The following is a 72089-nucleotide window of genomic DNA, read 5'->3' as shown; positions in this document are numbered from 1 at the left end:
GAAATAGATCCACACTGTACAGTCAATTGATTTTTGATACTGATGCCAAGGCAATTAAAATGGGGGAAATGATCACCTTTTCAACAAGTAGTATTGCAAGAATTGATTAGCCATAATAAGGAAGAAATTTGACCTTTTCTTCATATCATGTACAGATACTTAATTGAAATGCACACCTAAATGAAGGAGCTAAGACTATAAAAGCACTAATAGAGAACAGGAGAAATACTTTGTGTCTTGGGGTAAACAATATTTCTAACATATGACAAAAGCACAATCCATAAGATAAACAGTTTGAAAGCTAGGCACCAGCAAAATTAAAATCTTCAGCTTTTCAAAAGGCACTTTAAGAAAATGAAAATATAAGCTGTAGACTTGGAAGAATATCTGCAAAACGCCCATTTGATAAAGGACTTGTGTTCAGAATACATAATGAACCTGAAAAACTCAATTATACATAAGCAAACAAACATTAAAAAATGGGCAAAGAATTTTCATAGACAATTTGCCAAAAAAGGTACGCAGGATCATTAGTCATTAGGAAATGCAAAATTAAGCTGAGGTTAGATACACCAACACACCCACTAGGATGGTTGAAATTAAGATTTACCACACCAACGGATTGTGAAGCTGTGGCATGACTTGAATTCATATATGGATTTGGGGAGTAAAAGATACAGTAACCACTTTAGAAAACAGTTGGGAACCTAAAAAGTTAAATGTATTCCCACCATATAATATAGCCACTCCATTTGTAGATATTTACTCAACAGAGATGGTAAAGCATATGTCCATATATTACTAGCACAGAAATGTTTATAACAGATTTATTTGTAATAAGCAAAGAGAAAATCTGAATGACCATCAACAGGTAAATATATAAACAAATTGTGATATATTCAAAAACAGTATACTACTCAGTAGTAAAAAGAAAGGTGAAAATGAATAAATCTCAAATAGTTATGCTGAGTGAAAGAAACCAGACAAAAATGAGTACTTACTCTCTGGGTCTATTTATATAAAATTCTAGAAAATGCAGTCTTTAAAGACATAAAACAAGTTAGGTGGTTCACTAGAGATGGCTGATAGAGGAGAGAGAATGAAAGCTGGAATATACTGGGGCACAAAAAAGTTGGGGTGGTGGTGGGAATGTATATGTACCCTGCATGGTAATGTTTTCTTGGGTATATACGTGTCAGACCTCATAAAATTTTACATCAATACATGGACTTTGTACATCAATCATACCTCAATAAAGCTCTACAATGAAGAGTAATATATCTGTACTAAAGTGGTGCAGACTGTAGATACCTTGATTTTCATATAATCAGTCATAGCTGCTTTTACATATATCAGAAGTGATTTACAAGTGTATGTGTGTGTCTCTGTGTTTTAATGAAATGCTTAAGGGCTTTAGCCGTCAGACCTTTTAATGTATCTCCTACTGAGGTGTAAAACTTAAAGCTATACATAAGAAATTTTGATTTGATATGATGCTTAAACGCCTTACTGACTATTCATATGAATGAAATAATCAATTTGGCTTTTTTGATAATCAATTTTTAGATGAAAGGCAGCCGAAATGCACAAATTAATGATGTCTATGGGTTAGCCCTCTTTGACCCGTTGTGGTCTTAATAACATTATTAGAAGAAAAATGTCATTATCCAATGTGATCTCATAAGCTACCACAATTTACAGCCACCCCTGCTTATTTGCTACTCTAAAGAACAACTTTGTGGCTTTGCTTAAAGAAAGTGAAGTCTTTTGTTTCTCCCTGAGGTTGTCATACCAACAACAATTATTTAGCTCTAATTGGTCTGTAGGAGGTCAGGATCAGCAGCCTAAAAATGCACTTTAAGGATTTCACATTTCAGCTCAGTGGTTAAATTGTAGCATTCTCTGTCTTTACAGTAATATTCTGAAAATGCCTATTTTAGACCTCTTGTTTGCCCCCCTCCTTTCTCTTTTTCTAGAGGAAGTTTCAGTCCATTAATAAGGAATAGACCCAGGGTGCTTGTGGCTTTTAAAATGTGATTGTTTTGCCTCTTAAATTTATCCCACTCCACTTCTTTGGAACTGGTTGTGAAACAATGCTTCTCTATTTTCAAAAGTATGCCATTCACTTTGCAATGTATATTTTTTTGTCTCTAAAAAATGAAAATACTGAAAAAGTTGAAGCCAACCTAAATCTGATGATTTTTTTTTTATTTAAAAAAAATTTTTTTTTCAACGTTTATTTATTTTTGGGACAGAGAGAGACAGAGCATGAACGGGGGAGGGGCAGAGAGAGAGGGAGACACAGAATCGGAAACAGGCTCCAGGGCTCATCAGCCCAGAGCCTGACGCGGGGCTCGAACCCACGGACCGCGAGATCGTGACCTGGCTGAAGTCGGACGCTTAACCGACTGCGCCACCCAGGCGCCCCAACCTAAATGTGATGATTTTATAGCCACCTTAAAATCATCTTTATCTCTGCTTGCTCCCCTTTTTAAATGAGTTTTATTTAATCTACTCTGTAGCTTCCCATTTTGCTCATGTGTAATATGTCTGTCACAGCTGAGGGCCATGGCAGTGTGTTTAGTAAAGATAATAAATTAGAAATAAGACAAAATATGATTTGATAATACTCAGCTTATCAATACTAATTGTTGATTTGAACTTAAGATTGCTTTGTAGTCTTTAATGTTAGTCTGATTTTCAAAACTATAATACAATTTACCAAATCTGGCATTTTTATAAAAAGACTGTCAACCTTTTTCTATGTTGATAGCTTTCATTATGGCAGAGAGTCTTCAAAAGGCTGTTTGATATTTTCCTTTATAAAAGAAATATACACAGGTTTTTAATTTATAATTTTACTAAGTGGTTCTTCATACCAAAGGACTAGAGTATCTGTCTTAAAATTACATGTATTTATATGTACATATATATAGCTGTGTCCTCAAGCTTTGTTTTGATTTACTTTAATCTCACTCTGTTCCGTGGCCATTGCAGTGTAACTTTTTGTCCCTGATTATAATTTAATAACATCATGTCTGTCTTCTAGAGTATTAAACTCTTATAACCAGAAGTCTAGATATCCTTATTCCCTTAAACATAGCTCCTAATTGTCCCAAAATACTGGTAGAAAATATGGAATGATAACAAATAAAATGAGAAGCTTCTACACAGGTTTTGAAACACTTGAATCGACTGTTTTTATTCTACGAAAAGAAACGATTGATTTTACTCGGAGGTTTGGGGGAAAGTAGCTTTACACAGGCAAGCCAGAAAACCTTGAAAAATTATTTCAGTAAAAAAAAAAAAAAAGAAAACCTCTTTGATGGGATTTCATGTGATACAGCTTACCATTACTAATAACTGTATAATGTAGTTAAGACTGTAATTTAACACATAATATTATGTTGCAACCCTAATGTCAAGTTAACTAACATTTTCTTTTTTTTTAAATTTTTTTAATGTTTATTTATTTTTGAGAGAGAGAGAGACAGAGCATGAGCAGGTGAGGGACAGAGACACAGAATAGGAAGCAGGCTCCAGGCTCTGAGCTGTCAGCACAGAGCCCGATGCAGGGCTCGAACACACAAACTGTGAGATTATGACCTGAGCAAAGTCAGGCGCTTAACTGACTGAGCCACCCAGGTGCTCCTAACTAATATTTTTAAGCCTAAGATTCTTTACTTGTGTAATGGCAATGATAATTTCTACTTCAGACTGTGGATATGAATGGTTAAATGAGATTATGTGCATTAGATACTAAATACTAAGTGAGCATTTATTATGTGAATAATAGAATTAAGGGACAATAAAACAATTGGACTGATTTGAAGAGAAAAGAATTGAATAATATAATAAAAAGAATGATTAGACAAAAATAAAAGATGAAAAAATAAGTTTGAGGCTATACCAACTTTTTTTTTAAACAGACTTTATTTTTTAGAGCAGTTTTAGGTTCCTAGCAAAATTAAGGGAAAGGTATAGGGATTTAACATCTGCCTCCTACCCTCTTACACATGCATAGCCTCCTCTATTAAACATCTTCCACCCAGAGTGGTAAATTAGTTATAATTGATGAACCTTCACTGACCTATCACAGTCACCCAAAGACTGTAGTTTACACTAGGATTTATTCTGGGGGCTTTACGTGTTTTTTGTTTTTGTTTTGTTGTTGTTGTTTGTTTTTGTTTTTTTTTGATATCAAAAATCAAGTTTTTTAATCATAAAAATAAATTGTTATATTTCTATTGTAAGGGATTTATTAGCTTAACTCATAAAACTTGTCTATACCACTTTTTCATTTCTTAATCATCTAATACTGCCTTACAACTTTAGGGGCTTTATGTTTTTTGGGTTTGCAAATATATATATTGACTTCTATCCATCATTATACATATAAAGTCATTTTACCACTTTAAAAATCCATCTAGAACTGGCTGGAACTGGCTATTTCCCTTCCCTCAGGTCGGTTGGTCAGTGATAGAACCTCAGCAGGTTAGATTGTGGTTAAACAGTTTCTCCAGAGGGCAGAACTTGTTAAGAACAGAACATCGTGGTGTATCTCAAAATGGTTCCTTTTTCCCTCCCCCTGCTGGAAGCATGAGGGAACTTTTCTCAAATACTCATTATGAGAACCAGGTTGAACTCCAGAGGTAAAATTCACAGAAGTGTGGGACCACCCCTATGATTGAGTCCCCTTGGAGTTTTAAACTCTGAGTTGTAATTAGCCAATTATAGTTAGTATTTCTCTTCCTTTCATTCAGCCACCACCCCCCCCCCCCCCCCCCCCCCCCCCCCCCCCCCCGCCCAGCCCCCTGCTTTCCTCTAAATGTTTCTGCTGATGAGTTGTGAGTATGTGTTTTGCTATTGGTCTCTCCAGTTTTCTGGGCAGTGGTTTTCCCTGAGACCTCACATCTTTTACGGTTATGAGAAGACTTGTCAATTTTTCAATTCAGCTTTTTACTTGTTTGGACAGAGTGCTAACTTCCCATCTTACATGCCACTTTGGAAAGTAGAAGTCCCATATCAACTTTTGCTAATTACTTGAGATATTTTTTTTTACAGATATTTAAAGATAATTTTAAAAAATAACTCTCACATTTAGGCCTTAATACATTTTATTTTTGAAACCAATATGCCATTTAAACAAATCACTGTGTCAATGATTTTAGCTTTCATTATTAAATAAAGAGTATTGGAAGTGTTGATGACAAAACAAATTATATTTTTAAAATACATGTTTAAATTCTATAATATGCCTTGTATTTTCCTATGCAAAAATATTTTAAGGATAAATATTCCAATGTGAGGCCAGATATTATATTTATGTGTGTGTTCTGCTAGTCTCCTCTATTTTGCTCTTATTTATTTGTCTTGAAATTGGTCCCATTTCATAAAAGCATTTAACCTGATTAAACACTGGATAATGTAGGAAAATACAATCAGAATCTTGGTAAAAAAAAAAAAGACATAATAATGCTTTTACCGTACGTAGCTCAAGGGTAGAACATAGTTTTGCCTGAGGAATCTCATAAACACCTAATATGGTCCGTGTTGCCATATCACTGAAGTGTATGAAGAAAATATTAATGTGAATTATATAACCCTAAAATCATTTAAGATTTGAAATGTATAAAGAGTATTGGTGGTTGGAGCTTAAACACTGGAAAATGGAAGTAAGCCAAAACACTGGCACTAACACTCTGCTCTTGTTAAGAAAATGCCAAGGGATCTTTTCACAAGAGTAACTCGCAGATTGCAACACAGTTACCTTAGCTGGCTCCTGACGTGCAGTATCACACCACATTTAAATTTCCATCTGTGGCGTCTGGAACTATTGTTCTGACTGTGAACTTTTTTTTCCCCCAAAGTAAATCTGCAGGATCCGAAAGACCACAGGACACGCTGCCTTTAGTGGGACAACCAACTGGACTGACTTAAGGAAGTTTTAAATGAAGTTTGAAGTTCTAGCAACTATAGAGTCATTTCATATTTCCAAACAAATTGGCATTAACATTATACCTAGAAAATGCTAAATTTTGATATATCTGGGTTCCTTTTTTTTTTTTTTTTTTTGGAATGTCTTCAGTGCTCTGTTGCTACAGTGTGTCTCTGTGAGGAGGAAAATGAGGATGCTGTGTTCCTTGTCCTTTCTCTCTGAAACTTAGTCATCAACACCCTTAGATCCAAGTACTTGGTGGTTATAAAATGTAATTGAGTTGGCAAAGGTCATTATTTAGCAAATAGATGTTAAAACAGTTTTACATGTTGATGTGACATTACCTTGTGTCTAGGTGAGATTGCGCATGCAGGCTCCACTCACACACACGATATCTGCTTGTAGGTGTAGTAAATACAAAGGAATATTAAAATAAAGCTCATGAGATAATCATAGGACTAATCTTTCTGCTTTAAGACGAGGCAATGACTTTATGATAAGCTTTTTTTTTTTTTTTACTTTTTTTATACAAGGGAAAACATATTTGTACTGTATTCAACTCTCAACTTGGAAGAGAAAGTGAAATTGAGTGTTTTAAGATATTTGAAAGGAAAGCTTATGTAAATAAAACATTCATATATCTATTTTTAAACAGAGGTATACACTTGATGTCTTTGCCTTATGGATTAACCTGATAACCATTTTCTGTTTTTTAATAGATATATATTTTCTTATGTATTGTCCGTCTCTTCTTGAATATATATACATATATTCAGTATATTTACAATATATAATTTCCTCTCTTCTTCATTTTCCACATTAGAAGTTAACATGTACAGGGGCGCCTGGGTGGCGCAGTCGGTGAAGCGTCCGACTTCAGCCAGGTCACGATCTCGCGGTCCGTGGGTTCGAGCCCCGCGTCAGGCTCTGGGCTGATGGCTCAGAGCCTGGAGCCTGTTTCCGATTCTGTGTCTCCCTCTCTCTCTCTGCCCCTCCCCCGTTCATGCTCTGTCTCTCTCTGTCCCAAAAATAAATAAACGTTGAAAAAAAAATTTTTTTAAAAAAGAAGTTAACATGTACAAAGCACTTATAACAGTACCTAACAGTCATATGTCAGTAAATATTAATTAATGACTATTATAATGTTGCTATTGAATGGCTTTGTATTCAGTATTTGATTATCAACATTATCGTTTATCTAAGTTAGTACTATGGAGAGTTACTGATTTTAAAGTTTGCATGATCTGCAAGGACCTTTAAATGATCAGCCCAAGAAGCAGCATTAAAGCAAATTCTACTCCTTTGCTCAGCAATCCTGTTGCTAAGCAACTAAATTTGTTTATCTTCTCTTGTTTGGGTCAGGACTGGAGGTAATGAGCTGATGTTACATGTCAGGGAAAGGAGTTAGTGGCTGACAAAGAACTTTAAACCTCTTGGCTTTGCATTGTTTTCACACTTAGGAACCTTCTGGGTAGTTTTGATCACATGACCCTCCTCCTTTAGGGTTGTTTCTTTTAGATCATTAAATTAATAATTCTATATAAGGGTCTTTAGCAAATTACCTACACCCTGAAAAAAAGATAGTCCAAATAATACCACCAACCAAATGAACTTCAAGGCAAATGTTTTAAAACTTAAAAAAAGAGCATAGAAATGTCTTGTCAAAGTGAAATATTATTGTAATTATTATTTATTGACTTGTTTTCTAGTTCCTTGAAGATATGAATGGCAGAAATGATTGACAAGGCACTATGTACATTTCCAAAGCCAATTCTTATGACATAGTATAATGCTACAAATAAAAATGTCTATAAAGATGCATAAGTTATTTCTGTAGGAATAGAAGGGATGAGTTACATGCCATTCCATTTTGATGAACTTGAATCCAGTTTCTAATCAACAAGATTGCCCTATACAATAAACTACTGATTGTGACTGCTGGCGTTAACAGTAATAGGACAAGAAGATGTGTGGCACAATTTTCCCCATTCAGCTATTCATTTTCCTACTGCTTTGGAGGAGTCTTTATATCCTTATGATCCTTCTCAAAGTTAGTCTGATCAATTGTGCTAAATGTGCCCAGTAGAGCCATTGAATATGTGGACAACTCTTGTTGATTGCTAAGTAGTGTCAGCTTGGCCTCAGTTCCTCGTTTTTGTCAGAGTTCTCAAAATATGAATTTAGTTTCAGGGTGTTTTTGCACCCTTTGATAATGCTGTCTACTCAAAGCCCACTTAATTTTATGAATACTGCGAAATATAAGATATAGATGTTCAGAAGCTGATATGTTCAGGCCATATTTTATTAGTCTTTCTGAATTCTGTAAATTCATTTTTTTTTCTCAGCCAGTGCCAACTAGAGACAGTGTGATGTGCTGTATTTAGCTGGAACAAAAACCTTTATAAGAAAAAGCAATAGAAGAGAAAACATCAGCAGAACTTCTCCTTTTATCAGTCTTCATAGTCTGCAGCTCTGACGTTCAGACTTGAAGTTAGGAGAGAATTTGTGAAACTGCTGTCAGAATTATTAACTCCAAGAGGCTTTCATTTGGAAGAATCCAAGTTCCCATTTTCCTAGCAAATTTATAACTTAACATAAATTTCAAGGTTTCAAAAACATCAAGACACAGCATAGATGTTTATTTGAAAAACAAATCACTTGATAAATTTCAGAATGTACGGTTTTGTTTATTTTTAAAGAACCTGTCAAGCTATATTGTTGAATTAACTAAATAATACAGTTTTCCTCTGGTAGATTGCTATGTTCAACACAGTTAAAATGTGTCTTTCTTGCCACCTTGCATTGGGTATGTGCAGCAATAGATACTTGTGTGGCTACTGTTTGTTCAGAATTATTCTTATAGATGTGTTGTTCAGAATACAGTGATGCATTTATAACAAATGTCATCATACCTAATTTATTATCCATTATCCATTCTTGAAGGCTTACCTATGTCTCCCTGAAACTTGCCCATGAGTCAAAAATGCTCTCTTTTCATAGTACCAACTGGAGTGTTGGCCAGATGTGACCTGTATTTCTAACCTGAGAGATATAATTAAAAATTATTAACCATTTGATGTAGATTTAAAAATCAGTTTTCCCTTAAATATTCTGTTAAAAAATGAAAATTGTTTGCTGTCTTCTTTGTTAGAGTAGTAGTAATAATACAAAAATTGTTGGTTTCTTGATCTGTGTGAACTCTGTGAAAAAAGCTTTATATGTCAAATATTTTTGATACTCAAAACAACCTTGCATAGTAAAGGAGATGCTATTTTATGCCTCTGTTACTGGTAAGAAATCTAAGGCACAGAGAGGTTGAGGAATTCGGGTCATGTAGCCGGTGATAGTAGAGCTGGGATTCTAATCTGGACAGCATCATTCTAGATATTGTCCTGATAAGGTACCCAGCATCAGCCCAACAGAAGGAGGCATCACCACTAGATGTAATTGTTTGTATGTTTTCTTTTAGATGTTTTACTTATTTGGTATTGATCATAGCCAATATTAATTAAAAATTTTCAAAAATAATGTAACCTTAGATTTTGAGTAGTAATTAGGGAGACAAATTATTAAGCCTTATAATTCATGGATTGTTAGGATTTGGAGGGGCTTTTGCTGTCATTCACTTCTACCCACACACTATATGAATTGGGAGTCTGAGGTTTGTGAAGTAAAGTTACTTTTTTCAACTCACACACCTATTTAGAATCAGAGCTAAGGTGAGGATTTGTGTCTGCTTATTCCCAGTGTGCTTATTAATTGTATTTCTCTCTAGTTAGAAAAGAAGATAATAATCTAGAGCAAGTTCACTTTATTTTGGTGAGCCAGGGTGGGGGGGATTTTTTCTACCTGAGCACACTGAGTTCAGCTGATGTTCACTAAACAGACACAGGAGAACTTGGGCAGAATGTGCACATAAATAAGTATATGGGTTTTTAGTTAAATTCCAACTACTTCCAAAAATGCTTTGAGGCACTTAGATCCAGTTGTGCATATGTGAGAAAAGATTTGTGGGTAGCAAAAACCTAAATATTTGCTGATAGCTAAAAGATGATATTGATGAGCAATGATGTTTTTGTTAGATGGAGATACTAGGTGTTCCCTGATTCCATCAGAAAATACCGATGAGAAAATTTCAACAAGGCCTTTTGAAGATGTTATTTGGAAAAATGTGTGTGAATTTGATAAATTTGATTTCCTGTGGGAGAATTTTTAACACTCAAATGCTCCACATTTTTTTTTTTTTTTAATTTTTTTTTTCAACGTTTATTTATTTTGGGGACAGAGAGAGACAGAGCATGAACGGGGAAGGGGCAGAGAGAGAGGGAGACACAGAATCGGAAACAGGCTCCAGGCTCTGAGCCATCAGCCCAGAGCCCGACGCGGGGCTCGAACTCACAGACCGCAAGATCGTGACCTGGCTGAAGTCGGACGCTTAACCGACTGCGCCACCCAGGCGCCCCTCAAATGCTCCACATTTTTATGCACCAGACCAAATCTGCTTTCAATAGTTCAGGTCAGATATGATTAAGAAAAAAGTTTCCTGAGATATTCGCCAGTATAGAAAGAAGCCATAGATATTTTCAACAAAAGAGTTCAATTTCTTTGAGCTCTGAGTAGGAGAGAAGAGAGCAATGTCAGATGTCCTTACAGGATTTTCCAACAATCTTCTATGCCAGAGAATTGTAATATATTTTTAATTGATCTATCACAGGGAATCACAGCATATAATATCAAAAAGGCTTCTCATCTAGACTTATATAAGTTAAATTTTTTCCTTATGAACTAGGAGAATTCACATTTTGTCAATTATTTTGAAGATTTCCGTGAAACATTTTTATGTTAATATGTTATGTTTTCTTTAGGTAACTGAATGCTACCCTGATCCCATAAATATGTGTTCTTTTCCCAAAGAACAGGCATCATAGTGATTTCGTGGAGAATTTTTACCTCTTGGAATACTTTTCTTTCGTTTTGTAGTTGAAGTGGTTATCATTTTTATTGTGCTGTGGAACAACATCTGCCCCATGTGGAATACTCTGTAAATACTTGGGAGATTGATGCCTTTTGTTGGATTCTTCTCATCGAGTTAACTGTTGGCTACATTTTGAGTGAAAAGCAAGTTATTTTGACCACATTAACTACTTCTATATCACTCATTGTCCTTGCATGTATTGCCCTATGGATATGAATAGGAAAAGACCTTCATTTTAATATTATTTTAATATTCTTGATTATCATTATCATAGGAGGAGTCACAAAAGCATTATTTAGAGATGTACACTAGAGGGTGGTGTTTTACCTGGACACTACACCTATCAATGCACCGGCTTTGAGGAAGAGTAAAATATATTTCCAGGAAATGTTCCCCATGTTTAATGTTACATAATTCTCAGCACATATGCCCCATTAACAAAGTTGATAAACCCCAGGGAATGGAAGCAGAGACGGAGTCACTTGGCGGCCTTGCTATCCGGTTTCTTCAACACATTCCTGTAGGTGTTTGGTTTTTCTGAGCTCCACATGCAGAGTGTCACTTGAAAACCAACACTGATCACTGGGTGAGAATATATTTGACTCTTTATAACTACAGGGAATTGGAAAGCAAGTGAGGCAAATAGTGAACATGGGTAAAGCTATTAAACTCACCATTTCAGTCTTTGCACATAAATCCTCTGCATTGTTTATATGTATTTTCATGATTGATCTGAGAATAGAAACCATTAATAGTGGTGGGAAAGGTGATTTCTGGAAGACCTCATGTTTCTGTGCCCTACTTCTCTGGATTTTACTTGGTTGGGGTAAAAAAAAAAGATTGGTAATCTAGTGAAGCCCATCTTTCATAATATCTTGCATGGGATGATTAAATGTTGGTATACATTTCTCCCCTTGGTAAACATATTAATGTTAATGATAGGTTGAGGCATTGGTTTTGATTCTAGCTGTTGCTTTCATCTTTGTTTTTTCTCAGTTCATTCTGTTGGTATTGGTACAGTCTGTTCAAATCACGAATTCTTTTGTGGTTTCTCATGACAAATGTCCAAATTTTCATTGACTTTTACCTGGCCATGTGAATAAATACATAAAAGGTGAAAAATTTTTTCAAATTTATCACTCTGAAATTTCCCTTCAAGGGAAAATTATTCTCCCTGCTCTGGCCAGTAGAATTTTCTTATAATGCAAGCAAGTCTTCATCTGATGTTGGATGTTTTCAGACCTATATGCTTTATTATTCTTTATTACTATCTGATTCAGAAAGACTGTTGGAACCAAGATCTCTTGGAAACAATTTAAAAGGCACAATTTTACATGATTGAATTAAAGTTGAATTGACTGGTTCCTATTAAAGTTAAGCCCTGACCAATACTGCCAAACCCAATTGAAGCTAGGTACACCCTTTCCTTCAAATGTTCCTTAGCATTTGGCTCTGGCTGTTTCCATGCCCCCTTTCCTTCAGTGATACGATAACATTGCAATAATACTTAAAACGCTGACACAACAGAAAACCTTGCCAGTTTGGCTCTCAACCTTGGCAAGCTTTTTGTTATAGTTGCAACCCAACTTACTCCTTGAGTTGCACAAAACTTCCAGGGCTCCTCCACAGCATGTTTTATAAAGGGGACTAAAAGGGAAAGTAAGAGAGATGCTAATTTTGGACAGAGAATAGTAAATAGGACAATAAATAAAAGCTCTGTTTTGGCACATTGGAACTTTCTTTTTTTCCCTTTTAAATGTGTGATTCCTTTTCCCAAATGTTGCACTAGATTTATTTTTAAAGGTGTCATCTATTTCCATTCCAGTGCTATGTCATCTATAATTTAAATTTATGAGATGAATCTTGAGGTTCACCAGTGGAGCAGCTGGAGAATTGTAGCCACTTTGCCATTGAAAATGCAGATTTGCTGAAGGTTTTTGTGTCTGACAAGCCCCATTGAAAGCATCTCACTCCCTTTCCTGACAAGCATCCATCAACATGTAATATTTATTCTTCTGTTTTAGTTTCACTACAAATAATTGGCGGTCCCTCAGCAAGAAGATGGTTTCCTGCTGAGGCAGCACCACCTGTATAGCTTCACCAGGCTGAGAACAAATGCTCTGAGAAGGAAGCTTTCCTAGAACTGATGGATAAAATGAATGAGGGATGTTTTATAAAAGGAGGGAAAGCTAAATTTGTTCCTCTAGTTGCATCATAATTGTTAGTTCTCCAATTTTCCTTCTGTCACCGTCAGAATAGCAATGGAATGTTTATGCAAACATTTTATGGCTGATAAGAAAATATTCTTGTTGACTTGTCTTCCACTCCACTTCTCTTTAGATAGATAGATAGTTATAAATATGTGAAGCCTTTAGCTTCACAATTATTATCTTCCCTGGATTCTATCTATGGGCTTGGATTGATTTCTGTATTTAATATGCAACAAACATGAACATTTTACACCCAACTGTAGCTGTTGTAACTGCAAATAGTAGAGGGCCACGACCTTCATATTCTTGTGATAACTTCCGCTTTTCCTGTAACCCCTAGACCTACATTCCCCTTGTTAAGAAAGGATGTGTTCTTAAAGAATTGTGTTCCTGTAAAATTTGCGTGGGTTGCACTCTTAGAAAGAAAGGAGAGGTAAATGAAAAAATGAACAAGTTGACATATTAATTATTTTTTAATTATTTTTAAATAAAGGACAAGCTAGAGTGACAATGTCGATTTACCTTAATTTCTAATGGAGGAGTTTATAAACTTTGAGTTTCAAAATTGTTGTACTCTAGGCTGCACATTGTACTTTATTACCCGAATCAGGCAAAGTGGTTTTCTTCCAATTTCCAGGAAAATAACCAAATTGTTATCTTGTATTCTCCCCATTTTCAGGGGGGATTAATCTCAGGATTATATTTTAATATTTGGTGTCTAGCATTACTCATATTGTAGTGAGCAAGATGAATGAACAGGTAAAGGAGGAATGTACATACAAACACTCCAGTGCCTACTTAAATCCCAGCTCTTGATGAATGGACCCAAGAGCTCTTGGTTGTTATCCTGCGTTCTATGAATTTAATTTAAACTTAAAACTAATAAGCAAAGTAAAATGTCAAACAGCATACACCAACATTTATGCTGAATTACTGTGAGTGAGATGGAACTGATTGTTATTTTGTGGGCTTTGACATAGGATACCATGATTTCTGAGGATTATGTTATCAGAGGAAGTCTGAGAACTATCAAATGTGCTTACTTATAATAACTTATTTTTAATAGCTTTTGAACTTACAGAAAATAGCTTGACTAAATGGAGTAGTTTTCATGAAACCCAAAAGACTAAGCATTTTGCCATCTTATTGGCAATCACTTTTTAAGATTATACAAATAGCATTTTTGTAATGTTTGCTGATTGTCTCACTGGTCACATGAGAAATGGGTGGTAATACTGAGCTTAGAGTTCTAACCAACATGAGCTGTTAAAATATTCATTTAGTATTCAAAGAGTAGCAAGTGGTATAACAAAGGGTGAGGGACAACTTAAAAATACCTGGTGTAAGACCTTTCCTCAAGGAAATTATAATCTAATTTTAAAAATATTTATTTTTGAGACAGAGACAGAGCATGAGTGGGGGAGGGGCAGAAAGAGAGGGAGACAAAGACTCTGAAGCAGGCTCCAACTCTGAGCTGTCAGCACAAAGCCAGAGGGGGGCTCAAACTCATGAGCCATGAGATCATGATCTGAGCCGAAGTCCGATGCTCAACTGATTGAGCCACCCAGGTGCCCCAAGGAAATTATCATCTAAACAGAAGGCGTGTAAACTGCAAAAAATGTGCAGACCATGCAAAAGATAAAAGGGCAGCCTAGGGATATTAGAGCTGCTGAATCAGCACATTCTCCATCATTGATGAATTCTTCCCCGGGACTGGTCTTGGAATCAACAGCCCTGAGGCTCCTGTTGATTTATATTCTAGCTGAATTATCCTGTTTAATTTGCTGATCTTTCCTGAATCTTAATTTCTTCCTCCATCAGAGACAGCTAATACTACCTACCGCTAAGTGATATATTTGTTTGTTTTGAGAATTAGATGATTGACCAACTGCTTGGTAAACTGTAAATTGTTAGAACATGTAAGATATCTTTATGATCTTTTCTTGGTGCAAGGCCATGTAGGGAAAGATCTAGTAGGGAAAAAGCAAGATAACATAATGATAAAATAGTTATATTAATATTTATGGAGAATAATTTTTATATGCCGGTCATCACTCTCAGTTCAGTGTGTTTTAGCTCATTTAATTCTTATGATACTCTTAACCCATAGGTATACATCGCCTAAAAAGATAATGGTACAAATATGTATAGTAGTAAAAAATGCCATATGCCATTAGTACTGAAGGAGATGTTTGAAAGATGAGATCTTCTGAATTCTGAGTACAAAGAGATCATTAGGAATTGTGGAGGTCAGGTATGGCTTTATGGGAGGACTTGGATATCATAGGTAGTCAAGCTGCCTACTTAACGTAAGACAAATAGGCAGAGACTCTGTAATTCCACACCACCTACTGACCAGCCATGGCCTCTCAGGCTTTAGAAAATGACTCAACTTCTCTCAGACCTATTTTAGATCCCTGCAGCAGAAACCTTCTGAATGAAATACATCTTGCAATTGATAGCCTGCTTCGAATCTACTTGAGGCCTCAGACAGCAGGGTGTCTAGAAATACTAGTCTTTGCTACTAGAGCAGAAATCTTAAAGAGCCATGCAAATTGGATCCACCCGGTCTTTAACTTGGGCCAATTCTTCCACAGTACATGCAGACACATTGTTAGGTGACTTTGCTGCATAATAGAGATCATTACAAGCACTTACTTAATCTCACAGGGGTCTACTGAAGATTAATTAGTTAATGTTGGCAGACGAAAGGTGCAATATATGTGCTAAGTATTATTATTATTACTGTGCCACTTATCTTTAAAGAATGTTGTTCGTGAAGTCATAGTGCCTATGTGCCATCTGCTCACAGCAGCCTTTACCATCTCTCTACTCAGAGACTGAATCCGGTGTCTGAATAAATAGATGTGCTCAAAAAAAAAAATCTATCACACCTCCATCTGTGCTTATGGTATATGAATTCAGACATAGGCAGAAATGCAAATCAATCACAAGTGGAGAGGCTTCTCCAGTGCCCAGAGTCACATTTTGAGATGTTGCTCTAATATTCTTGCTTTTCATTTTAGAATCCGCTAACTCACGATGTGATGCTTCTGTGAAATTTTATCTCTTCTGCATCTGAAATAGGGTGTCACGTTAGAGCCCTGAACTGCCTTCTCTTTTGTTCCCAGAAAGTTGAAAGAGAAAACTTCCCCAGAACACGTTCACTGCTGATCTTTTGCAGAAATTAGATCCATGATTTTAATGCTTTAGATATTAGTATAATTATCAGAAGCTAATGAGTTTTTAAAGGTTCCTATATGAAATCATGATTTTGAAACTTCCCTCCTGCCAGAATTCTAACTAGGTTACAGACAACATGACATGATCTATGACCCATTTTTGCTAATGACTAAAGAATGAAGATACAGCTTCTTATGAATAAGCACTCCTTCCCGAACATGATAGGGCACTGCAAGTGTGAAAGCTCTGAAAATCAGAAAGATTAAAACCTTGAGCTAAAATTATCTAAATGTTTCATGGATGCCACTATAGTGATATAAATATGATTCTTTGCCTTTGAAATAGTTATTGGTATCACAATTAGCATAGATATTTAATATTCTTCCACAGTAGGTGGCTCAATCGAATTATTTCTTCCCCCATCATCCTACTAGCTCTTTTTCGAGTCAGCTGCAGAAAGTAAATTTATCTTCTATCTGAAACTCACCTCACTTGATCCATATACCCATGATAATTCCAGTAATATTTTTGCCTAATTTTATATTCTTGTGTCCAGTTTGTTTGCACATTTCTTGCCTTGTCCAAGGTTATGCTAAGATGTCTTTTAGGGTGGCCATAGAATTAATCAATTAGGAAATAATCTCTGGTTCATTAAAGCTTCTGTGACCTATTTTATATATAATCTGATCTCATGGAGGATGCAAGTCATATTTGAGTTCAATTCATCTAATTTAAATTATGCATCCACCTTATGAATTGATTAGGTTTTAGGAATATAAAGAGGAATAAAATACCATACCTAGCCTCAACTCAAGAAGATAAATCTATAACTAACTATATTAAAATGATAAGCTCCAAACTAGGCAATTTGAGCAAGTCTTAAGAGAGCTCAGAGGAAGGAATGATTCATTCTGTTGAGACTCAGGAAAGAGTTTCAGGAGCCTTCAGATGGATGATACTTGAATTAGGCCGTCAAGGCTGAAAATGGCATCGGTAGGTGGAAAAAGGAGAGAAGATACACTCAGCTGTCCTGACTCGACTTTCCAGCAGACTAATGCCTCCTCGAAATGTACTGTCCTATCTTGTTAAAAATGAACCTCAGACAAATTTTTGTGGACACATTCTTCACATTTTGAAAATTTTCCTCTTGGACTCTTGGATTTCACTCCCCTCTCAAATTCCAGCTCCCTTGATGTTGTTTTCTGTTGCTTGATCCTACACTTGAAAATAGATGTCTTTCCCAATTTAGAACGTCAACTTGGGCATAGCTTTCACCCTCCTTACTAAAGCACAGTGCCCCCGATATCACCCACCTGATGTTCCTGCAGACTTCATATTGGCCACCTAGAGGAAACTTACATATTTTCAGGCAGAGGAAACTACAGGAAAAAGACTTAGACAGCAATGATCAGGGCATATGTGACAAAAAGTAAGCTGTCTTGTAGGGCCAAAGCTCTTTGTTCCCTTATGCATCAGGACATTTGACAGAATGATGTAAGCAGCCCCACAATAGCAGTGATACTGTGAAATAGCAAAGGTAACTCTATCCCTGCAATGCTTTAGCCTATCCCTCAGAAAATTCTAATTATAGACAGTGTACACACAAATAGGTTTAACTCCCTAAACGACCATGACCTTGTTGCTTCTTAGATAAGACAGTGTAATTGTCCATTCCTTGAATCTAGATTCTGCACATTTAGGGGGTCCATGTTTCTTAGGGGAGAGCTCTTAAAAACATCTGGGCAAATTAAATATTTTATAAACTTCCTGATTACTGATTTGTAATCATAGAGTGAATGCAGAGATCTTTGGTGTCTTGAATCTTGGATATTTTAGACCTTGGTTGCCTCTGCCAGCTTATTGTGTTAGTGATAAGATAATGTCCCATAAGATGGGGAGTTGAGGTTGCAGCTAGATGTGCTGACCTTTAATGGTACTTGCATTATTGGATAGACTAAGAGTCTGAAACCCTTGTGTCCCATCAGGAATAAGGATATGATGGAGTGGGGCTAGCTCAGAAGGCTTGCAGCATGACAACTTATGCAATGCCTTCTCTCTAGACTAAAAAAGGGAGTCTGGACTCAGGGCTGTAAATTTGGCACTGTTCAGGAGTTCTAAATTGACTTTAAAATGAATGAGGTAATGGAATACTCAGACAGAAGGCTCATCCATTATAGAAATACACCTCAAATTGGTCCTTCTTTTGGTAAAGGCTAAGAAGTACTTCTAGTTAAAACTTGGCAAGTTATTTGCTTACCAGGTCTTGCTGGGATTTGAATTAACTGTCATAGTGATAAAATTTTCCTAGAAACTAAATGAAAAAGCCAACATAAACAAATGTTACGGAAAGCCTTCAAATTTTTCAGAATTAACTGTTTGATCTAGTTAGCACCTCTAGATCTGTTGGTATAGTCCATTTGAAACAGATTTCTGTAAGAGGATAAAGAGTGAAATTGAAGCAAATTACACATATGGCATGGGTCTATCTATTTATGTAATGGAATCCGAGGCAGAAAACAGAGAGAGAAGAAAATTGGAAGAAAAGAGATAGTGTTAAGGAACAAATAAAATGCTCCTTTAGTAGACCCTAAAAATTCTCATTCAGGTCATTAAAAACAACAACAAATTAAAGGGTATTTAAAACACCACCAGCTGAATATAACCCACATGGCTCTGTGAGATTTTCACATTGGTCAGGAGTTGCTTAGTGAATTGAGACTCTATTAAGTTACATGTGGTTTCCATTCTCTTGTTTTTATAGCTTCTTGGAATTTACTTTGGATCTGTTGAGACCTCTAACCATTTTCTGGCCTGAAGATGCTGTTGTAGACAATACCACAAAGATAATCTCTCTTGTACAGCCATCCAATCACACTGAAAGTCCTGGAATTTTTATTCAACGTTAATATGTCATAATTTAGTCCTCACAACTATGCTGTAAAGTTGTTACCTTTAGCTCTATTTTGTCATTCAGTTGAGGCTTTTAAAGATTGAGTAACTTGCCCAAGTAAGTGGTACAGCCAACTTGAAACCCAGATGATCTGGATTCAGTTCCTGTACTCTTTCCTCTAAGTCATATACATGCTATTAAGTTCTTAAAGCTTCACTTGTATGTACGAATCTTTTTGTAGCTATGTTACTAATATTTAAAGAGATTATATTGATCATGGAACATCACTTTGCCTTCCCTGACTCCCAGGATTATTTTTGCCAGGAGGGGACAACTATTAAGGTGAGAAATTATGACGTCAAATTTTATTATGAAATCTTTAATAGTTTTATGAAATTTATTGGCCATTGTCAAATTATGCAAATAGGAAGTTTATGGAGAGTCTAAGGAATGCTTACTTTAGCCCCCAGATTTCTCATTTTATTTTTCCTTATTTTTTTAATTTAAAAAGTGATACATTAACATGCAAAAAATTCCAAACACTAAAGAAGTCATAACATGAAAAGCAACTCTTTGTCCCATCTTTGCTCTCCAGTCCCAATTTTCAGGTAAAAGTCTTAGGTATATTTCCACAAGATTTTTATACATGCAGGCATAAAATACTTCTTACTTTTTTAAACATAATATTTGGTGGTATTTTCATTATCAGCTCTAGAGTGTCCCTTGCTTTATCACAGCTGCAGAGTATTTCATTATGGGTGGACTGAAATTGACTTAACCCATTTATTACTGCTTGACATCTAGAGACTTGGCAGACTTTGGTTTTAAGTATGCTGTGATGAACATCCTTGTTGTTTGTTTAAAGATGCATGTATAAATGCCCAAAAGTTGCATTACTGAGTCACAGGCTAAGTTCAGTTTATAATTAGATATGTGTGACAAAATTTTCTTCTATGTGTGTCTGTTTTCCAGTTACGATTTGTAAAAAGAATTACATATGTGTATTACAAGTAAAGAAAATTATCCTATTTAATAAGTTTTACAAATTATTTAAAAATTCTTTATGTTGTGTGGTTTGGGGCATGGAGTATTTAAATTTTTATGTAGTCAAATTAATCCTTTTTAGTGCTTCTTCTGGATGGTTCCTATTGTTTAGAAAGAGTATTTCCGTATTAAAACTGTTTTTGTACATGTAAAATTTTTAGTACTTTAAAAATTTTATTTTTACATTTATCTTTAATACCTCTGGAATTTATTGAGATCTACTCTTAACTCAGTAACCAGATTTTTTAAAAATTTATTTTAATGTTTATTTTCTTTTGAGAGAGAGGGAAAGAGGAAGAGCGTGAGCAGGAGGGGCAGAGAAAGAGGGAGCCACAGAATCCAAAAGAGGCTCCAGGCTTTGAGCTGTCAGCACAGAGTCTGACACGGGACTCAAACCCACAACCGTGAGACCATGACCTGAGCTGAAGTTAGATGCTTAACCGACTGAGCCACCCAGGTGCCCCAGTAACCAGCTTTTTAAATTTATGGCTGGCTGTCTCAACATCATTTACCAAGAAAGCTATTTTTTCACTTATTTAAAATGCCATCCCTTTATATATTAAACTCTCACATGTATTTCTGTTTATTTCTTGACTTTGTTTGGACCCATTTGATCAGTCTGCCTATTCAGACACAAGCATCAAATAATTACAGTAGTATTAAAATATACCTCACTATCTTACCAAGGTATTCTCTTTTACTACTTTTTATTTTCTCAGAAACTTCCTGCCAATTTTCCATGTTTATTTTTATATAAGAAATTTAGAATCACTTAGCTCAAGTTCCAAAAATAAGGCTGTTGGTATTTTATTTGGATCATGTGAAATCTGTAGATTAACTTAGTTTGAACTTACATTTTTACAATAGTGAGTCTTTCTGTGCAAGAAATAGTTTTGCCTTTTTTACTTTTGAAGCCTTTTAAGAATATAGATCCTTTAGTAGAGTTAAAAAAAAATTTAAAGACATCTTTCACATTTGTGATTAACTTCACACCTAGATATTTATTCTCTTTATTTTAAAGATGAGGTTCTTAATTTCTATTTTATAGCTGCATATGTTTCCAAAAAAGCAATTAATGTTCATATATTTATTTATTTGTATTTGGCTCTCCCGGTAAATATTTCTGTTGTTTTTAATTCTAATTAAATTTTCCAGTTGTATATCATCTTAAATGACTGTTTTATCCTTTACAGTATTTATATCTGTATTTAAAAAATTACTTCAGGTTTTTAAGAAATTTTTTAAAGTACATCATCTGGTACTTCTAGAACAAGAATACATATTTAGATAATAGTAGTCATAAACATACTGTTTTATTGTTACTAGATTTAATGATGATGTTTTAATATTCCATTATTATCATAGATTTTGCTCTTAGACATATATATCAGATTATAAAGTTTTACAGCATATCAATTATCATTTATTAATAATTATAAAAATCAAGGTTAGATATCAGTCTTTACCAAATAATTTGTGCTTTCTACAAAATAATCACATGCTTTTATTTTCTTATATTTTTAAATACATTGATAGATTATATATAAGATGCATATTTACATTACTTAAATATAAACCTCCTTAATTGTATTGTATTCTTTTAATATTCTAAGAATTTCCTCTTTTTGCTTTGGTTTGTATAAAAAAGCAGTATGGGTCTATAGTTTTCCTCCCTTTTTAATTCTGGTAAGATCATTTTCCATATTTAAAGCATTAGTTTTAAGTTGGCTTTATAAAAGATGAATTTCGAAGTTATATGTGTGTATGCTTTCTAGAATATTTCAAATAGCTCTGCAATTAACTATTTCTTAAGTGCTGGTTATAATTCATCGCTAGAACTCCTTTGTTTAAGAAGTGTTTGGTTTACTCAGGAACAGGGATAAAGAAATACTTAATTTTTTTCCCCAGAAAAATTTGAAAATTTGCCTTCATTTGACTTCTGTTGTCCTTTCAAACAAATTTGTAACTTCTGTTATCACAATAAAGCATACGTTTTATTCAGATTTTCAAATGTATCTTCAGTGCATGAGTTAAGTATTTTCTCATAATTAGTTTCATTTTTCCTGCATTAGAATCTACTAACAAATTCACTTTTTGCCTAGTGTATATATCGTATGTAATGCTATATTCTTCAGCTTATTTTTCTAAGATTAGTTTATATAAACAGACATATCTATGCAAACATAGGTACAAACGCATAGATAGGCACACATATGTATGTGGTTATATATGTGTTTATAATATATAGTATGTATATATAATATATACAGTTACTAAAAATTTCATTTTTACTTTTTTTTACTATATGTGCTTTCTAAAGGTATTTTTGCATATTAGTCATAAACATATATATGTTTGTATATTAGTGTGTGCATAATATATATTCAGTTATATATGATACATATTTATATGACCATACATCATTGAATTTGCTGTTTAATTCTTTTTCTATTTTCTAATTTATCAGTTTTGCTTTTGCCACTAGTAATTCCTTCCTTTTGATTTTCTTAGTTTCGTGTTATTGTTACTTTTCTAATTGTCTTAGTAGAATGGTTAATTAACTTATTTCATTCTTGGTTGTTTAGCAAGGTAATTATTAAAGCCTATAATTTTTTTCTTTTGATAATTTTAGTCAATTTTCATCAGTTCTGATATATAATTACTTGTTACTGTTATATTCTAGATATTCTCCACTTTGCTTTTTTTTTTTATTTTTTGTTTTTATTTTTTTTAACTCATGAGCTGCTGAACACAGAACTTCCAAATCTTTACATAGCTGGTATATTATGTTTTTCTTTTGTGGTACTGTCATTGTAGTATATTGTAGGCAGGGGGTTTCTCTAAATAAACCTCTTGTCAAAAAATTGTTTTATGTTTTCTGTATAACTTAACCTGTATGCTATTTTACATAAGGGGATTGATATATTTTACTAGTTATACCTGTATACATTTATTTGGCCTATTTGACCAAATGAGTTCAGATGTAATTTAAAAATACTCTAGTGTTATATATGTTCTACTTAATTAAAGTGCTTATTTTAATTCCTTTAATATTTTTTCTCCTCCTTGATTTTAACTCTGATATTAATATCACACATTTTGCTTTCTTTTTTTGTTAGCATTTTCCCAATATGTCTTGGCCTATCCATTTCTTGTATTTCTTTATAGCTACTTTATTTTAAAAGTTCATTTTATTTCCCAATGGGATTGGACTCTCTTATGGATCAAATTAGATAATTTTTTATTCTTAATAGGTTATTTTATTTTATTTACCTTCACTGTTGTGAGAAATATGATTGATGTTAGTGCTAAAACCTTATTTATATTTTATGTTTCGTTGTTTTCAGTCTCATGGAACAGTCTGTATTTTATTGTGACTTCTTTTTATGTACTTCTTTTTTTTCTTATAATTACTTAGAATGGTTATTGACATTTGAGCTGCTATTGTAAGTTTAACTATATTAAAAACTGTGGCTTAATTGATTAACTTCAGAAAATCCATTGAATCTCTGCATCAAAATATAAAGAAATCAGCTCACTAACACTTGTGTTACTCTCCCTCTGAATATATGTTAGTTTTGGTTGATTTTGTTAATATTTTTATCTTGTGTCTGAAAAATTTATTTCGCAGAATCAGCCAATATCTGTTGAACTCTTACCTGGAAATGGCTGTACATTCCCTACATCACCCTTCTCTTTTTTCACTCCCTCTCCTGGTTTGGTTGGTTGTAACATTATATAACTGACCCATAATAATAATAATAATAATAATAATAATAGCCACATTTTTTATCCTTAATTCTTTTATATAAATTATATCAGTGCTCACCATTGTATTTTATCTCAAGCTTCCATTCCTGGTCTTTACTTTGATTCACCTCTGTCAGGTTGGATGTTGTGATTAAGTAGTTGTTAAGTGTGCTCATGGGGATTGGATTAGCTTAGGCTCCATGGAGATTTATCTGTTGCCTTAATTATTAAAAAACAAAACAAAACAGTTTTTTGGGTGATAAAAAAACGAAGGCAACCTTTTCTTTCCCTTAGCAATCTCCTGCTTTTTTTACTCTAAATGGTTATTTACTTTCTCTCTTTTTACTCTACATAGTTATTTGTTTTGTTTGTCTAGGATTAGTTCTTTATACTTAAAGTCTGTTAAGTAACTGCTATAGAATATGCTGAGGTATTGGTTGATGCATTTCATTTTTTTAAAGATAGAATTTATAATTTTAATATGCAAATTCTGATCTTTATTATTTTGTTGTTTCAATGACCTTATTAAGAAACTTCATGTTGTTTTCTTCAGAACTATGAAAATATATGTATATGCCCATATGTACACTTACATATTTCAAATTTATCTCCCTTATCTCTTATTATGTCTAAACATTTATTTTCCCCCATTTATATTCTGTTTATTCAAGTTGGTCTTCCCTGTCCCCGTTGTGTTTTCCATATTTTCTGTGCTACTTTTTGTTTCTTTTAATGTGCCTTTATTTACAAAGTCATTGACATTCATCTTCCATTTCTATTTTTAGTATTGTTGACTCACTTTTAATTTTTTTTTTTTGGTGTCTTTTGCTATCCTTTTTGACTGCATATAGGCACTCTTAAAAAACAACAACAACACAAAAACACAGTTTTCTTTCTTTAAATCATGATGAAGAAAGATTTGTTCAAGGCTGTCTACTGTCTTCCATTACAAGTGTAATCTTCTGATACCTCATCTCATGCTGGTCTCCTTCTGATTATTGTTTCCTACTAAATAGGGGGAAGCACTCTGTTAGGCCGATTAGTCATGAAGTATGAATAAAATGGAAGGAGCCTTGATGAGCTAAGACATATACTGATTCATTTTGGACATTTTGTTATAAACTCTGCTGCAACCTCTATCTTATGGAAAAAACTTGACAAAGGGAGTCCATTTTTTCTGTTTTGTGTTGAACAAAATATCTGCATGTCTCTCAGTGATGCATAATGCAGAGTACTTGTGCAGTAATGTGCCTCGTTCATATAAGCATGGAAATGAGGTCAGATGCAGGCAGCGTGGTGTGGTGGTTATAGGCATGGGCTTTTGAACCAGATAGCCTTCCTCGTTTAAATCTTAACTTCATCACTAATTAACTACATGCTGTTAAGAAAGTGGCCTTTCCTCTCTGAGTTGCTCACCTGTATCTACCTCACAGACTTGAGAGTATCAACAATATAATGTGTTTAGAGCACTTGGTACATAATAAGCACTCAATCAGATTTCACTAATGCTATTATTGAGATATAGCGAGGCCTGCTTGGGTTCAAACACCAGCTCTGGCACTTACTAGCACTAGTCACTTACTAGTGACATGGTACAATTTACCTCACTTTTCTGGGCCTCTGTTTCCTTATATACAAGAAGGAGATTATATTAACAGCTACTTCTTTTAGTGTTGGGGGGGGGGGGTGGTCTTTAGAACAGCATGTGGCCTCTAGTAGCCACTCAGTAGCTTTCTTGTTAATTGTAACACTCTGACCCATGTAAAAGCTAAATTGGGCATAGACTCTTGATCCATTAATCTCAGTCCATTCATGAGTATTAAATGCCTGAACATATGTATCTTAAATCAAGGTGCTTGTGACTTATGAGCTTCTACCCCAGGATTCAGTAGAGTAATAACACAGTAAATGGTTGCAGAAGGAATAAATGTATTGATAGGAGTCATGTGACACTGATGCCAAGTTGCTCCCACCTCTACTGGTTGTTTTTTTGTTTTTACCATGGAAGGGATACTGAGTTCAGTTTTTCAAGGTTTCTTATTTGGTTATTTGACTCATTTCTCCTCTCTTTGTCTTCTGTATTTTCAGTAACTTGGTTTTCCATTTTTTTTAATGTTTATTTATTATTGGGAGAGAGAGAGAGCACACGCACAAGTGGGAGAGGGACAGAGAGCAAGGGACACACAGAATCCGAAGCAAGTTCCAGGCTCTGAGCTGTCAGCCCAGAGCCTGATGTGGGGCTCGAACTCATGAACCATGCGATCCTGACCTGAGCTGAGGTTGGGTGCTTAATCGGCTGAGCCATCCAGGCTGTTTTCCTTTCTGTCTCTATTTTGATGGCACCAGTTATCTTCAGGCATATAGCATGGATTGATAGGAATTTGAAATCCTTTGAATTCAATATAAATATTATTCTTAACTCACAGAATCAAACCTCTGATTTGGCTTTCGTAGTATTAAGTATTGCCTTCATTATAGTTCATCTAGGGGGGCTACATGGTTCACAGTATTTGAAACATGAGCGTGACATGGAGTACTTGCAGCTTCACATTTTCTACTTAATTTATTTGAGTCATCTTTATTTGTTTATAGCCACTGGTGTATCCTTGGTTTGAAAGAAAAGTGACTTTTCATCTCCAAATAATAGTCATGCTTCATTTCCTTAGCTACAGTAGAATGGCTAGACTTTGTAAGTAATTCTTGCTTAATGGGTTTACTGCACTTATTATCTTTGTTATTGTTGTCATTACTGTTCACTGAGTGCTGAAAATCTTTTCAGTACTTTTCAGTTCAGAAACCAATGTAGTTTCTGCCCTGGCAGCTCCTATCCATAATGCTACAACTGATACTACAGAAGAAGAAAAAAAAAATGTCGTAAGAGAACACAATGAATTTAGGTTATTCAGGGTTAATGCCATTTCATACTCGATTTATTCATTAATGTTATTTCTGAGTACCTCTCTTTACTGCATTAAGTTCTTTGAGGAATATAAAAAAGGAAAGGGCATATCACTTTCCTAGTACAATTTGCAATTTAATTTGGAATGCTTAACATACGCCTTTAACGTGAATAGACAAAAGTTACCAGGTACCCTGTGTTAGTCGATAAATTTGCACCAGACCTCTATTAAATGTCAGGTATGAAGAGAGGGAGGCTTAGGATACAAAAACTATTGAGAGATCATCTGTTTGGTTGTAAAGAGTCCAACATTTGATGAAGGATAAAATATCACTTAATATTACCATTACCACTACGAAAAGCTAATGTTTCCTGCAAGGTTATGGTATATGCAGTTACTTATTTACACACACTTCACATATTAACTCACATAATTCCCATAGTAACTCTGAATACATACTGCTGTCATTCTCATTTAAAATTTTTTTTCAACATTTTTTATTTATTTTTGGGACAGAGAGAGACAGAGCATGAACGGGGGAGGGGCAGAGAGAGAGAGGTTAGACACAGAATCGGAAACAGGCTCCAAGCCATCAGCCCAGAGCCTGACGCGGGGCTCGAACTCACGGACAGCGAGATCGTGACCTGGCTGATGTCGGACGCTTAACCGACTGCGCCACCCAGGCACCCCATGTCATTCTCATTTTAAAGATGAGGAAACTAAGGCACAGAATGTTGCAGTAACTTGCTCCAGGTCATTCAGCTAGTAAGGCAAATGGCATATATGAGCCCAGTGACATCAGAGTGAAGGTGAGGTATAGTGGAACAGGAGTTGGGAAAAACTCTTTGAAGGAGTTAAATTTTTAGCACAATCTCAAAGGTCAGGACTCCGTGTATTTTGAAGAAGCACAGGTATGGAGGGGAATGAAAAGGTTGAGGAATAAAGAGACAAGAGTTGGTTCTGATCAAGGTTTTAGAGGGATCATGAATGAAAGACCTCTGAGAAGTCAGAAAGAAAGTCTGAGCAAAATACACTGCTTTATGTGAAAGTTTTCTGTGCCAGTTTTGGAGAAACTTAGACTGAATGTCCAGGTAACATCTAAAAAGTGACATGATGAAATTAACAGCTCTGTGGCTTTCCTAGTGCCTGACAGTGCTGCAGAGCTAGGGCATTCTTTTGAGACCATCACTCTTACTATTGCAGATAACACAGGAAAGAATATAGAATCAAGCTGTTATTTCCATTAACACTTAGTGCCCATTAACTCATTTGTGAGTTTATTGGCTCACTTAAGTTAGATCAGTGACAGAATGCTAAGCAAGGCAAGTCATTTTAATAGCAGTGAGAGGGTATTGTAAGATTGCTAAATCACAGGACATCAGCTAGGCATTGGGAACAGTAAAGTGATGAAAAGTCAGGGACATGGAAAGTTGGGGCGCCTGGGTGGCACGGTCGGTTAAGCGTCCGACTTCAGCCAGGTCACGATCTCGCGGTCCGTGAGTTCGAGCCCCGCGTCAGGCTCTGGGCTGATGGCTCAGAGCCTGGAGCCTGTTTCCGATTCTGTGTCTCCCTCTCTCTCTGCCCCTCCCCCGTTCATGCTCTGTCTCTCTCTCTGTCCCAAAAATAAATAAACGTTGAAAAAAAAAATTTTAAAAAGGAAAGTCAAAACAAAAGGCTGTGAGGGTAAGTCCCACCAATTTCACAAGTTTGCGGAGAGCTGGCCCTGAGAAAGGTTTAAGGGTAGATCTTTCACTAATGTGTGTCATTAGTAGGGTAGAATGTGGAAGGGGTATAATAGTCCTCAAAGTTTTTTTTTTTTTTTGTATGAGATCTTTTTGCAGTAGTATGCAGGAGTTAGCTGTTAACTAATGAAAGACAATTGTTAAGTTTACAAACAATGTGGGTGCCAGTTCATAAAGTGCTGCTAGACTGAAGTAGATAGACCATGGTGGCAATATTTACACTGTGGATGATGGCACATGTTACAAATCAAGTCTTCTACCTTCCCATCTTTCCCACCTCCAACCTCCCAACACTATAACCCCTCATTATGGATTGAAAGTGATGGAAGAAAAATTCAAGATGTGAGGTTTAACCAGGATGCCGTGGATTTCAAGTGCCAACTCCTTTTCACTCTAGTGAGAGGAATTGGAGCTACTCTAAGGGGAAGAAAAAATGCTCTCCTACCTCATCATTCCTTGGATTTGTATGAGGAAACACAAACAGCCGGGATGGATGCTTTCAGTTTCCTGCTTCTCTAAGAAAGCAAGATACCATGGAGTTTGTGATTCACAGAGTGAAGAACATAGAACGTCGAGGAAGGAGCATGAACACTTGGTGGTCCTTGGGCAGACCAGTGGGGAGGAATTCAGAGGGATGAAACTTTGGAGTGTTACTGACTCCACATTTTACGAAACTCCAGTGAGGGAGGCCGTAGAGACTACATTTCCTTGCAAAGTGATTGCTTCTACAGCCTCCCCTTTAATCCTCATTCTTCCGACTCTTCCTCCTTTGTGACTGCGTTGAGTCTCTGAAACTGTTCTGTTTTGACTAGAGAATAATTGTGGGGAGAAAAAGGTAAAAGGAAAGGTTTATAAAAGGCCTCTGAGAAGAACAAAGGCAGACTGCTAGAAACAAAGGTGGCAGGGAAAAAAAAGTGCACCAATACATTTTAACATACTATTAGTAAAGAGCCTTGAAATTTTCAACTCGAGAGGAATAAAGCCACTTAAGCAGATGGGGGAAAATAAAAGTTAGATGAAACTATAAAATATTCCAGTTACTAAACTGAAGAAACCATTAGTGGAGCTCCTCCTTTCATTTAAACAGCATGAATAAGACTCATTCAATAATAAATTCTTATCCTGCAAGCTGTTTGTACAGTCAAGGAACCTATCTCATGCAGGTGTTCCATGTGTGAAATGCCAAAACAGATAATAGAAGCCCCAAACATACCATATTGTGGTTAGAGGGAGCTCTAAACCCAAAGACACGGTAAGAAGAAGAGGTTTTCAAAACAAAAGTATGTTTGTGCTTTAGTGCTGCTTTAAAGTGATTCAGTTTGTTTTAATCAGTTACACTTTTGTGCCATAAATTCCATATGTATACTAATTATACTAGTAAATTTGAGTTTAGCATTTCACGGAGAGAGCTTGTGAGTTCTGTGAGAAGATAGAGCTTTTCCTACAGGATACAAACTCAACTTCAGGTCATTACAAGTGAAATTTACTGTAGAAATTATTTGCAGAATGGCTTAAGGGCTTGATTTGGCATGCTTATGCATGCAGAGCTCCTGGAGAAGTTATGGAAACTTAGAGCTCTATAAATGCCAGCTGTTGAAGGCAGGCTGCTCATGATCTGAGCAGAGGAGGAAAGAAAATGTAGGTATGGAAGAGTAAAACACATTGTAGCAGATAGAAAATTCAGGCTACATACTTGGTGTACATATAAGACTATGACAAAAACAGGTTCGATATTGCTTAGGAGATACAGCAAGAAGGGGATGAAGTGTCACTACTGCCCAAGTGGACTTGGAGGCCCAGGAACTTCATTTGCCTACTCATTAAGTCACCCTTAGTCTTTGGTACTTCTGCAGCCACTATTCCGTATACAGGCTGAACATACAACTACACATATGCTCATACATTTACATATAAATATATACACACAATAGATGCATATCTGTGCACAATGTATAAGTATATATGCATACACACACACACACATATATAATGGGACATAAATAGGGTAGAAAAGAAATGTAAAAAGTGCCTTCTAGAAACTTATAATTTGAGGACAAAGGATATGATATACAGAATAATTTATTGTAGTTTGATCTCTCATTTGTTATTTAACATACTTTAATTTGGGTCCTTCCCCACATGTTCATTCAAACAGCTCTATCTGCATTTGTAGCCAAATATTATGTACTTTCTAAAGTACTTTTTAAAAACTTTGAGCATTACAACATTGAACTGATCTGTCACATTTGACGTCTCCCCACATTTTGAAACTTTCCTTTGCTGGTGTTGGATTTGCTATTCTCCTGATTTTAACTTCACTTCTCTGGACATTCTCAGTCCCTTCCATGGCCTTTTTGTCTTTAGCTGGCCTGTTACATGGTGATGCTTCCCAGAAGTTTAGTCCTGTAACTCTTCCTCCTCTGGGTGATTTCACCTGTACCCATGGCTTTATCCACATAGACATTGATGATTCTGAAATTCAGCCTAAACCTCTAATCTGAACTCAGACATTTATATATAACTACCTAAAATAAATATCCACTTGGTTATCTTATGCCATTTCAAGAGTTTTCTTACCACCTTCAATAAACCTGCTCCTCTTCTTGTCTTCTTATTCTTATTTGGTGATATTTCTATTCTCTCAGAAACTGTAACCCTGAATCATACCTGACTCTACCTACTACCCCTTCATTCTTCCATAATGATTCCCCCTGCAGTACTGTCAAAAAACTCTCCAGTGACATTTCTTTTTTATCCTTTCAGTTGATCAATCCACCAGTCTATTTTTTTTTTAATTTAAATCCAAGTTAGTTAGCATATAGTGTAATAATGGTTTCAAGAATAGAATTTAGTAATTCGTTACTTACATATAACACCCAGTGCTCATCCCAACAAGTGTCCCCCCTTAACACCCATCACCTATTTAGTCCATCCCCTCCTTCACAACACCCCTTCAGCAACCCTCAGTTTGTTCTCTGTATTTATGAGTCTCTTATGGTTTACCTCCCTCGATTTTTATCTTCTTTTTCTTTCCCTTCCCTATGTTCATCAGTTTTGTTTCTTAAATTCTACATATGAATGAAATTATATTTGTCTTTCTCTGGCTGACTTTTTTCACTTAGTATAATACACTCTAGTTCCATCCATATTGTTGCAAATGACAAGCTTTCATACTTTTTGATCACCGAGTAATATTGTGTGTGTGTATGTGTGTATATATGTATATATGTATACATATATATACATATATGAATGTATATGTACTGATGAATAAAGAAGATGGGGTGTGTGTGAGTGTGTATATATATATGTATATACATATATACATATATATACATATATATGTATATATACGTATATACATATATATGTATATATATATACACACACACATACACACACACACACCCCATCTTCTTTATTCATCAGTCAGTGGACATTTGGGCTCTTTCCATAATTTGACTATTGTCAGTAGCACTCCTATAAATATTGTGATACATATTCCCCTTCAAATCAGCATTTTTGTATCCTTTGGATAAATACCTAGTAGTGCAATTGCTGGGTCATAGGGTAGCTCTATTTTTAGTTTTATGAGGAACATCCATACTGTTTTCCAGGGTGACTGCACCGGTTTGCATTCCTACCAACAATGCTGAAGTGTTCCCCTTTCTCCACATCTTTTTTTTTTTTTTTTTTTTTAATTTTTTTTTTCAACATTTATTTATTTTTGGGACAGAGAGAGACAGAGCATGAACGGGGGAGGGGCAGAGAGAGAGGGAGACACAGAATCGGAAACAGGCTCCAGGCTCTGAGCCATCAGCCCAGAGCCTGACGCGGGGCTCGAACTCACGGACCGCGAGATCGTGACCTGGCTGAAGTCGGTCGCTTAACCGACTGCGCCACCCAGGCGCCCCTCCACATCTTTAACAAAATCAGTTGTTGTCTTAGTTGTTCCTTGTAGCCATTCTTACAGGTGTGAGGTGGTATCTCATTGTGGTTTTGATTTGTATTTCCCTGATGATGACTAATGTTAAGCATCTTTTCATGTGTCTGTTAACCATTTGGCTGTCTTCATTAGAAAAGTGTCTCTTTATGTCTTCTGCTTATTTCTTCAATGAATTATTTATTTTTTGGGTATTGAGTTTGATAAGTTCTTTATAGATTTTTGGTACTAACCCTTCCTTGGATTTGCCACTTGCAAATATAATCTCCCATTTCATTGATTGCCTTTTAGTTTTGCTGGTTGTTTCCTTCACTGTGCATAAGCTTTTAATCTTGTTCAGGTCCCAATAGTTCTTTTTTGCTTTTGTTTCCTTTGTCTCTGGAGACATGTCTAGTAAGAAGTTGCTGTTTCTGAGGCCAAAGAGGTTGTTGCCTGTGTTCTCCTCTAGGATTTTTATGGTTTCCTGTCTTATATTTAGGCCTTTCATCCATTTTGAGTTTATTTTTGTGTATGGTGTAAGAAAGTGGTCCAGGTTCATTTTTCTGCATGTCGCTGTCCAGTTTTCCCAACACTATTTGCTGAAGAGACTGTCTTTTTTCCATTGGATATTCTTTCCTGCTGTGACATTTCAGTTGAACTTCTTTTGAAATTTCTCTCCAAATAATTCCTAGCTGGTTGAGTCCAAAATATGTCTGATTGTGTCTTCCCTTTTGAAAATCCTTCAATATTTTCTAATCACCTGCAGATAAAACCCTGAATACCTGAGCATGGCATAGAAAGCATTTTATAATGTTACCTCTACATTCCTATTCAGCCTCATATCGCTCTCCCCCCTTTTACTCCTGTCTAGGTAACTCATGCCTTTAAGACTTGACTCAGGTGTCACTTCCTCAGGGGAGTTTCCTTTGATGTTCTTCCCAAATGCTCTCATAACCCCTGGAGAGTTGACTCTACCATAGTGCTTTAATCCATTGCATTGTACTAATTGTTTTTTCTTGTTTATCTTTCTTATTGCATTTGGGAGCTCTTGGAAGGCAAAGACCATTTCTCATTTGTCTTTGTGTCATCAATACATTGCAAAATGTCTGGTACATTTATATAATAAATCTATAAATATGTGATAAATGTTTTGTGAATTACTGAATTCAAAGCTAAACGCAGAAATTGTGTTTGGGTAAAGGAATTTAAATTTGTATCTTCCCCACTCCAATGAAACCACAATGGGTTAGGCTAATGAGTATTTTACTTTTGTTTTGGTATTCGTCGGGAGTTGCTGTGGCAGCCGCACAATGATCAGATCTAGGATCTCCACTCTTTCTCCTCAGTGGTTAGCACATTGTTGCCAATCTCAAAAGTCATTCCATGACTTAGGGATTTCTAGCCTTCATGTCGGTATTCAAGGCAAGGAGAATGAGAATGTGGGGACAGGGCAAAACAGAAAAATGTCCACCTGAGTCAAGCTTCTTTAAAGAATGTCCCTGAAAGCCTCACCACAGTCCTTATTCTTACTAAGGTCTTATGGGTCACCACCGTCTGCATGGCAGGTTAGGAAATATAATTTTTTATTAGGTGTACATTTTTCCTTTTGGAATAAAATTAGTATCTATTAGTATAGAAGGTGAAGAAGCAGTTTTTTAGTAGGCAAATTTTAACATTGGCATAAGTGTACAAATTAACTTTATCTATGACTAATTCTATAGGAGTTTTAAATATAACCTAATAGTTAATGTGTCCTTGCAAGAAGGAGGATGGGAGTGTTTGCAAATGAGCTGTGAGAGATGGGTAAGATTGGAATAGGCTTAAGCTCAGAATGGCATTTCAGAGAAGGAAAAAACTATGAACAAAGTTTAGAATTAAAGATTAAGAGTGGTTGCTTTGGGGTATTTGTTTTCTGCTGTTGGTCTTTACCAGATTTTGAACTCCTTGAAGTAGAATGTTTCCTGATCTTTACAGTTCTCCAGTATACAACATAACCCCTGATGCCTAGTAGATGCTCAACCACTTCTGTTCTAGAGTTGATAATGAGGATGGGTTAGAGAACATGTTTAGAGAAATTGTTTTAATGCATAGGGTAAATTGGACTTAATTCCATACTTCACGGGAGGCATTGAGAACTTTGAGAAGATTGATGCAATGAAAGTGTTTCTAAAGGTGTTTTTATGATAAAGGTGCTGAAAAGAGTCTTGAGTATTTGAGAGGTTGAATTTGAATAAGTGAGGAGTTTAAGTGGAAGGGAATCAGTAAATAAATAAAAACAAGGAGTAATTAAGGAGGTTCTTCTATAATAATTGTTACCCTTCTCCCTGATAATACCTTTTCCCTTTCCCTGGTTAATTTTTTTATGTCAGTTATCACCTTCTAATATACCATATGATTTACTTAATATCTTAAATATTATGTCTTTTGTAGCAATAGAAAGTATTATGAATTGATTTGTTGGGTTACAGTGTTGGCAGACTGTCCCAAGTTAGAGACAGCTGAGATTGGGAAATAAGTACAGAGTTGAAGATACTTGTTTAAGAATTACTAGTATAGAACTGTTTATTAAAATTGAGAAGTAGAAGCACACTGTACAGTTAGGATAATATAGAAACAGAAGGCAGAGAGTAGGTAATCAGATGCCAGATGATAATGATCAATGATGTTTACAACCATAAAGCATTCTTGTTTAGAAAGAAATGCATCTTGAGGGAAATACTAGTATGTAGTTCTTCACCCTTCCTCTCCTTCAACCAGAGGAAGCTGGTTTGATTAAGCCAGTATAGACTCGAGATCACGGGTGGGAATGGGATGAAAATTGTATTTTTATTTTTATGGTATGGATCCAAGTTGATTTTGATGTTGTGTATGTGTGTTACTTTTATTGAATTATGTTTAAAAATAAATATGAGGTGATGTTGATTTTGTAACTTTGGCTACTACCACTAGAGGTTACTTATATGCTCAAAGCAGTGGGTTTTTGAGCTATTGCCTTAGGGTAACCAGACTTCCAAGAATGGTCCTGTCTGAGTGAAATTTTAGCTGTATAGAGTCAGTTTCTTTTAACTTCCTCATTCCCCCATTTGCTGCTGATTTTTTTTCTTAACTCTTTCCATCAAGTATATCCTTGATAAGTGGGTGGTAGTAAAGAGGAGTTTCCCAGGCTGTTCTCTGGGGGAAGCATGTAGCAATTTCACTTTGGGTTAGTTTTCTCTCATGTCCCGTGGGTTGTAATATAACATAATGGCTCCATTGATTAGCTTTTCAACTGCTAAAACTTCATATGTTATGTATGTAACTATGTATGTATGTATCTTTTAATCCATCTATCTATTATCCATCATCTACCGTATTTTCACTGATTCCAATTCAGTTGAATTCTTTAAGTCACAGTAGCTACTAGTTCCTAGAAAGTCTGTAGCCTTATAAAAATTAAATTTCTCATCTGGTTCTGGTATGCATAAAGAATACACAAAAGGCAATGTTTTGGATAAAACATATTCAGAGGAAACGAGATGGCTAGATGATCATTGTCCCAGTGACTACAAGTAATTCTTTTTTTTTTTCCTTTTTTTCAAACAAGTGATACCTCTATGACAAGAAGGTGCTATGCCTTTTTTAAAACTGGTAAAGACAGTTGAGAAAAGGAATCTTTTAGAAATGTCTGATTAAGGACCACATTTAGTAATTAACCCTGGAGCTGAGAAGACCAGGACCAAGTATAACTACTAGGAAAGGAAAGGCCCAAAGCATTCAAATATATAGCGAATTCACGTCAACAAATATTTATTGAAAATTTATTTCATTCCACTTTTGGTGCCCAAGACTGTCTTTAGAGGAAGCTTGCACAGAAGCTAAGTTACAGAGTGTTTAAGATGATTTTGTTAGGGTTTCTGGTCTCTTCAGATGTGGTTTGTCCTTGAAAGAGAAACCAACATGTAGAGTGTGTGGCGCCATCAGCTTGTAGGTTTGTTTGTTTGTTTATTTATTTTCCTTCCATAAGTAATGTCTCACTAGTCTCACCGAGCTTAGGCATAAAGCTTGGTATAGCAGTACTTACTACTGGGGAATGATGAACTCTTTTAGTCATGTTCTAAAGAGGGAAGGGTTTTGCGCTGTCATTTGGTTCCCAGTAAAGATAAAGGTTTAAGCTAAAAATTAAGATAATGTTCCAATGGCATTGTGCTTACAAACCTTATTGATTTTGCCTAGTGGATCAGGTACCTTGTCATCTGTAAATTATTCATACCTGATGAGAGCAAACTTGAAAATCATTTTGGAATTGGAAGAGTTATACCCCAAATTACATGAAACAAGAATCCCTTCAGTTGGGTTTTGGAAACATAATTCCACTCTAAGGTTTTGCAATGAAGACATCTGCAATTCGGCAATTCAGATTCCTATTTGTACCATTTCATAAAGCAGGCTTCTGAAAGTTAGAGATTATGATAATTACCTCTGGACATCTCTCTATATTTCCCTTTTAGACTTAGCGCATTTTACAAATTCCCTTTAATAAAAGGTCATTCTCTCATCATCTGGTGAAGTGGCCTGGCACAGGGAATCTGGAGGCAAGTTCCAGGCAGAGCTTTATTTTCTTTCTACATTTGTTTACATTCCGACCCCAATTTTATTTGCAGAAATTATTTATGAAGCTCTTTTATCCCCTTCTTGCTTGTGAAGCAGCTCTTGGGTCTGTAAGCCATAGAGTAGTGTTCTCATCATGCATATATTTAGCACCCTAATCTCTGCAACCAGTTTTAGCTGCTTGTTATACTTTTCTTGACATTTTCTTGTATGCTTTTTGACATCTGCTTGCAAACTTCTGCAGCCTTTTCAATCCTGATATTCACTTGTTTCCTCTGATGTTGTTATCATTCTCCTTAGATATGCAGATGTGTTGCGTTCCTTCAAGTCCTGTCCCCAAGTCTTTCTAACAAGATTGTTCTGGATACCCACCCCCATTTCTTGTTGATCTGCTTGTTTCTTTGCTTGTTTATTGTTAAACTGTTTGCTGCCTCAGACCTCTAGCATTATACTCTTCCTTGGAGAACTGAACGCCTTCAATTGGCTTTTTAATGCGACCCATTTGAAAACACCTACATGGACACACACACAAAACCAGGCAACGGATAATAGTTCAAAGAAGGCAGTATTTAATATCTTTTTCACAGTTCTGACAGTGTTCTTTGCAAAACTCTGTTGCCCAAGAGCACAAAAACCTTCATGAAATGAATACTTGGGAGAAATGATTTTATAAACTTCAATAATGAGCAACCTAAGGTGCTGTCTTAACATGTGGCATCACTTTGTGTCAACAATCATCCTTTCTGATCATCAAATTTAATTTGTTCATTTGTCTCTAATATCATGTAGATCTATGACCTTATCTGAGTGTTTGGTAATGAACTCGAGTACAGTGCACTACTTTCTTCTGATCTCTGAATATTTCAAAAGGCAGAATCTTTTGTGTGTCTGGAAATGTGCCACACTAGTAATGCAGTTTATATCTTTGGAAGAGAAGCCTGCAGGGATGCAAGCACACAGCATTCATGATTTCAGGTAAGCCAAACAAAGGTTTGAGACCCTGAAATCATTCCACACAGTGGCTCATTTAGTCATGAAAGTTTGGGTCTCATGCTAGATTTCTAATTTCTGAAACAAAAGCTCTTTTGCTTCTATGTTCCAATTATCAGAAGACATTTGGGTAGTAGTTAATTGGTAAAAATCTGTCAGTGCTGAAGGTGAAGCAGTAAGGAGTTCAGTTTTCATCAATGCCGAATGGTGCGATGTCTCACACATAATATTTAAGTCAGTAGCTTAACCTCTCTTGTATATTTTATACAAGATAAACTACCAACACAGCATTTTGAAGTGTTTCAGTAACTATATTTGGATTGAGTTTGAAGAAGCAAAATATTGTTTCTAGTAGAATTAATAAAAACAGTATAGCTTTGTACATGATGTTGTCTTTATTCAAGTCACTGATAACTGGCACATGATATTTCAGTTGTATTTTTGATATCAGACATTTGATTATAGGGGTGATCTGAATTATTGAAAGATTCAAAAGACTTTAAACAGTCCAGCCTTAAAAATATACTCTCCCATAACCATGATAAAAGCTTTCCTAAGGAGAGTTAAATAACACTTTTTTTTTTAATTTATCAGACTTTGGACATGTTCTTCACTATCCTAGAGAAAAACAAAACACAAACACAAAAGGCATAGTTTTCTGGAAAAAACTGATGCCTCCCTGGCCCTTTAAACATTGAGCTAAGTACATGAGTTATTGAGGTGAAATAAGTTGCTTTCAACAGTTGTTAATATATCATTAATAATCATACATGCAATAAATAACAACACATGAGTTATTTCCTAAGAGATATATGACTGCAAATTGCAGTAACAAATCACAGCGTGTGTAAAGAATGCTCATTACTCTAGTGTGTACAGAAGCTGTTTTAACAACTGTATTCTTTATGGTGAAGCTCACCCTAATTAGCCTTGCAGATTCCTTAGGGAATGTGTGCGGAATGTTTGACATTGTGATGCTGTAGCTAACATGGGGGAGGAAGGTAGGGTTTCTGCACTGAGAAAGCACCAGGCCACAAGCCTGGCTTTCTATTCAGTCACTTGTTTTAATATATGCATTGTGGTGAAAGTAAATAGCCTTTTCAAACAAGTAGATAACAAGGGTGTTTGGAATTAAATGACTAATTAAATCAATGTTAAACATGTAGGCTAGACAGCAATGTGGACTAACATTTTATTTGCCTCAGTGGTGCCCTTCCATTATAGAAGCTGCATAGGCCACCACATGTCTGTATGCACTTGCACACCAAGATTTGTAGCCACAGATGTAAAAGGAACACCCTTGCTAGTCTCTATTGTATTTGAAAACTAAGTGGACTGTACGTTTTTTTTTTTTAATTAAAAAAAAAGGTTGAAGCACACAAAAAAGCAGCATGTTTTTTCCCCTCTCAATGTAACATTATATGTGGATTCTGCTGCTCTATTAGCTTATAGCTTGTTACTAAATCAGACCTTTCCTGCAGTGAAAAAAATTGCATCTTTTCGTTGTAATCCTTGACAGCTTAAAGTTTAATGGAGGCAGTTTTTTTTTAAAGGTATATAATGGGTTGACACCACGGAAGGCTGCTGAGAGCTCACAAACTCAGAAATAGCATGAAATGCACTAAAAACAAGCTTTTGCTGTTTTTTTTTTTACATCATAATTTCCCATTCTTGATAGAGAAAGCAAGTGAAGAAAACAGCTTTTTGTTTTCTTAAAGTAAGTCGTTTTTCTCATCCCAATCAAATGACTCTCTCCTACCCTGGAAGAGTTTTGTACTGGGGACTTGTTTAAAAGGTAGGAATAAGGTTGCACAGCCATTAATAGAAAATAGATCTCTACCTGAAAGTAAGAGTAAGTAGAATACAAACTGCTATGATGAGAACCCAGTGAAAGGGACAGATGCCCCACTTTTGGAGAGAAGAGTCAGGCAACAGGAAACCATCAGGGGCTGACAATACCACCCTGCTTGACACCCGGGGGTCATGCTTGGTTCCATTTCAATTTACAGAGTCCAGAACACCGTCTCCAGATAACACATGCTCAGGAGTGTGGCTGAGGAGGGTTCAGAGATTACACCTGTAGCACACTTTCAAACAATCTTGACAGTTGGCACCAAGATTCCTCTGGGGAAGAGATAACACGAGTTTATCATGGTTTGGTTCCTCTTAGTTTGGGATAATTCTTTGATAAATACTTACAATGATAATGTGGGCTAAGGTGATAAGTCAAACTTTAAGGGAATATAATGGTTAGAGAAAAGAAAACAGATGAGTAACTATAATAATAAGTATATGAGGGGCTCGAAAGGGGGAGTAGAAAAAGGTGAGAAAGAGAATAGTTAAAAAATACAATGTGACACAAAGTTCTTTTACTAACCAAGTTATGTCCTATTTAATTTCCATGGACCTGAAAATACTTAATTCTAACTGAGAGTCTTATTTTACATCTTTCCATTATGCTTTCAGAGCTCTTTCTTAGGGTTCCATTCTGTTCAGTACAAGGGTGACACATTGTGGAGTGGCAAAATTTATGATCATGGAAATGCTAATATTAACTTTTTGTGTTAGTTTTGAGGGTAAATATTGCAGTATTTACAGGTTGAGTGATTGCACTCTACAGAACATCTAGATGGTGCTCAAATGTTGAAAAAAGCAGATTTAAAATTCTGTGGTTTTATGTTGCATTGTTTTCTCTTCCATTTCTCATGTTGGCTTTTGAGTCTTCTCTTTTTTTCTTAATGTAGTTAAAGCGTTGTCAATTTTATTTTTTTTGAAAAACTGGTCATTACTTTCATACTTATATAACATTTGTAATGGTTACATTTTACGTAATGTTATGTTATTGTTTATTCTGGTCTTTATTTCTAATTTTTCTTATTTCCTTTTTCTAATTTTTCTTATTTCCTTCTACTAAGTTTCAGCTGAGTTTCTTCTTTTTCTAGGTCCTTATGGTGTAATGTTGTGTATTTAAACCTTTCTTCTTCATACAAGCATTTATATTACAAAAATAAATAAAAATAAAATACTATTTATCATGGAATTTAAAAAAGACTGGAAAACAAATGAGGAGACTAAAATTTACAATAGAAAATAATCTGAATATATTATAAGGAATTTTCTAAGGATATTCTTGGTGTTTCCAAAGACTTTTAATTAATTTAACAAATCTTTATGAGAACTTTGAGCCAAATAATATTTAAAAATATTTTTAAAGTTTTATTTATTTATTTTGAGAGAGAGATAGCATGAGTGAGGAAGAGGCAGAGAGAGAGGGATTGAGAGAATCCCAAGCAGGCTCTGTGCTACCTGCGTGGAGCCTGATGCAGGGCTTCAACCCACTGAACTGTGAGATCATGACCTGAGCTGAAACCAAAAGTTGTACTCTTAACCAACTGAGCCACCCAGGTTCCCCTGAGCCAAATAGTATTTTAAATACATAGTAGGTACTCATGGTTCTAGACTTAGATTGCTCAAAAGTTGAATTTTCAAATTTAAACCATGTTTCCAAACTTTCCTTTAAAATACCTATGACAAAGTTTGCTTGTGTTAAAGTTTGGGTACGATTTTGCATATATTTTTTTAAAATGGATCAGTAGATGTAAATCAAGTCCTAACTAAATTTTTGTTTAAGATTTATGCTTTTCATTGCTTATGTGCATCCAGTGCTGAAGTTTATATTTAAAAATGTAGTTGAGGGATACCTGGGTGGCTCAGTCAGTTAAGCTTCTGACTTCGGCTCAGGTCATGATCTCACAGTTCATGGGTTCGAGCCCCACATTGGGCTCTGTGCTGAAAGCTCAGAGCCAGAAGCCTCCTTCAGAATCTTTGTCTTCCTCTCTCTCTGCCCATCCTGACTCATACTCTGTCTTTCTCTCTTAAAATTAAAAAAAAAATTAAAAATATAGTTGAATATATTTTATTTTTAGAATTTTTAAAAATTTGAGTATACATTGTGTTGACACACAATGTTCATATTAGTTTCAGGTGTACAGCATAGTGATTCAATAACTGTATGTTATGTTCACCACAAGTGTAGCTACCATCTGTCCCCATACAAAGTTATTACAATGCCATTGGCTATATTTCATATGCTGTACTTTTTATTTCCATGACTTACTCATTCCATAACTGGAAGCCTGTATCTCCCACTCCCCTTGACCTATTTTGCTCATCCCTCACCAACATCCTCTCTGACAATCATCAATTTTTTCCCTGTATTTATAGGTCTGATTCTGCTTGTTTATTTGTTCATTTGTTTGCCTTTTTAGATTTTACATATAAGTGTAATCATATGGTATTGGCTTATGTCTGACTTATTTCACTTAGCATAATACTGTTTGGGTACATCATGTCACAAATGGGAATATCTAGTTTTTTTATGACTGTGTAATATTTCATTGTGTGCGTGTGTGCACACGTGTGCGCACACGTGTGGGTACATACATACGCACCACATCTTTATCCATTCATCTGTCAATGGGCACTTGCACTGCTTCTGTATCTTGGCTACTACAAGTAATGATGCAGTAAACAAAGGGGTGCATATATCTTTTAAAATTAGTGTTTTCATTTTCTTTGGGTAAATACCCAATAGTGGAATTATTGGATCACATAACTTTTTATTTTTAATGTTTTGAGGACCTCCATACTGTTTTTCCACAGTGGTTCTACCAATTTACATTTCTCCCAACAGTACACAAGAATTCCTTTTTCTCTGCATTTGTTATTTCTTCACCACATTTCCTGTTCCTTGTCTTTTTGATTCTAGTCATTCTGACAGGTATAAGATAATACTTTATTTTAAAAAGATCGTAATGTTAACAGGGCATCTGGGTGACTCAGTCAGTTAAGCGTCTGACTCTGGCTCAGGTCATGATCTCACAGTCTATGGTTTCGAGCCCCCTATTGTGCTCAGAGCCTGGAACCTGCTTCAGATTCTGTTTCCTTCTCTCTCTCTCTACCCCTCTCCCACTTGTGCTCTCTTTTTCTCAAAAATAAATAAATAAACTAAAAAAAAATAATAAAATCTTGAAAAAAAAGATCATGATGTTAAAAGAAAATTTGAAGGTACCCGTAGGCCTGTAATTTATGATACTCAAATATAAATTGATAGAACACAAAAATGTACTGAACACCTACAGTGTTCATAGTGCTCTACCAGCATTGGGTATGATCGGATGCTGAAAAGACATGGATTTAAAACTGAAATTTTAGTCCAATAAAAGAATTACTCATTTTAGTGGATTGTTCTGTAAGGCAGGAACTAAGAAGTACTTCAAGAGCACTAAGAGGCAAGTGCATCGGGCAAAGACAATGATATCCAGTTGCTGGGAAGGCTACCAAGAGCCATGCTAGACCCTGACAGATACTACATAGAAATGGAGAGGCATGGCTAAAAAAGGGCTTGAAATATGTCCAGAGCATGTGGAGAAAGGCAGGCAGATGGAGATCCTGGTACATCTACAGGAAAGCAGGTACTTCGTGAGGATGTTGAACCCTTCATAGGAAGTGATATGCAAAAACATTAGGAAGATGGGTGAAAGGGTTAATGCTCAGTAGATAAATTTGGAATACATTTGATAGGAAATGGAGAGTCCTTTCAAGTTCATGAGCAGAGAAATCAGTGCTAAAACTATGGTTTAGAAAGATTAATTTGGTGCTAGTGTGTAAAAAAATTCAAATGGGATGATTTATTTATGAGGGATTTTTAGTGGCATAAATAGTGGCACATAGTCCCATGTTTGGTGTAATCCATTTTGATGTGATTTCACACGGAGTCAAAAACCCAACAAATTTTTGTATTCAATGATATTTTTCAACTTTCAATAAGCAGTCCTATCTTTTGGGGACAATGGGGTTGTTTATCCACTAGCATGAAGAACAACTGATCAGACAGCAAACCTTTCTTTAAAAACTTATTACTATTTAAAACGTATTTAGTAAGAGATAAATAGGCATGATTAAAATAGGACACTAAAGCCACAATTTCTTGGGGCTGTCTAGATGTCACAGATTATGCTAAACACATTATATGAATTATCATATTTAATCTTCAAAACCACCCCAGGGGGGAAGCATGTTATTGCTATTTTATGGATTTAGAATTCTAAGACTTTGAGAAGGAAGGTGAAAAGACCAGGCTACCAGTGTAATATCTACCTCAAAATCACATATTGCTAGAAATCCACAGGCATGCATTGAATAGGAACCATTAATGAAATAATTATTACAGGAACATACTAAAAACGCAAGACACAGATAACAATAATACCTGTGATTTACTTAGCGCCAACTCTGCCAGTAACCCAGACTGGCTGCAGTTAGTATCTGTGGACTGCTAAGTTGGGTCAAATATCACTGTCACATCTACAGTAGGACCGTGTATCAGTAATACAAGGATGCTTTTCAGAGGGAAATGGGCAAATGGGACATGGGATATTATGATGTGTGGGCTCCAAATAGGAAGCCTTCGACTTGGTTTATTTTAGTATGTTGCATTTTGAGGACAAAAACAGAATATAGAGAAAACAGCGCTTTCAGAGAAATAACTGAGTGATTAAGATGACAAAAAATAATTCCTGAGAAGCAACAGGACTGTAAGTCAGTATTGCCAGGTTTTAGTGCTGCTTTTCTTACTACTTGGCTATGTAACTTTAGGACACATTATTTGTCTTTTTGTATCTTAGTCCCATATCTATACAACTTGTTGTATAGTTATATTAACAAAGTAAATGTAAATATTGATGAAGGATAGGTATCATCCTTGGCATTATGGAGGTGAGAAAGGGATTTTTTTTTAGTAAAGAAATGATTTTATATAAAAATATAAAATTTTTTTTATATTTTTTATATATAAAAAGATTTATATAGAAATCTCTTCTATAAAGAGAGCAGAGGAAAGGGACAACGTGGAGCATTCAGGGAACTGTAGTATGTAATTTGTGAAGACAGGAGTGAGTGGTGAAGGTTGGGGCATTTTGAGAAGTGAGGACAAAGAGTGAGCACTTGAAAAAACTGAGAGAGTCTGTATGTAATAGTGGTTGAGAGCACGGGCTCATAAATCAGATTATTTAGATTTAGATTTTCCCATACTGTTTATTTGTTGAAGGGCATTAGGTAAGTTAATGAATGTCTCTTAAACTCATTTCTTTATCTATAACATGGTCACAATAATGGCACTACGTCTAGCAGTATTGTGAGGATTAAATAAGTCGTGTTGAAGAGAACAGGCTACCATTCAATATCTAAAAGAAAGGGCAGAATTCTGCTTAGTAAACAAAGGAGAGTGATTTTTTTGTTTGTTTGAGTGAGAGAGAGAGAGAGAGACACAGACAACAGGGGAGATGGCAGAGGGAGAGAAAAAAATCTTAAGCAGGCTCTATACTCAGAGCAGAGCCTGATGTGGGGCTCAATACCATGACACTAGGATTATGATCTGAGCCAAATCAAGAGCTGGATGCTTAAGCAAGCGACTGAGCCACCCAGCCGCCCCCCAAGGAGGATGGTTCTTATAAACCATAGTCTTCCGGAACACACTCTTGGGTTGAGTATTGGTGTAACTATGGAATTGGCAAACTTTTACAAAGCTAGAGTGTTTAGCCACAAAAGGATGGCTATTGCAGTGTGGTTCTTAACACATGGCCAATTCTAAGAAGCATGGTCACTAGAATGAGGCTGGTATTGATTGAGACCTGAGCCACTGATCACCTGGCTTTGAGAAGTATGGTTACTGGGCTGCCTCAGTCGCTCATTTGGTTAACTGTTGGACTCTTGATTTCAGCTCATGTCATGATCTCAGGGTTCATGAATTCAATTCCCATGTTGAGTTCTGTGCTGACAGCGCAGAGCCTTCTTGGGATTCTCTCTGCCTGCTTCTCTCTTTACCCCTTCCCCTCTCTTTCTCTCTGTCTCTCTCAAAATAAATAAACTTAAAAACAGTGTAAAGAAGTATGGTTACTGGCAGATGAGTGTGTAAGTGCTTGATTAGGATGGCTCCAAATTCATTCTAGAGGTTACCTTCTAGTGTGACCAAAGAACAATTAGCCTTTTTCTTACCTGAATATAGAATATAAGACCATCCATCACTTACTTACCAATTCATTTTAAATTGAGTAGTGCCTTTGCATTATGTGTTATATTACTAATAGTTCTATTAATTGACTGGATTGAGAACTTCATTATTTTCCATATAATCATGAAGAGGATTGCTATTATTTTTTCCTTCTGAAAGAAGTGGAAATTGTCTACTAAAGGAGTTTTCGCAGTGCAATGACATGATTAAATTTGTCTTTAAAAAACAGAAACATCACTGGCATATGGAGGTCAACGAGAAAAATATATACATAAAAATTGTATTTTATTCCTTTCTATGGATTTATGTGTATCAGGAATGTTGATCTCAGATGTATTTTCTATTGAGTCATAGTGGTAAAAAAAAAAAGGAAAGGAAAAGAAATAAAAGTTACTTTATATAGCCTTGTGGCAAAAACACCTCCCTCACCAATTTTTCCAATAAAAATAACTCACTATGGAAGTTCCAAGGGATTTTCACATTCAGGGGGTAAAAGGGAAATCAACTAATGCTCCAGTCTAAATTAAATGAAAATTCATTATACAAATTGTTGTTGAATTTGAAACAGGTGTTCCCTTCCTACTTAGGAAGGTAAGAAATGAGAAAGCTGCCACTAGATTTGTTATTGATTTAAGTGCTCTTAAAGAGAGGAAAAAGTTAATTCTTAGTGCTTCACTTTTAAGTTCTCTGAGGAAATCCTCTTTAATAAAGAGAATTTATGGAACATAGGAAAGAAAAGACATTACCAAAAAAGGGATGTGTCGTTTATAATATTTGTGTCTGCCAATATGGTTAGCCAAATAAAAGGGAATTGAAGTGCTAGAGATTTCAAAAGTAAATCTTTATTTATTTGTTGGCACAACTCAAATAATGGTGTCTCTAGTTGTCCATGTGAATTTGCAAATGCCCCATTCCAACCCGGAAAGGAATACAGAGATTAAAAATCCAGGACAGCTGTTGGGAGCCTTTTCCAAGCATTCTCATTCTATTGCCTAAAAAAGGGAGCCCAGGAAGAAAACTATTACACACAAATCTATGGGTAGAAATCTGTCTTCACAAAACTAAGCTGTTGTCGTGTAACTGTAACCACGCCCATGAGGTTTGAATAAAAGCAGACTTTCTTCTTTTATACTGACCTCATTTAGAAAAGAATCAGAGGATCAACACATTATTAAAAATCTCAAACTGACTGTTTATAATAACATGGTTTGAAACACAATTCTCTACAAAAAGGATCACTAGGATGTAAGTTTATTTTCTTGCAGCATCCCACTTGTGTAAGCATAATGCTACATGATATTCCTGATGGTCTCATGATAGGCTGAAAAAGGGCCAATCTGTGAAGCACTGCATGGAACTGCAACATACGTAACATCCAAATCTGACTGCAATAAATAATCTTAGACCCAGGAAATCAAGTTTTTAAAATCAAATTCTACAGGTTGCACTTCCCATAAATGAAGCTTGTTTCAGTCCATGTGCCCATTCTTAGCCCATCCTATATATTTCCCAAAAAAGGCAATCATGTCTTAACCTGTCTGACAGGGAAAGTAAAATTTAAATGGAATTGTTGGACTGTTGGTGGTTTGGTATAATTTTGTTCTGACACATGACAAAGTTTGGGCAAGGACTATGCCTTTAAACTAGTAACATACTCAAGTAATTTCCATAGGTGTACATTGTGGAAACAAACAGTATTGAAATTAAGAAAGGGCGGGTGACTCATTTTGAATCTACTGTAACCAGCACCTTTAGATGGGGTCTAAAATAGATCCATCATATCCAGAATCCCGACTGAGAGTGTGGTAATTTTCACATGAGATACGTGCTAAGTGCACTGTTGAGCATACAGTGAACATTTAACAAATGTCACAGAAGAGTGGTATCAGTAGGCAAAGAGTGGTTAAGATGAAGGGTAAAGTTCACAGTCTGTAATATGCCTCCAGGACTGACTCATCTCCGGCATCATGCATCACTAACCTCCCACATTCAAACTTGAGATTCTGGTTATTACCAGACATCATCTTTTCTGAATGTTCCCCCTACTCTTCCTGCATTCATTACCTTCTGTTCATTCTCATTTTAGTAACCTGTAGTCACCCCTGATGTACTCCTGTATTTCCACCTGAGTTAGGTGGCTGTCCTGTACATTGTAACTACTCTGTAATTTCCTCATTATAATGTTTATCCCACAGTTAGTAATTTTGTATTACACAACTATTTCCCCCATGAGGCTCTCCCCTTCTGAAGAACAGTAACATTAACTTTATTGCTTACCATTCCATCAAAGGCTTTGGTCCTGTGTTTGGCAGTTGGTAAGTACCCTAAATGATTATTGATTGAACAAAGGCTTATATTTGAAGCATGTATAAGTTGATCAAGTTTTTTACAAATAAGATATCCCTAGGTAAATATTGCCTCATCCACCTGATCTTGGGTCACTTGAATTTTGGCATGGTTTTTGGTATAATGGTTCAAGAAGACCGGGAGTAGGGAGACTCCATTTTTCTTTTGAGCATCCTGGTTAGATTATATCAGAGAATCCTAAGGCAGCCACTCAATCTGTGATATATTCACTTTAATACTAGATTCCCATGAACAGTCAAACTTAATCGTAATAGGATTCATCATTACAACTATAAAGATGCAGACTATATCTCTGGTCACATCATGTCCACTGAAAACCATAATCACAAAGAAAAAGACAGTTTTACAAGCTGTATGACAATATAATATTGCCTTGTATTTGCTAGAGTATTAGAAGTATTTCTATCATGTGCCTTTTATAGAGATCTCATTATTGAAGTTCCAAATGTCTTTTATTGAAGCTATTAAATCAAGTTTGATTTTGTAATGATGTACAGTCAAATCTGTTGACTCACATTATGAATCTGTGTCATTCAGTAATCTCTCTGTATCTGCATGAAGTTTGGAAGCCATAGTTTTAAACAAAGTTTTCACTTTATTTTGATTTGAAGAAATATGACCTTCTCTGGAAATACATAATTTTCAAAAGTACAAATATAGAAATGCTTTATTCCAATTTTCTGGAAGGAATAATGATTTTTTTAGAGCATGTTTTTTTAAGTAGATGATAATGAATGTAAATCATTCTACAGAACAATGTGAGCTTATTTTCACATTTGTTTGGGATTAAACTGCATCCATAAACTGCTTCCACATGTATGCTAATTAACTCTGCAACAGAACCAACCCTACTCTGAGGATTATAGACAAAAGCTTTATGAAATCCTACCTTTTCAGTGAAACATTTATCATCATATTTCTGGTCATCAGGGCTCAGTTATGAGTAAGTCTGTTTTGCGGTCTCTTTTTGGCTCAGGACATTGTTAATAGGACATGGAATCTTTCTCTTGGAGATAAAAAGATTGAACACAAACCAGCCTCATATAGATCCACAGTTATTACTGCTTGATAGCTGACAGTAGTGAATATAAAATTAATTAGTGGTTTTCTAGCAAATAAATAGTAAGATTAAAAAAAAAAGTTACCTTCAGTCAGTATTAAAGAGTATTGCCAGGAGCTGCAGGAAGCCAGAATTTGAGTAGCATTTAACAATGTGCAGACCTTTAGGACTAGCAATTTTAGCTCACATATTAGAAATATTTGATGACTCCAGGAGGTTGTAATATGCCTAAGCCCTATTTGGAAGGACTTGTTTGTATTTGATGCTTATTTATAACCATGGAAGTGTAAAATGAAAATGAATAACTGCTTTGTGTGAGTGTGTGTGTGTGTGTGTGTGTGTGTGTGTGTGAGAGAGAGAGAGAGAGAGAGAGAGAGAGAGAGAGAGAGAGAGAGAGAGAGAGAAAGACCATGTTTTAAATATGGGCCCTGTTTGTTATCACTAATTGGCTGAGAAATAGATTGTATTATTTTGTAAGAGGCTTTTTTATTTGCTCATTGTGTTGGTGCTTTGTTTCATTTTGCTTTGGACTAAGTATGTTAATAAAAACTTTAAGAATTTTAAGAATATCTGGGTTTACTTGGATTGAAATATAGGTCACATCCTTTAAGATGGCAGTATAATTCATAGTTCCATCATATTTGTATAATTATAATGATTCAGGTGATAATTATGAGTAAATAATTCCAGTGATAAAACTAACCGGTGAACTTTTAAATTTCTCATACTAAAATCGTATCCCAGAATTTCTGTTGATATTTTATACTGTGATTCATACTTTCATTCACCAAGAGGTTACTGAACACCAGCTCTGTACCAGACACCATACTAGCTATGAGTTACAGCCATGATTAAATGAATGCAATATGTTATTTTATTTCACAGAAATTTCAGCATGTGTGAGTGTGTGTTTATAATTTTTAAAAACTGTGAAAAATTTTGTGAAAGATAATAAAAGAATCTATGAGAGAATTGAGCTGGACATACTTAATTTAGTTTGAGGGCCAGGCAAGGCCTCTAGCGTTTGCACTAATGAACTTGATTGCCTCACTATGCTATTATTAACATTAACTTGGCTTCCCAGATACTTAACCAGTAATAAGGGAGAATGTTTTGTCTTCAAACGTGCACACACGTAATAGCTTTGGGGTACTTCTTTCTGTAGTATATTGGCCACTGGCTCCCAATATAAATGAATCAGAAAATGTTAGGGAAATGGAAAAAATGAAAGCGACAAGTTGTCTAAAGTAACAAGCTGTTTGTGTTGCCCTCTCCCCTTCAAACATGCCCTACACACACACTGATTAGCTTCTACATATTTATTAGAGACATGGGGATATTATTATATAATCCTAAAGTTAATCTATTTGGGAACAATTTAAAAATCAAATTTAATCTCTAACTTCAAGCTTCAGGCTTTTTGTTTTGTTTTGCTAAATTGATGTAAATGGAATTATTGTGTTAACACTGGCCCAGTGAATATTTTGTTCTAATACACAATTCTATCATTATTTTTCCTTTTTGTACACAAATACTATTTGTGCCTGAAAGTACTACACTGTGTCAGTGACACATTTTGATGGTAAAAAATAAATAGAAGGATTGAACATTTATAGATTGTAATAACCTAAAAGAAAATGAATCTTGCTTATTTTATCTCATATACTTACACGTTTTAAGCAAATTTTCTCTTTTGGTGTGAAAAGAATCTTCCCATCTGTATGTTGTACCAGAGTGTGAAGTGAATAAATATCAATCATATTGTTGTTTAATGAATATTTTGGATTGAGATAAAGGGAAGAGAGTTGAGACAAAAATTTCAATCCCTGTGAGTTCTCTACTTTATAAAATTATATACACCTATAGAATTGATATGATGAAGGAAAAAATTGGGGTCATAATTACTAACATACACCCCAGAAACAAAAGACATTTATCTTATCATACCATAAGGATCCACTGAAATAGGTCTGAAAGGGTCTGAAGCTGCTGACAAAACCACAACACTGGGCCCAATTAACAATACCCATTTTTAATTAACAGTTGCTGACTCCTTGCCATTGAAATATTCACGCTCTAGGTGTGAAATGGCAACCCCCATTTGTCATATCTGTCAAAGTTAATTTTGAAATCCCATGGTCTTCCTTCCACAGTATAAAAGTGAATAACTAGAGCATACTTCCTACCTGCCAAAAGTTCAGTTCTGGGACAAAGACTAGGAAAATAGAACCTAGAAAACTGCTTAGGTCAGCTCTCATAGTAGTACTCATATAAATTATTTTCTTAGAATTTCTGATGCTTCAAACTATGCCAATATTTAATCCATCCTTTGGGAGAGGATATGAGTGGCACTTTAAAAGTTCTTGTCCTTAATTCTTTAAATAAATTTTTTCATTCAAAAAAATGTGTTAAGCTCCTAATACATGTTAGACTCTAACCTGGGTACATCTTTGTGTCCTGAGGTCACAAATAAGAATAAGACATTGTGCCCTGGAGGACATCACAGTTTAATAAAGAAGGAAAAACTGCCAAATTTGCATATATGTAAATATTATGAATGAGAGTATGATCTCTTTACAAAGATGCGAAAGTATACCACCATCAGTGATGGAATGGCTGGAAAAGAAGTTAAAAAAAGGTTAAAGAGTATATAAGCTGTTGACACCTGGGTAAGACTTGCTGCAAATGGTGACTTTTATACATAAAAAGGTTGGTTGGGTTCAGCAATAGTAATAGAATTAGAACCATTTTGTGTATTTATTGAACATTTAATACAATTTTTTGGTAATAATATACATTCTACTTAACTCATTTGATCCAAAGATCTTATGAGGAGATAGTTTGTTTTCATTACATAAATGAAAAAATTAATTTCACATACCTAATTGACCCTCCTAAAGTTACATAGTTGTAAGTGGCAGAGCTAGTACTGGAATGATCAGTCAACATATGAATTCATGAATTCATTTATTGAGTGACTACTGTATATGCTCTGAGGTATTGGGGTTCGAAAATACAGAGATGAATAAAGCAAATCCCTGACCTCAAAGCATTTACTTCTGGCAGAGGTGGAAGATATGTATATAAGAAATTATGATAAATAGGAAAAAATGCAGTATACACATCTTAACATGTACCAGAGGACCACACATAAAAGGATGAGTGCTAAATTGCTCTTGTGAAAATAGAGTACTTCAAAAGAAAATGACATTTTCTGATCCATTTCATGATTTTTTCCCCCAAGAGTCTGCCTTTGTCCATCCTACGTAAAACACAGGTATCATTAGAGAAAGAAAAGGATCTAAAAACACTGCATTGTTGCAGTACTCAAGAAGCTTATATTCTAATTAAAGAATAAAATGTCACCCTTGAAGCAATAGAAGAGCTGTGGAGTTTTCAAGGCTGTAATCATTGCCTAGGTCTCTATCTAAACAAAAGGGAAAATAAACAGTGGAGCATGAAGAAGTTGTCTCATTCCCCACCACTGGGGAATTTACTATTACTAACGGGAAAATTAAGCTGAATGTTTCAAGGGTAAACACAAATTGAAGGAAATTAAATTCAACAGAATGTACCTGGAAATTTGTTTAAGACACTGTACTGTGTTTTAGGTGGGCAGGAAGATGAATAAGATAAAATCCTTGCAAGATTTAATTGAGATTAGATCTACTGTTATCCAGACTCTGACACACAAGCACAGATGTCTGGAAACACTTCTCAGAAATTGGAGGCTTTCAATGAAGAAGGCATATATTAATAATTACCAATTCTTTTCCTTCATTTTCTATATTAGTTAAAATGTTAGTAAATAACAGGTAGGCAAAAGGAGATAAAAATCATATACACAGTTTTCCCACTGTTAATTGGACACATACTGTTTAGTGGGATTATATTATGTATTATTTAATACAAATATTTCCAGTAACATCTGAGGTTTTGTTTAAATGACTACCTATAATTTATTAGGTCTCTGTACTGTGAATTGTGTAATCAGGCCTTTTAAGTTACTTCCAAAATTTTATAATTGTAGTAAGTATTTTTGTAGCTAAATCTTTCATACTCTCATGATTATTTTTTATGATGTATTCCTGGAAATATAACTATGAGATCAATAAGTAATATTTTAACCCTTTTGATATGTGTGATCAATTCTCTTTTAAAAGGTACTGATTTACATTCCCATTGGTATTGAGAGATCATATTTTTTTCCAAATGCTAAACCTTGTTAAATGTCTTCTCTTGGTTGCAAAGAAAAAAAAATCATTGTTTTAAAATTGCATTTGTGGATTATTGGTGTTGTGGAATATTTTTCCTTTGTATTTACTCTTCTGTTAATTTTTGATGTTCCTTCTTTGTTCAGATATTTATTGGTGGCTTCTTGATTTGTGAGAAATACTTAGATGTTAATTAATTCTTTTGATCCCTTGCCCTCAGATGCACCACAATTATGATGGGGCGTTTTAGACTGTATTTTTATATAGTGGAATCCAACAATATTTTCCTTCATACTTTATATTGAGGCGGTGTCATGTATAATTTTTTTCATTCCAAGTGACATAATTAGCACCTGTATTAATTCTTGTGTTTTTATTCTTTGGTTTTTTTTTTTTTTAATGTTTATTTATTTTTGAGAGAAAGAGCATGAGCCGGGGAGGGGCAGAGAGAGAGGGAGATACAAAATTCAAAGCAGGCTCCAGGCGCTGTGCTGTCAAAACAGAGCCTGACCCGGGGCTTGAACTCAAGAACCTGTGAGATCATGACCTGAGCAGAAGTTGGACGCTTAACTGACTGAGCCACCCAGGTGCCCCAATTCTTGTGTTTTTAAATTTATATCTTGGGGCGCCTGGGTGGCTCAGTTGGTTAAGCGTCCGACTTCAGCTCAGGTCACCATCTCGTGGTCCGTGAGTTCCAGCCCCGCGTGGGGCTCTGGGCTGATGGCTTGGAGCCTGGAGCCTGCTTCCGATTCTGTGTCTCCTTCTCTCTCTGTCCCTCCCCCATTCATGCTCTGTCTCTCTCTGTCTCAAAAATAAAAAAAAAAAAACGTTAAAAAAATTTATATCTTTTGCTTTTTAAATTTTAGACACAGAAAGCATGAGCAGAGGGAGAGGAACAGAGGAAGAGAATGTTAAGTAGATTCCTCACTGACCAGTGTGGCACTCAGTCCCAGGATCCTGGGATCATGACCTCAGATGAAATCAAGAGTAGGATGATTGACAAACTGAGCCATCCAGGGACTCTAACAAAAGTAGATCTTTAATTCGTGTAGAATTTTGATGCATTGATGTGACATAGGAATTCACTTTTATGTTTTCCTAATGGTTAACAGTTTTCCAAATGATACTGAGTTATTTCTCCACTGATCTGGCATATATTTTCTTTCCTTTTAAAAATTTTTTTTAATGTTTGTTTTTGAGAGACAGAGACAGAGTATGAGTGGGGGAGGGGCAGAGAGGGAAAGAGACACAGAATCCCAAGCAGGCCTCGGGCTCCGAGCTGTCAGCACAGAGCCTGACAGGGGTTCGAACCCCCCAGTGGTGACATGACCTGAGCCAAAGTCCAACTTCCAACCCACTGATCCACCCAGGTGCCCTAATATTTTATTTTCAATTATCGAATATATTTTTCTTACCTTTACCATTGATCTGTTTCTGCTTTATTTATTAAGTCTTTGAAGTAATTTTTATATCTGCAATGTTACTTGTCAAATATCACATAGCTATTCTCTCACATATATCCTCCAAAAAATCCTTTGAACAATTTTATCAGATATGAAAAAAAACTTACTGATTTTTTGTGATTGTATTAAGTTCATAGATTACTTTGGGGAGAATTGAGATCTTCACACTATCCCTTTTATCTAAGTACATAGTTTCTCTTGCCGTACATTCAGTTGTTTTTGTTTTTGTTTTTTTTCTCTGAATCTCTTAGGAAATGATCACCTATTGATCCTGGAAAAACTTATATTAGAGAAATTCCAGAATGCTATTAGGCAGGACTGCAAAAACTACTATACTATCCCTGAATGAATTACACAAAGGCTAATTCAATCTTGGAAATGTTTACACCTTTTTCTTCAAATAGCAAAAAAATGAAAAAAAAAAAAAAAGAAAAACATTGACTGGTAGGATATTGCCAAGTTAACCACTATCTAGACATATATGTATAGTAATCAAATGACTTTTATCACTTGTAATTTTATCATCTTTTTTCTCTGAATACAATTAGATGAATATGCTGTAATTTTTTTTTTCTTAAAACATAAAACCTATTAGAAAAACAGAAGTCCTGGAAATTCGCTGAATTGAAACAGAAGTGCCTGGACATACGGTAACATTTGATACATAGGGAAAAAAACTCAAAAAATGAAAAAAAAATGAACTTAGATGTCTGAAGTAGATGTCTATGGGTGAATCATGAACCCTTGGTCACCATCTGAGATTAGTACTAGTGTCCAGGAATGCAACCGACTTAGGTGTTTATTATGTTGGAAAAAAATTTTAGGAGACCTGGAATGAAGAACAGGCTAGGAATGTGATTGCATGGAGAAATGTTTCTAGATACATCTCAAGGAACATTGGATACATTCCAAGTGCTGATATTGGGAAACTTTTCCTCTTGGAACATGCTATGCAGATAAAACTGATGGAAGTTAAAATAATAGAATTTTATAATTTCTTTTCCTAAGTTTCTAGCAACAATAATTTGTGATTTTTGGTTGGTAGCATATGAAGACATAACCACAGGTTTTTCACTTATTTCTTTTTAATAGAGATGGATTTTTCTGACCCATAACAAACTCCTATTGTACGCTTTATGGCCAAGGACATGAATTATCACTGCCAAAGAAGAAATTAAAGTGATGTCCAAGACATGTAAAGAAGCAATAAAGTGTAACACATACAAAAATACAGTAAAGCAATTAATAGGAACTGCCTTTGAGATGTCCCAGATATTGGACTTAGCAGACTTCAAAGTATATATTGTAAATAGGTTTAAAAACTAAAGGAAATTATGTTTAAAAATTTAAATATAGGGTGACAATATCTCCTAAAATAGAAAATGTTCATGAAAGATAGAAATAATTTTTTAAATGGTAAATTTGAAGTTGACACATAAGAATAATTGATATGAAAAAAATCACCAAAGGGATTCAACAGTATTGAGCTGGCAGAAGAAAGAATCAATGAACTTAAAGATAGATATATGAAGATTATGTAATATGAATATAGAGGGGGAAAAAAGGAATGAAGGAAAATGAGTAGTCTCAGAGAAATGCAGGACTCTATTAAGGGTATCAACATAAATAATAAGAGTACCTAAAAAGAGAAAGAAAAAGAGCAAACATCAATATTTGAAGAAATACTGACTTAAAAGCTTGACAATTTGGTTGAGAAAGATTATTCTAAAGATTCAAAAAGGTCCATGAACTCCAAGTAGTATAAAGATATTAATACACAGACATAGTCTAGTCATTTGTTGCTGGACAAATACAGAAACTCTTGGAAGCAATGAAGAGAATTACCACAGACAATGGAATCCCAATAAAATTAACAACTAATTTATCATGGGAAATAATGGAGGCAGTGAGTAAAAAGGTAGTGAAAGGACATATTTGAAGTGCCAAAGAATTATATATGCAGAAAAGTATTTTTAAAAAATGTAAAATTAAAACAGTTCTGGATAAACAAAACCTTAGAAAATTTGTTAGCAGGTCCACCCTATAAGAAACACTTAAAAGAACATCTTCAAGCAGAATGCAAATGACATCAAAGAGTAATTTAAATCCTCATGGAAAAGAAAAAAAAAAGCACCACTTAATGTAATTTTGTAGACAATTGTGAAAGTAAAATTGAATATTTTGATTTTCTCATCTATTGATGATTTAAAGATAATTTGCATTAAATGATGTGTGTATGTACATATGTATAATTATCAAGTTTTATGTACGTATAATTTTATTGTTGAACCTGTAGTGCATAGGAATATGTGTAACAATAACAGAACAAATGAAATGGGTGGAAACAAATCTGTAGTGGAGTAAGGAAATGATACTACATGGTAATTTGATTTCACAGGAACCAGTGAAGAGAAATGAAGAGAAACAGAAATGGAGAATTTGTGATAATTTTCTTTCAGCTTAATGAACTTTCTTCAGTATTTTCCTTTATTATAACTTGAGGAGTGATTTAAAGACAAAACATCCTCTCACCTTGTGTTTGAAAATGTCTTCCTTTTGATTTTTTTCAGGTGAGACTTTTGCTACGTATATAAATCTATTTTGACAGCCGTTTTTCTTTTTCTATCATCACTTTAAAGATGGCATTCCATTAACACATGGGTTATATTTTTTTCTGATGAGATGTCAATTATCTTTGTCATTGTTATTCTACTTTGTATAAAATGTCTTTGCAGTCTGTTTTTATGATTTTTTTTAAGTTGGTCTTTGGTAACTTGATTATGGTGAAATACAGTTTTTTTTTAATTTATTTACTTATTTTGAGAGAGCTCATGTGAGCTGGGGGAGGAGCAGAGGGAGGGAGAGAGAAAGAGGAAGGAAGGAAGGAAGGAAGGAAGGAAGGAAGGAAGGAAGGAAGGAAGGAAGGAAGGAAGGAAAAGAGAGAGAGAAAAAAATCCCAAGCAGGCTCTGACAGTGCAGAGCCCAAGGTGGGGCTCAAACTCACAAACCTGTGTAATCAGCACCTGAGCCAAAATCAAGAGTCAGACACTTAACCTACTGAGTCACCCAGTAGCCACTGATGAAATATAGTTTTGTTTGTACTTGTATTACATGAATTCATTGAGCATCTTAAATAACTGGTTTTTTTCAAATTTTTCAAATTTTTATTTTAATTCCAGTATATAAACTATAGCATTAATTTCAGGTGTACAACATAGTGATTGGACAATTTTATACATTACTCAGTACTCATAATAAATGTACTCTTAATCTCCATCATTTATTTCACCCATTCTCCCTCCTATCTCCCCTTTGATAACCATCACTTTGTTCTCTAAAGTTAAGAGTCTATTTCTTGGTTTGTCTCTCTCTTTTGTTTTCCTTTGCTCTTTTGTTTCTTAAATTCCACATATGAGTGAGATCATAGGGTATTTCTCTTTCTCTGACTTATTTTGCTAATCATTATACTCTTTGGTTCCATCCATGTCATTGCAGATGGCAAGATTTCATTCTTTCATATGAATGATATGACATTACATTACATATTATTACATTGCATATATTACATTGTGTATATATATCACATCTTCTGTATTCATCTGTTGATGGATGCTTAGAGTGCTTCAACAATTTGACTGTAAATAATGCTGCAGTGAACATAAGGATGCATGCATTCCTTTGAATTAGTGTTTTTGTGTTTTGGGGGTATATACCTAGTAGCATGATTACTGAATCTTAGGGTTGTTCTATTTTTAACTTTTGGAGAACCTCCATATTGTTTTCCACAGTGGCTACACCCGTTTGCAATCCAACAGTGTATGAGAATTCCTTTTTCTCCACATCCTTGCCAACGTTTGTTATTTTTTGTGTTTTTGATGTTAGCCATTTTGACAGGTGTGAGGTGATATCATTGTAGGTCTTTTTTTAAGTTTTTATTTAAATTCCAGTTAGTGATTGTACAGTATAATATTAGTTGCAGACATTTTCATTTTCATTTTTATCTATGTATTTTATTTACTCTTTGATTTCTTGGTTGACCCATTCATTGTTTAATGGCATGTTATTTAACATTCTTGTATTTGTGGTCTTTGCAGATTATTCCTGTGGTTGATTTCTTGTTTCATACTGTTGTGGTGCATGGCATGACTTTGATCATTTTGAGTTTGTTGAGACTTGCTTTGTGGCCTAATATGTGATTTATCCTGGAGAATGTTCCATGTACCCTGGAAAAGAATGTGTATTCTGCTGTATTAGAATAGACTATTCTGAATATATCTGTGAAATGCAACTGGTTCAGGGTACCATTCAAAGCCAATGTTTCTCTGTTGATTTTCTGTTTGGATGATCTGTCCATTGATGTAAATGGGGTGTTAAAGTCCCTTACTATTACTATATTATTATTGGTAAGTTTCTTTATAGTTGTTACTAACTGTTTTATGTATTAGGATGTTTTCGTGTTGGGTTCATAAATATTTACAATTGTTATATATTCTTACGGTATTTTCCCTTTTATTATTATATAGTGTCTCATTTTGTCTCTTGTTACAGTCTTTTTTTTTAAGATTTAATGTTTATTTTTGAAAGAGGGAGAGACACAGTGGGAGCAGTGGTGAAGCAGAGAGAGAGGAAGACACAGAATCCAAAGCAGGCTCCAGGCTCTGAGTTGTCAACACAGAGCCTGACATGGGCCTCAAAGTCACGAGTTGTAAGAACATGACTTGAACCGAAGTTGGATGCTTAACTGACTAAGCCACCCAAATGCCCCTATAGTCTTTGATGTAAGTAATTTGTCCAAAATAAGTATTGCCACCCTGGCTTTATTTTGACTTTCATTTGCATGATACATGTTTGTTCATATCCTTACTTTTAGTCTGTAGGTATCTTTAGGTCTGAATGAGCCTCTTGTAGGCAACATGTAGATGGGTCTTGTGTTTTTTTTTTTTAACAATTCTGTCACCCTAAATCTTTTAATTGGAGCATTGAGTCCATTTACATTCAAAGTAATTATGATAGATATGCATTTATTGCCATTTTGTTACTTCAGTGGTTTTTGTGATTTTTCTCTGATCCTTCTCTTGATCTCTTCTCTCATAACTAGTTGGCTTTCTTTAGTGATATACTTGGATTCCTTTCTTTTTATTCTTTATTCTTTGCTTAGGTATTATTGGTTTTTGATTTGTGGTTACCATTAGGTTTATATATAATATCTCCTGCATATAGCAGTCTGTTTTAAGTTGATGGTCACTTAAATTTGAACCCAATTTTTACTCCTCTCCCCCCCCTACATTTTAGGTATATAATGTCATATTGTACAATCTTTTATTTTGTGGATCCTTTACTGATTTTTATTTATTTTTTTAAATTTTTTATTTTATTTTTATTTTTTTTTATGACATTTATTGACAAATTGGTTTCCATACAACACCCAGTGCTCATCCCAAAAGGTGCCCTCCTCAATACCCCTCACCCACCCTCTCCTCCCTCCCACCCCCCATCAACCCTCAGTTTGTTCTCAGTTTTTAACAGTCTCTTATGCTTTGGCTCTCTCCACTTCTAACCTCTTTTTTTTTTTTTTTCCTTCCCCTCCCCCATGGGTTCCTGTTAAGTTTCTCAGGATCCACATAAGAGTGAAACCATATGGTATCTGTCTTTCTCTGTATGGCTTATTTCACTTAGCATCACACTCTCCAGTTTCATCCACGTTGCTACAAAAGGCCATATTTCATTTTTCTCATTGCCACGTAATATTCCATTGTGTATATAAACCACAATTTCTTTATCCATTCATCAGTTGATGGACATTTAGGCTCTTTCCATAATTTGGCTATTGTTGAGAGTGCTGCTATGAACATTGGGGTACAAGTGGCCCTATGCATCAGTACTCCTGTATCCCTTGGATAAATTCCTAGCAGTGCTATTGCTGGGTCATAGGGTAGGTCTATTTTTAATTTTCTGAGGAACCTCCACACTGCTTTCCAGAGCGGCTGCACCAATTTGCATTCCCACCAACAGTGCAAGAGGGTTCCCGTTTCTCCACATCCTCACCAGCATCTATAGTCTCCTGATTTGTTCATTTTGGCCACTCTGACTGGCGTGAGGTGATACCTGAGTGTGGTTTTGATTTGTATTTCCCTGATAAGGAGCGACGCTGAACATCTTTTCATGTGCCTGTTGGCCATCCGGATGTCTTCTTTAGAGAAGTGTCTATTCATGTTTTCTGCCCATTTCTTCACTGGGTTATTTGTTTTTTGGGTGTGGAGTTTGGTGAGCTCTTTATAGATTTTGGATACTAGCCCTTTGTCCGATATGTCATTTGCAAATATCTTTTCCCATTCCGTTGGTTGCCTTTTAGTTTTGTTGGTTGTTTCCTTTGCTGTGCAGAAGCTTTTTATCTTCATAAGGTCCCAGTAATTCACTTTTGCTTTTAATTCCCTTGCCTTTGGGGATGTGTCGAGTAAGAGATTGCTACGGCTGAGGTCAGAGAGGTCTTTTCCTGCTTTCTCCTCTAAGGTTTTGATGGTTTCCTGTCTCACATTTAGGTCCTTTATCCATTTTGAGTTTATTTTTGTGAATGGTGTGAGAAAGTGGTCTAGTTTCAACCTTCTGCATGTTGCTGTCCAGTTCTCCCAGCACCATTTGTTAAAGAGGCTGTCTTTTTTCCATTGGATGTTCTTTCCTGCTTTGTCAAAGATGAGTTGGCCATACGTTTGTGGGTCTAGTTCTGGGGTTTCTATTCTATTCCATTGGTCTATGTGTCTGTTTTTGTGCCAATACCATGCTGTCTTGATGATGACAGCTTTGTAGTAGAGGCTAAAGTCTGGGATTGTGATGCCTCCTGCTTTGGTCTTCTTCTTCAAAATTCCTTTGGCTATTCGGGGCCTTTTGTGGTTCCATATGAATTTTAGGATTGCTTGTTCTAGTTTCGAGAAGAATGCTGGTGCAATTTTGATTGGGATTGCATTGAATGTGTAGATAGCTTTGGGTAGTATTGACATTTTGACAATATTTATTTTTCCAATCCATGAGCAGGGAATGTCTTTCCATTTCTTTAAATCTTCTTCAATTTCCTTCATAAGCTTTCTATAGTTTTCAGCATACAGATCCTTTACATCTTTGGTTAGATTTATTCCTAGGTATTTTATGCTTCTTGGTGCAATTGTGAATGGGATCAGTTTCTTTGTTTGTCTTTCTGTTGCTTCATTGTTAGTGTATAAGAATGCAACTGATTTCTGTACATTGATTTTGTATCCTGCAACTTTGCTGAATTCCTGTATCAGTTCTAGCAGACTTTTGGTGGAGTCTATCGGATTTTCCATGTATAATATCATGTCATCTGCAAAAAGCGAAAGCTTGACTTCATCTTTGCCAATTTTGATGCCTTTGATTTCCTTTTGTTGTCTGATTGCTGATGCTAGAACTTCCAGCACTATGTTAAACAACAGCGGTGAGAGTGGGCATCCCTGTCGTGTTCCTGATCTCAGGGAAAAAGCTCTCAGTTTTTCCCGTTGAGGATGATGTTAGCTGTGGGCTTTTCATAAATGGCTTTTATGATCTTTAAGTATGTTCCTTCTATCCCGACTTTCTCAAGGGTTTTTATTAAGAAAGGGTGCTGGATTTTGTCGAAGGCCTTTTCTGCATCGATTGACAGGATCATATGGTTCTTCTCTTTTTTTTGTTAATGTGATGTATCACGTTGATTGATTTGCGAATGTTGAACCAGCCCTGCATCCCAGGAATGAATCCCACTTGATCATGGTGAATAATTCTTTTTATATGCCGTTGAATTCGATTTGCTAGGATCTTATTGAGAATTTTTGCATCCATATTCATCAGGGATATTGGCCTGTAGTTCTCTTTTTTTACTGGGTCTCTGTCTGGTTTAGGAATCAAAGTAATACTGGCTTCATAGAATGAGTCTGGAAGTTTTCCTTCCCTTTCTATTTCTTGGAATAGCTTGAGAAGGATAGGTATTATCTCTGCTTTAAACGTCTGGTAGAACTCCCCTGGGAAGCCATCTGGTCCTGGACTCTTATTTGTTGGGAGATTTTTGATAACCGATTCAATTTCTTCGTTGGTTATGGGTCTGTTCAAGCTTTCTATTTCCTCCTGATTGAGTTTTGGAAGCGTGTGGGTGTTCAGGAATTCGTCCATTTCTTCCAGGTTGTCCAATTTGTTGGCATATAAGTTTTCATAGTATTCCCTGATAATTGTTTGTATCTCTGAGGGATTGGTTGTAATCATTCCATTTTCATTCATGATTTTATCTATTTGGGTCATCTCCCTTTTCTTTTTGAGAAGCCTGGCTAGAGGTTTGTCAATTTTGTTTATTTTTTCAAAAAACCAACTCTTGGTTTCGTTGATCTGCTCTACAGTTTTTTTAGTTTCTATATTGTTTATTTCTGCTCTGATCTTTATTATTTCTCTTCTTCTGCTGGGTTTAGGCTGCCTTTGCTGTTCTGCTTCTAGTTCCTTTAGGTGTGCTGTTAGATTTTGTATTTGGGATTTTTCTTGTTTCTTGAGATAGGCCTGGATTGCAATGTATTTTCCTCTCAGGACTGCCTTTGCTGCGTCCCAAAGCATTTGGATTGTTGTATTTTCATTTTCGTTTGTTTCCATATATTTTTTAATTTCTTCTCTAATTGCCTGGTTGACCCACTCATTCGTTAGTAGGGTGTTCTTTAACCTCCATGCTTTTGGAGGTTTTCCAGACTTTTTTCTGTGGTTGATTTCAAGCTTCATAGCATTGTGGTCTGAAAGTAAGCATGGTATGATTTCAATTCTTGTAAACTTATGAAGGGCTGTTTTGTGACCCAGTATATGATCTATCTTGGAGAATGTTCCATGTGCGCTCGAGAAGAAAGTATATTCTGTTGCTTTGGGATGCAGAGTTCTAAATATATCTGTCAAGTCCATCTGATCCAATGTCTCATTCAGGGCCCTTGTTTCTTTATTGACCGTTTGTCTAGATGATCTATCCATTTCTGTAAGTGGGGTGTTAAAGTCCCCTGCAATTACCACATTCTTATCAATAAGGTTGCTTGTGTTTATGAGTAATTGTTTTATATATTTGGGGGCTCCGGTGTTCGGCGCATAGACATTTATAATTGTTAGCTCTTCCTGATGGATAGACCCTGTAACTATTATATAATGTCCTTCTTCATCTCTTGTTACAGCCTTTAATTTAAAGTCTAGTTTGTCTGATATAAGTATGGCTACTCCAGCTTTCTTTTGGCTTCCAGTCGCATGATAAATAGTTCTCCATCCCCTCACTCTCAATCTAAAGGTGTCCTCAGGTCTAAAATGAGTCTCTTGTAGACAGCAAATAGATGGGTCTTGTTTTTTTATCCATTCTGATACCCTATGTCTTTTGGTTGGCGCATTTAATCCATTTACATTCAGTGTTATTATAGAAAGATACGGGTTTAGAGTCATTGTGATGTCTGTATGTTTTATGCTTGTAGTGACGTCTCTGGGACTTTGTCTCACAGGGTCCCCCTTAGGATCTCTTGTAGGGCTGGTTTAGTGGTGACAAATTCCTTCAGTTTTTGTTTGTTTGGGAAGACCTTAATCTCTCCTTCTATTCTAAATGACAGACTTGCTGGATAAAGGATTCTTGGCTGCATATTTTTTCTGTCTAGCACCCTGAAAATCTCGTGCCAATTCTTTCTGGCCTGCCAAGTTTCAAAAGAGAGATCAGTCACGAGTCTTATAGGTCTCCCTTTATATGTGAGGGCACGTTTACCCCTTGCTGCTTTCAGAATTTTCTCTTTATCCTTGTATTTTGCCAGTTTCACTATGATATGTCGTGCAGAAGATCGATTCAAGTTACGTCTGAAGGGAGTTCTCTGTGCCTCTTGGATTTCAATGCCTTTTTCCTTCCCCAGTTCAGGGAACTTCTCAGCTATTATTTCTTCAAGTACCCCTTCAGCACCTTTCCCTCTCTCTTCCTCCTCTGGGATACCAATTATGCGTATATTATTTCTTTTTAGTGTATCACTTAGTTCTCTAATTTTCCCCTCATACTCCTGGATTTTTTTATCTCTCTTTTTCTCAGCTTCCTCTTTTTCCATAACTTTATCTTCTAGTTCACCTATTCTCTCCTCTGCCTCTTCAAGCCGAGCTGTGGTGGTTTCCATTTTGTTATGCATTTCGTTTAAAGCGTTTTTCAGCTCCTCGTGACTGTTCCTTAGTCCCTTGATCTCTGTAGCAAGAGATTCTCTGCTGTCCTGTATACTGTTTTCAAGCCCAGCGATTAATTTTATGACTATTATTCTAAATTCACTTTCTGTTATGTTATTTAAGTCCTTTTTGATCAGCTCATTAGCTGTTGTTATTTCCTGGAGATTCTTCTGAGGGGAATTCTTCCGCTTGGTCATTTTGGATAGTCCCTGGCGTGGTGAGGACCTGCAGGGCACTTCCCCTGTGCTGTGGTGTATAACTGGAGTTGGTGGGCGGGGCCACAATCGGACCTGATGTCTGCCCCCAGCCCACCGCTGGGGCCACAGTCAGACTGGTGTGTGCCTTCTCTTCCCTTCTCCTAGGGGCGGGATTCACTGTGGGGTGGTGTGGCTCGTCTGGGCTACTTGCACCCTGCCAGGCTTGTGATGCTGGGGATCTGGCGTATTAGCTGGGGTGGGTAGGCAAGGTGCACGGGGGCAGGAGGGGCAGGCTTAGATCGCTTCTCCTTAGGTGATCCACTTCAGGAGGGGCCCTGTGGCAGCGGGAGGGAGTCAGATCTGCTGCCGGAGGTTTGGCTCCGCCGAAGCGCAGAGTTGGTTGTTTGTGCGGAACGAGCAAGTTCCCTGGCAGGAACTGGTTCTCTTTGGGATTTTGGCTGGGGGATGGGCGGGGGAGATGGCGCTGGCGAGCGCCTTTGTTCCCCACCAAACTGAGCTCTGTTGTCAGGGCGCTCAGCAGCTCTCCCTCCCTTTGTCCTCCAGCCTTCCCACTTTCCGAGCAGAGCTGTTAACTTATGACCTCCCAGACGCTAACACTTGCTGTCAGAACACAGTCCGTCAGGCCCCACTGCTTTTGCAAGCCAGACTCGGGGGCTCTGCTTGGCCGGCGAGCCGCCCCTCTGCCCCGGCTCCCTCCCGCCAGTCCGTGGAGCGCGCACCGCCTAGCCGCCCTTCCTACCCTCTTCCGTGGGCCTCTTGTCTGCGTTTGGCTCCGGCGACTCTGTTCTGCTAATCCTCTGGCGGTTTTCTGGGTTATTTAGGCAGGTGTAGATGGAATCTAAGTGATCAGCAGGACGTGCGGTGAGCCAAGCGTCCTCCTAAGCCGCCATCTTGCAAAACCCTCTACTCCTTTACTGGTTTTTATAGATAAATTTATTTTTACTGCTTTTGTGATTCCTACTTTTCATACTCTCACTTATGGTTTTTTCCACTCATTTTGTCCCCTTTAATATATCTTCTGTGGCTAATTTAGTGATCATGAATTCCTTTAGTTTTTGCTTGTCTGAGAAAATTTTTATGTGTGAGTCTCTGCTGAATGATAGCTTTGCTAGATACAGTATTCTTGGCTGCATATTTTTCCCTGCCAGCACTTTGACTATATCATGACACTCCCTTCTGGCCTACAAAGTTTCTGATGAAAAATCAGCTGATAACCTTGTGGAGCTTCCTTTGTATGTAAGTGTCTTTTCTCTTGATGCTTTGAAAATGTTTCCTTTATCACTAATGTTTGCCATTTTAATTACTATACATTTTGGTGTGGACCTCCTTGGGTTGATTTTGTTGGGAGATCTCTGTGCATCCTGGATCTGGATTTCTGTTTACTTGTCCAGATAAGGGAAGTTTTAAGCTATTATATTGTCAAGTGAATTTCCTGACCCTTTTTCTCTCTCTTTCTTCTGGGATCCCTATAATGTTAATGTTATTACACTTGGTAGAGTCACGGAGTTCCCTAAGTCTACTCGCAATTTGCATAATGTTTTTTCTCTCACTTGCTCAACTTTATTGCTTTCGATTACTCTGTCTCCCAGATCATTAATTCATTCCTCTGCTTCCTCTGGCCTACTGTTTATTCCATCAAGTGTGTTTGTAATTTTATTACTGTGTTTTTCATTGCTGAATGGTTCTTTTTCATCTCTTTATTAAGCGTCGCAAACTGATGTCCTCCATTCCTTTCTCAAGTCCAGTAAGTTCTGTTCTGTTCTTCCATTTGGGACATGTTCCTCTGATTCTGTCTGTTTCTGTATATTAGGAAGGTCAGCTACCTCTCCTGCTCTTGAAGGTATTGTTTTTATGACGAAGATGTTCTTTAATGCCCTGCGGTGGAGTGTCTTCTGTTCCCCAAGATCTGGCTCTTCAGGGAGTGACTCCTGTGTGTGTTGCCTATGCCCTGATGTTGGGTCCTGGATGCTTTTCCTTCAGTTGTCTGTAGAGGTTCTCTTTGCTGCTTGTGAGTCTTGTTTGTTGCTGGTTGGGGTGGAATGTGTTTTAACAAGGGATGTGCTGGTCTGCTTGCAAAATGAGACTTGCTGCCAACACTACCAGAACCAAGGCCCCTCAAAACCCACAGGTTAGAAATGTGGTGTTGGTGGCTTTTGTGCCAGTCTTCTGGGGGGAGGCATGCTGCAGCACTGGGACAGAAACTAGTGGGACTGGGAAGGACAGGGTCCACCAAAGCATGAGAAGTTGGGGTTTAGTGAAAGCAAGGTAGGTAGTCAGTGTGGACTCCCTGCTGTGGTCTTCACACAGGTGACCATTGTTTATACTAGGAGAAGGGAAGTGCTGCTTGTCAGCTCCTTTGTTTCTGAAGGGGTCTTCTTGTGATATCTGTCTCTCTGGGCCATACGCTGAGATGAACAAATCACTCTCCTCCCCCATGTGCTCCCACTGTTTTAGTAAAACTGCTTGTTCCGCACTGTATCTGCATGAACCAAGCCTGATTTTTAATATTCCAGGCTTTAAATCCCACTGGTTGTAAGAATTCAGGAAATTTGTCCCTACTCATTTGTGAAGGAAAATATTATGAGGATTTGTCTTCCCCTTGTGGGCTTCCTGGTGTGATAGTGTGTTTCTTGCCCTTCTTGGCACCACTAGCTCCCCTTTTGACCGAGGCTGACCATGGTCTCAGTCAGTGCCAGATCGCGTCTCTGTGCTTCCTACCTTCTTTGATGTGGCCTGTTCTGTATCTTTAGTTGTACAGTTTGTTCTGCCAGTCTTTGGGTCATTTTCTGGATATTTCCACCATGAATGTTATCTAGTTGTGTCCATGGGAAGAGGCAGGCTTAGGGTCCTCATATTCTGCTGTCTTCCTAACATGGTTTTTTAATTTTTAAAAAAATACTTCTCTTCTTTTGGGGCTCTGGTTACACAAGTGCTTTCTTGTCCTACATGTCCTTTATGAACTGTTCTTAGAATTTTTAGTTTTTTTTTCTCTATGTGCTTCAATTTGGGTAATTGCTGTTGATCGATTTTAAAATTCATTGACCTTCCTTCTGTATTTAGTTTGAAATTAAGCTCCATATCCAATAAACTTTTATTTTTGAAAATTTTCTTTCTAGAATGTTAACTTTGATATTTAGAGATTCCATTTTTCTATTGACATGGATTTTTCCTTATTTTGTCTGTCTTCTCATTTCTTTAACATGTTTATGATGGTAATTTTATTTTTTTAAATGTATATATTTATGGGGGGGAGAGTGAGCACACATCTACAAATGAGGGAGTGGCAGAGAGAGAGAGACAGAGAGAGAGACAGAGAGTGAGTGTGGGAGGGATAGAGAAAGGGAAACAGAATTAGAAGAAGGCTCCAGGCTCTGAGCGGTCAGCACACAGCCAAATGCAGGGTTCAAACTCACGAACTATGCGATCGTACACTTAACCATCTGAGCCACCCAGACACCCCTATAGTCATTTTTAAATTAAGTATATAATTTACAGTAGTAGAATCCCAAGCAGGCTCTGCACTGTCAGCACAGAACCCAATGTGAGGCTTGATATCATGAACAGTAAGATCATGAACTGAGCTGAAATCAAGGGTTGTAAGCTTAAGCAACTGAGCCACCCAGGCACCCCTGTGATGGTAATTTTAGTCTGTAATCGGCTAACTGCAATATTTAATTTATTTATGGGTCTGCTTCTACCGATTTATTTTTCTATTTCTTTCATTTATTGTCATTTTTGCATATGCATGATTGCATATTTAAATGAACCAAAATATTTGGTGTAAAAATAATTTTTCTCTGAGAGGGCACATCCCTTTTTCTGTCAGGCAGCGAGGGTACAGAGTTGATTATTTTGATCCAAATAGGAATTCAGGTGGGTTGCATCTGGGTGGCAGCTTGAGTTTCATTTTATCTCCAATTTCAAATGTCTTAAGTATGAGATCTATTCTGAGTGATTATAGTCACCCTTTACAAGAAATTTAGGATTGAAGCACTGCAATATGGAGAGATTTCCCTCTGATATTTAGACTAGCTCATAGCATCCAATAATGCCATACTCTCAACCATATTCCTTTGGGGAAGTACTACCTGGACAGAAGAATCATCACTGACTATGGGAATATAGTAGATTCTAATCTTTTATGCCAGCTCATGCAACTATTAAAAATTCTGTAGTTCCTGCTACTACATCAAAGTTCTTTAATGCATGACTGACCCATTTCTTGCCCATTTATTCTCAAAAGTGGCTAATGCTCACAGAGAGTGAAATAGCGCTAGTATTGGCTCAAAGAAACCTCTTTCCTCTCTAGAAAGGAAGCTAGCTATTTTAGACATTTTATCTACAGTAGTCCCTGAAGTTTTAATCACGTTTGTGTGTGTGTGTGTGTGTATGTGTGTGTATATTTTATCTTTTTAAAATTGGTCCTAGTTGTTAGGGTGGTAATTATTACTTGTACTTCCTAAATGGATGTTCCTTTAATGTCTTAAAAAGTAATTGATATAATGTTGTTTTTATTTTATTTTATTTTATTTTATTTTATTTTATTTTATTTTATTTTATTTTATTTTATTTTATTTTATTTTATTTTATTTTATATATTATTTTAATTTATTTTATTTATTTTATTACTAAAAGCATATATTTTACAATTGATGGGTAATATTCACAGTAGTCAATAGGGTGTCATGTCATAGCAACAGTTAATATTGTTGGAGTTCTTTTGATAAAACAGGTAATGTTTGGGGCGCCTGGGTGGCGCAGTCGGTTAAGCATCCGACTTCAGCCAGGTCACGATCTCGCGGTCCGTGAGTTCGAGCCCCGCGTCAGGCTCTGGGCTGATGGCTCAGAGCCTGGAGCCTGTTTCCGATTCTGTGTCTCCCTCTCTCTCTGCCCCTCCCCCGTTCATGCTCTGTCTCTCTCTGTCCCAAAAATAAATAAATGTTGAAAAAAAAAATTAAAAAATAAATAAATAAAACAGGTAATGTTCTAAGTGCTCTGTATGTTACCTAACTTATTCCCCTAACTTAATCTGTAGAAATCCTACAGATTAGGTACTATTATTAATCCTATTATACACATGGGAAAACAGTGCCATAGAGCATTAAGGTGACCTCTCAAGGCCACGTACTGTGTAAATATTGAGTCACAATTCAAGTCCAGGCAGTCTTCCTCAGAGCCCTAGTTCTTAGTCACTATACTATATTGTGGTATTGAGTGAACAATTAACATTTTTTACAGTGTTATCCTTCACTTTGCTTGTCTCTACATCTTCTCAAGTTATTTGTGTTGTTTAATCTTTTAATTATATAATTCTGTTCCATACTTCATTCTTTGCATACACTCTTAAGTTAGCTAGGAATAACTTGTATTTCTTGTTTACCCTGTTGACTTTTCTTTAGAATTCAGCTCAGCTGTCACCTCCTTCAGAAACTTCTGCAATTCAGAATTATTCTCTTTATCTATTCTTTCTGAACTGTATGCATATACCTACCTTAGCATTTAACATATTGTATATAATGTATTTATATATGTGTGTCTTACCCATTGGTCCTTAAGATTATTGAGAGTAGGAGCTGGGACTTAGCCATATCTTTCTATACATGCCTAATGATGTTTGACATGTAATAATCACTGAATATGCATTTACCAAAGTGATTTCAAACTCTGTTTCTAAAATTGATTCTCAACAGGAATTTCAAAGGTTAAAAGTCTCTGCGGTGTATTGCACTTATCTTGCTACAAAAGTTAAAGCTTAATAATAAAGCTCAAAATAAATGTTGTCATACATTTTGGAAGATCTCCTTGGCTAAAGTTAAAATAGCAAGAAATGTGGTTATTTAAAACTGTAAAATTATTCACTTTAATTTTTATCTGTTTTTAATAGTTAAAAGCGAAATTCAAGTCTCCTGTTTCAAGTTAAACTACTATTCACTCTTAACTAATAATACCTTTATGTGCCTGACACTTCAGGTGGAATGATTAAATTATGCACCTGTAGAAAGATCTCAAAAAGCAATGACAGGTATTACAAACCTACTATGTTCCTGGGTACTTAAAAAGTACTGTATTTAAAATTTAAGACATTGATTTCAGTTCATTGTTTCTCTTGGATATGACATTCTTCTTTTCCTTTTGATTCACATATGAGGTGTAAATTTTCATTTCCTTCACTTCTCTCTGCTTTTTACTGAATTTACACCATAGAACATTGTATTGTTCAGCTTTATTAGTTACTTTAAGCAAGAAAGTAGAAGTGTAGAACCATTTGTCTTGCTCAAAATGGAAAATACTTGGAAAGGACATTTTCTTTAAAAAGTACAGTCAACAGTGGGCTGCACATAGAGAGATTAAGGCAGAGCACAAAATCCTTAAAGCTACTCTTTCCA

The sequence above is a fragment of the Prionailurus bengalensis genome, chromosome A1, assembly GCF_016509475.1.
Source record: "Prionailurus bengalensis isolate Pbe53 chromosome A1, Fcat_Pben_1.1_paternal_pri, whole genome shotgun sequence".
Taxonomy (NCBI): Eukaryota; Metazoa; Chordata; class Mammalia; order Carnivora; family Felidae; genus Prionailurus; species Prionailurus bengalensis.
Note: the sequence above shows the minus strand (reverse complement) of the source record.